General features: G+C 41.0%; 1 protein-coding gene across 2 annotated transcripts; it reads right to left on the bottom strand.

Annotated features, from left to right (window-relative positions):
• Positions 1 to 34,597: 34,597 nt before the first annotated feature.
• Positions 34,598 to 67,938, bottom strand: ANKRD10 (ankyrin repeat domain 10). Of its 2 annotated transcripts, XM_037038356.1 has the most exons (7): positions 67,573 to 67,654; positions 66,717 to 67,054; positions 63,168 to 63,320; positions 57,654 to 57,745; positions 46,961 to 47,196; positions 39,357 to 39,452; positions 34,598 to 36,225 (listed from the first exon to the last, which is right to left on the bottom strand). In XM_037038356.1, exons 2-7 carry the CDS (start codon positions 66,717 to 66,719, stop codon positions 35,750 to 35,752), a joined length of 1,056 nt encoding a protein of 351 aa, XP_036894251.1. In that variant the 5' UTR covers positions 66,720 to 67,054; positions 67,573 to 67,654; the 3' UTR covers positions 34,598 to 35,749. The 2 variants fall into 2 exon arrangements, with proteins under 2 accessions (XP_036894251.1, XP_036894250.1); XM_037038355.1 differs by lacking the exon at positions 66,717 to 67,054 and having other exon boundaries at positions 67,573 to 67,938.
• Positions 67,939 to 72,089: the final 4,151 nt, after the last annotated feature.

The raw sequence follows: 72,089 nt of genomic DNA, 5'->3' as shown, positions 1-72,089 counted from the left end.
CAGGTGTGCAAGGTGCCTTAGCAGTGGAAGGCTGCCTAGGGATGTATGGTGGACTCGGGAGAATTGCTTTCCGGCCCAGAGTGTCCTCTGTTGCAGGACAGCTCTGTTCTCGGCAGCACTTTGTGCTCTGGATGGCCCACTTCCCACATACAGGGGACTGCACGGGCGTAGACGCTGGTGGGAATTGGGAATAGGGCTTCACCTTTTGCCTCTTGATCTCTGTATGTGGTTGGAACTGGTCCATTAGAGATCAGTGAAAGCCAGTGTGGGGGGTGGAGGGAGAGATTGAACCAAGCAACTGCACAGTGAAAAGAAGAGATGAACAAAGAACAGAACTCTGTGGTTTCTGCGGTTTCTGGTTTGAGGCACTTCCTGAGGCTTTGGTGGATTCCAGCTTTTGTGTTCATGAAACAGCCCTTGTACCAATGTCATTGTTTCCTTTTTGTGCTTCCGCCAGCCTGAGCTTGTTTGCATTTCCTACAACCCAAGATTATGAATAAATACAGTGGGTGATGCATATCTGTTTGACGTTATAAGAAATGTGCCTTGTATAAGGAATCAGCTAGTTTAAACATTGTCAACTCCTGTTATTAGATATCAAAGGTTATTTAATGATGATCATTTGTCATAACTTGAAAAACTATCAAACCTTCATACACTGACTCTAATATTAATGGAGCAGTGTTATTGTGTGAGGAATATATTCTAGAACCTTGGGTTGTTTGTTTTTTTAGCACAGGAGAAGTGGCATTATAGTAGCTGAAGGGATGAATGATGGTCTCCTTCAGAAGGTGGGCTCCCCAGTCAGTGCTGGCAGTGTCCAGCCCAGATTCCCCTTGCTTGGATCTCCCTCCCCTGGAAACTCTCCCCTGACAACCCCACATCACCCACCCTAGGTGATTCATCTCCTGTGTTCCCTGTACTCTGCCGTCATAGCACCAAATTGCAACTCCCTGTTTGCTATGTCACAACAGGAATACAAGCTCCATGAGGAATGGTCAAGTCTGCACGACTTACCCTTGTGTTTTGTGTGCCTGCACACACAAGGTGCTAAAAACAGAATGAGTGAATGACTTCCCACGCATCCCTCTGTTCTCTTGGTCTTTGTTATCATAAGCCAGCATCCTCAGCGAGACTTCCTTGGGCTCACTCACAGGTGGACTTGGTAGCCCTGCTGTGGATGGCCGTGGGCTCGATTGTGGAAAAGGCACCTTGACCCAGGCCTTAGGTGCCCAGGCTGTAGGCCTTTTTGGTCATGTCCAGTCCTCTCTCCTTGCTTTCATTCAAACCTCTACCAACTAATACGGGGTTTGCTTATGAGCAGCTCATGTTTATATAAATAATTATCATGCATTGTACATTTTACTCCCTGAAAGGAAAAATCTCAAAACAGCCTGAATGACTTATTCAAGGCCTGAGGTCAAGATGGTTGACCAGGAGTCTGGCTCCTTGGGGACTGTGTTAGTCAGGGTTCTCCAGGGAAACAAAACCAATGGCATATATGTATAAAGAGACGTATGCCCTGGCTAGTGTGGCTCAGTTAGTTGGCACTGTTCTGCAAAGCGAAGAGTCACAGTTTCAATTCCTGGTCAGGGCACATGCCTGGGTTGTGGGTTCAGTTCTAGGTGGGGGCACATACAGGAGGCAACTGATCAATGTTTCACATCAATGTACCCCTCCTTCTCTTTCTCGCTCCCTTTCCCTCTTCCTTTTGGATGTTCAGCGTGGGGGTTCAGTGTGTTGACAGTGAGTACCACAATGTGGTAGCTATTGATTAATCCATTTAAAGGGGGGATGACCTGAAGCTAGTTCCGAACAACTTCTTACAATAAGCTGATTATGATAGGGGGGGTGGAGACTAGCATTTGTTGAGCAGTTTAATCCACTAACAGTTGTGGTGAGTATTATCTTTTCCACCTCAGGACTAGGAATACGAGCACTGGATTCTGAGACACCTACAGTGGTGAGGGATGGAACTCAGATTAAATGCATCCCATTCAGTGTGGGATCCGTGCTATTTTATTTTATTTTTTGTGGAGGGTAGGGGGATGGGTGGGGAGTAGGGATCCATGGTCTTCAGCAATAATGCATGAGGCGAAGGGACATTTAGGATTTTCAAATCTCAGCCATGTGAAGTGGAGCTCCCAGTGTGCCCAAGCTGATGTGAGTCACGCAGATGGAGACCTGTTTTCCAAGTGGCTCGTTCTCCTAAATAAATAGTTGTGCCAGCTGGAATTGCCTCCAGTTACTCATCCCTATTACTGTCAGCCCCCAGCCAGTGGAGGTTCAGTCCTTTGAGTCAGACATTGGCAGGCAGGCTTAACATACATATCCAGGATAATGACTTTCAAAATTGGCTACTTGTAGGAGCAATCAGCTATCTACAAAAATTAATTGATAGCCTTTCATATTATGTCCACCAATAGAAAATTAGTGTTCAAATTGCTGATGATGAATTTGACAATGTGGGGTTTACTGGTGCATCCATTTAAAGGGAGGTGACTCTGACCTCCCAAGGCTCACTGAGCACGTAGAGGGGGTGGAAATTAACCACAGGCACCAAGCTGATGTGTCTTCTCCTCAAGCTGATGTGTCTTCCCCTTAAGCTGCCCTCTCTTCCCAGGAAGTTGCTATTAATGTGTCTCCTATGTCCAGGTACCCAGCGTGGCGTTCACCACCTGCAGTTGTGCTGGGTTAACACAGCCTCTTAGAAAATGAAAACACTCCCTGGGAGTAACCCCTGAGTCAGTCACTTAAGGCTTAAGTGCAAACTCTCACCGATTCCTCTCCTCCAGGCAGATGGGCCTGAGGGCGCAGCCTCCTCACCAACATGAAACCACCTCATCTAGTGTGAGCTTGAAGGACACAAGTCCAGCTTTCTCCTCCAGACTTGTTTCTTTCCCTTTAGAAACCCTGGAAAGCTTGCCAAACATACTTGACCTAAGGAATATAGTATGAAATGATATTTGACTATTTATTTTAAGGTGATAATAAAAGGCATGAAATACTAATACAAAACTTCAGTTCTTCAGGCTGAGATGATTTTTTGAAAATTAACTAATCACTTGATTAATTTTTCACCTTTTGGCAGATACAGGAAAAATTTTCTCCTGATTATTATATTGAAAAAAAAAACAACCAAATTTTTATTAGTTTATTTATAATTTCCTCTTAAGATTTCTTTTTACAAACCCTTTTTAATTTGTACAGCCTCCTGCAATATACACACACTCCCTCTTAGTTTGTTTCTTTTTAATTCATTCAGAAATGAAACAGTTCTTTTCCCTAAAAAAGAACAACAGCCAGCAGAAGGAGATTAGCAACATCTATCAAAGCGAAACTCAAGCACTGTGGCCCTCTCTCCAGGAGGCCTCGGGAGGGAGACTTCAACTAACAGCCCCGGCCTCTCCAACAGGTCACTCCTTTCTGCTTGAGGACCTCACAGATCCTGCCTCTCCCCACTGCACAAAAGGAAGCCAGCCTTAGCAAGAAGACACAGTAGCTCCTTCCTGCAAATGCTGTGAGGCCCTGGTTAGAAGATGCTCCCGGTGCACGGATGCTGCACTTCTGCCAGGTCCTCCTGACCGTGGGCTCCGTAGAAGCATCCTGTCTCCTGCATTCTGGTGCCCCCAATACCCAGGGCAGTGCAGATGCAAGGTACTGGATAAATATTTGAAGATCCATGCCAAGTCTGGGAGAACCCAGAGTCATGTGCACGCCCTGGCCTCCCTTCTCATCTGCCGTGACCTTGCAGGTTCCTGCCAAGCTCACTCTCTGGTCAGCAGTGAGAAGTCTCCACAGCAGGATGCCACAGAGAACGTCAGGGCCCCCAAATCTTTGGATTTTTTCTGGTAGTTTCCTGAAGGAAAATTTTTAGGATGAGAGGGAGAAGGATCAGGTTTGATAGCTTATGACTAATTGCATAAATATATTTATACTTGAAGTCAATTCACTGCTCAAACATGACTCTCCCTCAATGCCTCATTAAAAATTAAACCTCGTAGAAAATACATTCTGTCTGAGGATGAAAGCTTTAGACAGTGACAGCTCACCACGATGTCATTTTTAAAAATCCTCACTCAAGCATATATTTATTGATTTTAGAGAGAAAGCAAGGGGGAGAGAGAGACAAACATCAGTGTGAGAGAGAAACTTCCATTGGTTGCCTCCCATATGTGCCCAAACCAAGGATTGAACCTGCAACCCAAACATGTGCTCTGACTGGGAATCAAACCTGTAACTTTTTGGCACATGGGAGGATGCTCCAACCAACTGAGCCACCTGGCCGGGGCACCACAATGTCATTTCTTCTGTCATCATCCACATCATCATTATTAGGAATAGGAGTTTGCCCAGCTGGGCTTATCTCCGGCTCGTCACCTGCCATTACTCCTCCTGAGTCCTCAGGCTGGTCTGCAGCTTAAATACAAAGGCACCTGTTCCTCTGGGTGCCTCGGAGGCCTGCAGGGATGCATGTCGCATCCAGTGTCCAATGTAGGTGGCTGGAACAGTGTTCAGTGGGCAGGGCCCCTGATGGATGGAAGCTGTGTCTGGTGAGGGTGGGGCATCTGCCCATGGGTCTGTGAAGAGCCGTGAGAACACCCAGCTGTGCTGGAATGAGTTTCACCACCCCACAAGCCCTCCCATTCTTCTTTCCATGCTGTGTGTCTCCTCCAAGCAGAGCAGTTTCTTCACACCAGGCTGCTTCTGTTACAGGGGTGTCTGCCTCCTTGGCCTCCCTGATAAATCGTAGGCTCCTTAGGTGCTGGGCCCATTGAATCCTCCAGATTCCGAATCTCTGGGATTCCTGCACTGTGCCTTACATAAAGTTGGTTCTCAGGAGTTTTAGTGGTTCCATGGATGCATGGATGAATGATCCAGCTTTGCTTTTTATATTTATTACAGGTTAAAGAATTACCTGTAATACAATTACCTCCCCGACATGCCCAAATCCAAATTTCTTACCACATAGACCTGAAAGTTCTTTTAAGAACTAAAAACTCATGTCAAGGGAGGCAGAGCTGAGAGAAAGGGAAGGGAATTGATACCCTCTTTTCCTCCAGGACCTGAACTGGGACCTCCACCTGGGCCATCTTTTAAAAGTCTCATTGCAAACCTGGGACAGGTTCCCCTGATGTCCAGCTGTGCACATCAGCAGGATCCTCTGGGGATTGCCGTCAGCAGCACCCCTGGGCCCCAAGCCTGCAGGACTTGCTGCAGGCTCTGCCACCCAGAAATGTCACCTTACTTCTGCCCTGCCATCAGGTCTAGTGAGGATGGAGGCCGTTAGGCTTACAAACATTCCCTCTCCCATGTGACCACATAGCAGTGCCCCACAGCAGCCCTGTCATTTGTCAAACCCTGTGACACCCAGACAGTTTTATTTCTTTCAAAGAAAGGTTAAGCAAATCAAGCTTTCACAGCCCACAGCCGATCTACTGACAGGCACAAATTGCTTAAGGAGAATTCATCTCACTGTGGATACAATCTATCAATCTGGAAATAGTTCCTCAGTGTCTTCTACTAGGAGCAAGCGATGAAGGCAGCAGAAAGGCAAAACGCATGTACAGCCCCGCCAGGCTCTCCACCGCCAGGCCCAGGCCTTGCTGCAGGAAATCCTTGAGGGCAGAATGCTTCTTGTTCACGTTGGTATCCCAGCCCCTCTCTCCACGTACCCAGCATGAGTCTGAAGTGGAGGAAGGCAAGGGTGACTACCTGCTGAGTTGGATTAAGGTTTAGGTGACTCCTGATCCATGTATGACACACACATGAAAATGTGTCCCTGCTTTTCTGACCTCTGGTGGGTCCCCTGCTGTGTTCCTCGCCTCTCACCCCTGCTATAGCCCCACAGGGGTCCCCTTCACCCTACAGCCCAGCGGCAGCCCAGCCCTTCCCAAATCCTGGCTTTGCCCCCTGCCCCCACTCTGCTATTCCCACCACCTCCACTGGAGGCCATAGACTCCTTCACCTGGACAGCAGGTGCTCCCTGGTGTCTTCCCTTTCCCATGACTTTGGGTGCTACCAGCCCCTATGAGGTGCCTCCTGTGACTTTGTCTTCCTCATCTGTGGTGACTGGACCTGTGCTGTAATTGCACCTGAGCCATGTCCAGCTTCTCACCAGGCTCACAGGATCCAGAGAAGACCCTGGTTTAGGGCCATGCTGGCCAGGAAGGGACCAACTGACCAACAGGCCCTCTCTGGGCATATTAAGCCCAGAAATGGGGAGCAGGATGCAGGATGGCAGAGCTAAGCTGGTCTTTGGACATAGCAAGAAGAGAAGCCCATCATCCCATGCCTGAGTGATGGATGTCACCTCCCCAAGGGGCTGTTCTTAAAGAGCAGGTCTCCATTCTCTCAATTAGACAAACTAGAGTTTGGCTCTGTGGCTTGAGTGAGAGGGATGAAACAGAGTGCCCAGGAAGTCACAGCCACCTCTCTCTCGTGATCCCCTGCTCACACCAAAAATCTGGTTTGGTGGTGGGCTAGCTCCTTTCCGCCACCTCAGTGACCAAAGAGGGTAGCAGACCAAGGACAAGGCAGGGCCTGGAGGAGCCGAAAGATAAGCAGAGTTACATTAATGAAGCAGGAGAGTGTCTGGGGCAAGAAGGTACAGTTGGTTCTGGAGGAAAACAGATGAGACAGGCGCAGCAAAGATGCTGGGTTTGGGGAAGAAGAGAGAGATTTTCTGTCCCAGGATGCGTCCAACTGCAGGGCAGGTTGGTCGTGATCAAGAAATGACTCCCCTCTGCCATCCTCCGCAGAGACCTGTGTGAAGGCACCAGGCGCCCTGCAGTGCTGGACCACCATTGCTGTGGCCACCTCCCCTGTGGAACGGCAGCAGATGTCAGCTGGGTTCCACGTGTCTCACTCACAACCTGAAAAAGCCCCAGTTGGTACTTGTCGTGGGCTGACTTGTATCCTCAAAAGGATATGTTGAAGTTTTAAACCCTGTACCTGTGGATGCGACCCTTTTTTGGGAACAGGGTCTGGGTAGATGTGGCCAAGTTAAGACGTGGTCAACAGGATGGGCTCTTATTCCAATGTGACTGATGTCCTTATAAGAAGAGAAAAATGCCACGTGAAGACAGAAACACGGAGAGAATGCCCAAGGAAGTTGGAGGAAGATATTACAGTGATGCATCTACAAGCCAGGTTGCCAGCCACCAGCAGAAACTGGAAGGATTCTACCCAAATGGTGTGGGGATCTCAGAATGAAGTATCAATCGATGTACCTCCCTCTCCCTTTACTCCTTGCTTCCCCCCTCCATTTAGTCCAAAATAAAAGAAACCTCCAGTGACACCAGGCATTTTGTCATACCTACACCAGAGGAAAAAAAAGTTGCAATCCTGGCTTATGAACTTCATACCAAACCAAAACAAAAAATACCAATTTTAGGCACAAGATAGGAACAATTGGAAGGATCTAGAGCTTCGTGCCTCACCCCAACCCTTGCCCCAACCCACAGCTAGGTTGTGGCCCAGCCTGACACATTTCACACCAGAGGACATTTGATTGGCACAGATCTCCTTAGCATTGAGTTTTCCACATGGCAATGTTACAGGCACGCAGAGCAATTTCCCACGGTGTCTAGGGAGGCAGCATGACTTGGTTCGTTTGGCTAAGATGAGATATAATAGACACAATGATACTGCTATTTATCAAACTACACTTTTGTCTACCTTTAGGCAAGGTCTTGAATTGTTTGATGAAGGATCCAAGAACTGAAATGATGGGGAAGAGATAAGAAATTTTACTTAAAAACTAATTTTCCTCTCAGGTCCAAGTGCAAAACTATAGCTCCAGCAATACCGTGTTTCAAGTCCAAGCACCCTATGATAAGAGTGCCTCAGGGTCACCTTCTGTTTCATTGCGTGTTTGGAGCATTTTGCCAGAAACACCCATGACCTAAGGTGGAAGGATGACGGCTCAATTACGTCATTCATCTCACAGTGAAGAACGGAAACAATGATTCGTAGGGAAAGACAGATAAATTCACTTGTTCCAAATTACAGATCCTCCATGGTGGATCAAGAGCTTATTAGGATATTTTTATTGGAAGACAAAGTAATTCAAGATAATGGTGGTGCCAGACAGAAACAACTACTTCTTTAGTGTGTGTGCTTTGTATGTTGTGTGTCTTGTGTGTATGGTAGATGATGGGTGTTTATATGTGTGACTTCTATGTTGTGTGTGTCCCACGTGTTGTGTGTGTGATGTGCTCTGCTTGTCTTATGTGTTGCATGTGTATCGTGTATGTGGTTTGTCTTGTGTGTTGTATATTTGTATGCTGTGTTTGTGTGTGTCTGTGTATATTGTGTTTGTCTTGTGTGTTTGGTGTGTGTAGCATGCCAGTATATGTATTATACGTTGCATGTGTCTTGATAGTGCATTGTATGTGTTGCATGTGGATGTGTGTGCACATGCTCTCTTCCAGGTTAGGTTACCCAGGTGCCTTTAGAAAGCTCAGTCAAGAATTATTTGCACACACACGTCAAATGCACACTGAACACCTGCACTTCTACACTATGGGAATGTCATTTAACTTGTCCATTGTTGGGGGAAAAAGGCAGAAACTTAAGAGTTTTAATCATCATAAAGTTAGTGTTTGCTGTGGCAAATGAGGCAGTAAGTGTGTCTTAGCAGCTGTGTGGATGGGAGCAGCAATGTCAGTAGGAGTGCAAATGCGTTCCTTTGCTGGAGTGGGCACTCTCGAGTGTGAATGCTGCTGACTTTTTGGCAGAAAGAAACATGGGCGGACAAGTCAAAAACGAATGAAATCATGTATGTGTAGAGGTGGGTGAGAATGAAGTGGATGGGGTAAGGAAATATATCTTTTTATACATGTTTAAATTTTTAATTATAGTTAATGATGATATGCTCAAAATAAAATTAAATAATCAAGGATTACAGGTAAAACACTACACTGAATACAAACAAAAGCAGTAAACCTTACTGTGTTTCAAATGCTTCACAATGAAGAAAGAAATAGAACCAACCTAAGTAACTTCAAAGTCTTAGTTGGAGGGGTGGGGGGAGGAGCTGCAAGCTGACCTTGAAGTCCTAGCAGGTTTGTTTCTCGTGGTGCAGTGGGTGTGGATGGTCTGACACTCTTCTGGGTATGTTGCAGGCCTGAACAAATGATCAAGCATACTGATTTTATTAGAAGCCAGTGCCCTCCATGTTAGAAAGAGAGATACAATTCTGAGATGGGAGAAAGCAAGGAAGGACCTTGTATCATAGTTCATGGGGATCACTGTGAACCCGTAGAATAAGAATCAGAAGTAGTATTTTCTAATGAAAGGGGCTAGAAGCAATGATAGCCCCAAGACAACAATTAGACTTAACATGAAAGTCTAGGTGTCTAAGTTCCATCCCATCCTGAAAGGAAGCACAGCTTCTTGGAGAAATGGCAGATTCCAGGGAAGGGGCAGCAAGAGTACAGACCAAGCCTGGAACGTCTTGGGCCAGAAAGTAAGGAAGTGCTGAACAAAAAAGGGATATATCCAAAGGACATAAAAGTCAGCCGAAAGAGACTTTCTACTGGGAAAAGCTGGGACAATCAACTATGTAAAAATGAATAATAACAGTAATGGATTATAAAGCATTGAATAAAATAAGAATCCATGAGTCTGCCTTGAGAGAAAGTTCAGGAAGAGAAAGAAAAAAGGAAGGAAATGAGAGAAGAAAGAGAGAAAGGGAAGAAGGGAGGGAGGAAGGGAGGAAGGATTACTTACACTAAAATGCTAGCAAATGAACTTAGAACTGACAAATTTAGAAAATCACCCTGTTGCAAACACCATGTGGATATTCAACCCAGGCAAGAGTCATCAATAGATGCTAAAATTATTTAGCAAATTGTGATGAAGAACAATGCATTTACATGGTTTCAAAGTAATCCTTTCCACATACACAAATTATTCACTAATCATGAAGGGAAAAAATAGTAACTCTACAGAGCTAATAACTGGCAGATGTCATCTTAACCAAGTGATCAGAGTTAAGATTACCAGTAATGAGCAGTATATCAACATCACTGATGTCTCTTAAAAACAACATACTGAGAAAAACCCATCATCATTTGTGGGATATTTCAGCCCAAAAAGCATAACCTGAATCTAACCATGAAGAAACATCAGACAAGTCCAAATTAAAGAACATTCCACAAAATAACTCATCTGTATTCATAAAACAATAACAGTGTCACGGGGACAAAGAGAGGCCGGAGGACATTCCAGATTAACAGTGACTAAAACAAACAAATAGCAAAACAACCACAAACAAAACGAAACCCAACAATTAACATTGCATAACCCTGGGTTGGGCCCTTTTCAAAATTGCTATAAAGAACATTATTGGGTCAGCGGTCTTTATACGTTCTTTGATACTCTTTTTGTTTTTAAATTATTTTATTGTTGTTTAACTACAGTTGTCTGCATTTTTGCCCCACCACTCCCCCTGATACTCTTTATAGCAATGCGGACTACATATTTGGTAATAGTTTATGTCAATGTTAAACTTCCTGACTTTGATACTTGTGCTGGGGTTAAATAAAAGAAAGTCTGAATTCAGGGATGTTATATCTGCAAGTCACTCTCCAGTGGTTCAGTAGAAGATAGATAGGTAGATAATACATACATCAGACAGACAAACATATACTGTAATATAAAAATCATTGGGCCCTGCCTGGTATGGCTCAGTAGATTGAGTGCCAGCCTGTGAACCGAAAGGTTGCTGGTTCAATTCCCAGTCATAGCACATGCCTGGGTTGCAGGCCAGGTCCCCAGTTGGGGCGAGCATGAGGCAACTAGTTGATGTATCTTTCCAACTCTTTCTCCTTTTCTCTAAAAATAAATGAGCTCCAGACAAGATGGAGGCATATGTAGAAACCCTTCGCTCCCCATACAACCAAAAGGAAGATAACAACCAATCTAAGAACAATAAACAACCAGAAGTGCCAGAAAATCAAACTGTATGGAACTCTGACAAACAAGGAGTTAGAGAAACATTCACCAGACCGGTAGGAGAGACGGAGATGGGCACCTGGGTGGGTCCGCGGTAAGGTGGAGGACAGAGGGGAGAAGGTGGTGGGCCACATAAGCAAGGTGGGGCTGGCTTAGAAGACCAGTACACCAGAGGTGGGGCTGGCTGATGGAAACCAAAGACTCAACCTAGCTGTCAACTGCCGTGGGGGGTTGCCATGGTGGGAAAAACTTTCAGTCTTACATGACGGAGTTCTTTGGAAGTGGGACTAGAGCTGAGCAAGTGAGCCTTATTGTGCCCTCTCTGACCCCTCCCCCACAGGCAGTGCCACAGCCTCAGCAAAGAGAGCTGTGCCACCCTGATGAACACCTGAGGCCCTGCCCCCTATAGCATAACAGGTGCACTGAGACAGAGAAATATGGCCCAAATGAAAGAACCAATCAAAACTCCAGAAAAAGAGCTAAGTGATGAGGAGATAGACAACCTATCTAATGCAGAGTTTAAAACACTGGTAATCAAGATGCTCACAGAACTGATTGAGCTCGGTCACAAATCAAAGGAACAAATGAAGATTACCCAACGTGAAACAGAGCAAAATACACAGAAAATCAACAGTGAAGGGAAGGAATCTGGGACTCAAATCAATGATCTGGAATAAAAGGAAGAAATAAACATCCAACAGGAACAGAATGAAGAAACAAGAATTCAAAAAAAAATGAGGAGAGGCTTAGGAACTTCCAGGACAATTTTAAATGTTCCAATATCCAAATCATAGGAATGCCAGAAGGAGAAGAACAAGAGCAAGAAGTTGAAAACTTATTTAAACAAATAATGAAGGAAAACTTCCCTAATCTGGTGAAGGAAACAGACTTCCAGAAAGTCCAGGAAGCCCAGAGAGTTCCAAAGAAATTGGACCTGAAGATGAACACACAGAAGCATATCATAATTACATCACCCAAAATTAAAGATAAAGAGAGAATTTTAGAAGCAGCAAGAGAAAAGGAGACATTTACTTACAGGAAACGTGGGTAAATGTACTTCCCGATAGGTAAAAGTACTTACCTGATGGGAGTTCCTTTCAGACTCTCAACTGATTTCAAAAAAGAATCCTTGCAGGCAAGAAGGGGCTGGAAAGAAGTATTTGAAGTTATGAAAGGCAAGGACCTACATTCAAGATTACTCTATCCAGCAAGATCCCATTTAGAATGGAAGGACAGATAAAGTGCTTCTCAGATAAGGTCAAGTTAAAGGAGTTCATCATTACTAAGCCCTTATTATATGAAATGTTAAAGGGTCTTATTTAAGAAAAAGAAGAAGATAAAAAACTATGAACAGTAAAATGACAACAAACTCACAACTATCAACAACTGAAACCAAAAAAACCCTGAAAACAAAAATTAAGCAAACAACTAGAACTGGAACAGAATCAGAGAAATGGAAATCACATGGAGGGTTTTCAGCTGGGGGCGGGGAGAGGGGAAGAAGTAGAAGGGAGAGGTACCGGGAGTAAGAAGCATAATTGGTAGGCATAAAATAGACGGGGAGAGGTTAAGAATAGTATAAGAACAAAGAAGTCAAAGAACTTACATGTATAACCCATGGGCATGAACTAAAGTTGGAGGGGGGAAGCTGGAGGGTTGGGGGAGGGGTGCAGGATGTGGGGGGATAAAGGGGGAAAATTGGGAAAACTGTACTAACACAATCAATAAAATATACTTAATAAATAAATACATAAATAAAATCTTAAAAATAAAATCTCTGAGACATCAACCACAGGGACAATGAAAGAGTTCATTACTCATGAAAAAGAACACTTTGAACTTCAATAAGAAAAATCGAACTTGCAGGTCATATTTTATTCAATCCACAAACTATAATAGGCTCTATATTAAGTCTATCTAAGTCTATATGTTTCTATATACCTAATTCCCTATCTCTATCTATCTGTCTATCCATCCATCCATCCATCCATCCATCTACCTACACATTCATTCTCTGCTTCACTGCAGAATAGGACCTCTAGAGCAAGATGGAATTTTGGTTGTAAAATATGTAGCAAGTGATATTTTAGGGTCACAACTGCAAATTTGGCCCTGCAATATACCATACAGAAGTAAGCTTTTTAAAAGGACCTGCTAGGAGCCATATTTATCTCAGGACCACTGGGCACTGAGATTCTCCTTTTCCATCTTCAACACAATACCTCTGGCTTATCTAGGGCCCTGCTTTGAACTGACTACAACCAAAGGTCTAAGTTTCCAAAATTTAAATAATAGCTAAGTTGGGCTTCAGTCTGACCATGAAGTAGTTTGAGAGTGCCTCTGGCTAAAAGTATCTCCATAAGTGCATGGATCCTACATTTCTATTGGCTGTATTTCTCTTAGCTCTCTTTTTTTATACCAAAATACATTAGGTACCTCATTTAAAAGCGATTATTGGACTTAGACTTATTTCTAACTTTTAAGGACTGCAATGTGTAATTTGTCCCTTTTGTCTCCTGTGGCTTGGAGTCCTTCCTCCCTCCTCCCTTTTCCCCTAAAGATGTAAGCATGCTCAGCTCCCTGCCATCCTGTAATGCCAACTCCCCAGCCCCCTCACCCTACATGATTCCACCCATCTCCTTTTGGGTTTAATATTAATAAGAGTTACCTAAACCTATAGCCTCTGTTTGCCTTTCATTTGCTCATCGATCTTACTATAGGGCTTTGCTGTCCACCATTCTACAATCCCATTCCCGTAAGTAACCTCTTTATTTCACAGTTTGATTGGACAATTTTCCAGTTCTTATCCCACTTGATTTTTCAGAAGCTTGGGCTATTGTCAAGCACACCGTCCTTCTTAAAATCTTTCTTCCACAGTTTCCAATCCACTTGGCTCTCAGTTTTCATCCAACACCTCTGCACAAAGCTTGCGAGTCGTCTTGTCAAGCTCTTCTTTCTCTGGCCATCCTTTAAATGACAACTTTTCCTATTTTTTTTCTACACAACCCCCCTAGATAAAAATTATTTGTTCCCATCATCCCCTAGAATCTAAATCTATCTAGATATATCTTTTTTTTAACATTTTGAGTCCCAGACTGAAATATGCATTTATTTACTGCCAGCCAGATATTTTCATGTGTATTTATCATGAGTTGAATTGTTGAACCTAAAGGAGGTTGAAGTCCTAACCTCCCTGGTAACTTGGTTGTGGCCTTATTTGGAAATAGTCTTTGAAGATAACCAAGTTAAGATGAGATCATTAGGGTGGGCCATCATCCAATATGACTGTGGCCTTATAAAAGGGGAAATTTGGACACATAGTCAGGTACACACACACCCCAGGAGAACACCATGTGAAGACGAAGGCAGAAATTTACAAGCCAGGGAGAAAATCCTGGAACAGATCCTTCCCTCACAGACCTCACAAAATGCCATCGCTGCCAACATTTCATCTTGGACTTCTGGTCTCCAGAGCTGTGAGACAGTAGGTTTCTGTTTTTTAAGCTCCCTGTTTGTAGTATTTGTTATATGGTGGCCCCAGAAAACCAACATGGGTAGTAATAGCTAAATGTTATGCAGTGCTTCCCATGGGCCAAGCACCTTTTAAGGATGCATTGACTAATTTAATTCTTAAGCAGTATGGAGCAGATACTCTTTCCCAATTTCACAGCTGGGAAGGTTGAGGTATGAGCCCAGGCAGTGTGGCTTTCAGATCCTAAGCCACTGCCTTTCTGCTGTCCTTTCTCCCACCGGACCAACCTGTCTAAGCAGCTCTGAGGGCCTCTCCTTCTCTTGGCCCCTCCCTACCCTTTCCTGGGCAAAGAGAAGGTGAATCAGGCCAGTGCATCCCCCAGGTTTCACAGTAACCGGGTCTGGATTCAGTTGTCATGAAAATATCTTAATCTGCTATTCTTACAGCCAGACTGTGTTTTAGAAGGAACTCTGCCAATGGTGTGCAAGTGAGATAGCAGCATTCAAATGAAGGAAATAGTTACAATCCAAGAAGAGGAAATAAAAGTTTGCATGAAGGCGGCACTAGTGGGGAGGTGCCAGGGGGTGGTTAGATTCCAGACACACTCCAGAGTTATAACCACTGTGATTTATTGTGTGGCTCTTGGGGAGTGAGGAAGGCAGAGGAGTCAAGGACCACGCACATCCTCCAGCTTTGGGAGCTGGGTGTCTGGGTTCCCACTAGCCAGGACAGGGAATACAGGAGAATGACTGGTTTGGGGGATGAAGGATGAAAAGGGTTACCCAAGTACCGCCTTCTAGAAAGCAGATGAATATTCAGATCTGAAGCTCAGGAAAGGATTTTCGGCTGGAAAACAGAATTCAGGATCCTATGTAGACGATGGTGTTCCCAGACATGGGACAAAGGCGGTCCTGAAAAGATTTCCCTTGCACTGTGACCCCTTCTCCCACCTTTTCCCACCCAGCTTCTTGGGGAGGGAACATTTAGGTCAGTGAAGGAAAAGGCTGCCCTACTCTCCCAGCTCAGAGGGGATCCCTTTGGGTAGTTGGAGGAGACCTTGCGAATAGGACAGTTCACCAGGTGGGGTAGTGTCTTGAGCACCCACAGACGACATTCGGTGGCTGGCAACTGCCGGACTGCTCTTAAGGTTTTGAGAGGGAAGGGAGCTCCTCACCCAGATGGCACAGTGGTAGACATTCCTTTCTTATGAGTAAGGATACAAATATACGAAATTATATTAGTACATTGTTCCTGGCTATATGTTGAAAACATACACTGTGGTAAAGTAGGGTTTATTCTAAGAACATGAGGAAGCTTTATCCTTAGGAGATCCATCAACACAAATCATTACATCTCACATACCAAAGAAGAAAAATCACGCGTTGTTACCACTATAGGCCAAAATGCACCTGATAAAATTTAGCAGATTACCTAATCATGAACTTGATGTAAATTGACATTGAAGACAACTTACATAATATAATAATAGTATTTTCCAGGAATTAACAACAAATATCCTAAATGGTGAAATACTGAAGCATTAAAGGCAGAAAAAATTTAGAAATGCTCAGTATGTAATACTGCTTCAGACATTTCAAGGTAATTAAGCAAGAGAATGGTGTATATAAACATTGCCAAAGAAAAGCCAAATAAGCACTAGTTTTATTTTTTCAAATGGCTAAGCTATGCCCCAGCTGGTTTGGCTCAGTGAATTGAGTGCTGGCCTGCGAAACAAATTGTTGCCAGTTCGATTCCCAGTCAGGGCACATGCCTGGGTTGCAGGCCAGGTCCCTGGGAGGGGGCACGTGAGAGGCAGCCACATAATGATGTTTATCTCTCTTTTTCCCTCCCTTCCCCTCTCTCTAAAAATAAATAAATTAAATCTTTAAAAAATGGCTAATATGTAACTTAATTTTTTACAATTTTATTGAGGTATAATTTGTGCTGAGGTATAATAAGTATAGAAAAACTAGAGATAATTAATGTATACAATTTGGTATACACTTGCATTAGCTATCATCACCACAATCAAGGTAATAAACGTATGTGTTATCTCAGAAAGTTTCCTTGTGTTTCTTTGTGTGTTTTTTTGTGGTAATAACACTGAACATGAGAGCTACTTTCTGAATACAGTTTTTAAACAAAAGAGTTTATTTATTTTTAGAGAGAGGAAGGGAGGGAGAAAGGGAGAAAAACATCAGTGTGTGGTTTGGCGCACCCCACACTGAAGACCTGGCCCACAACCCAGGCATGTGTGGTGAGTGGAAATCGAAGTGGCTACGCTTGGTTCGCAGGCCGGCACTCAATGCACTGAGTCACACCAGCGGGGCCTCCCAACACAGTTTTAAGTGCACAACACCTTATTGATAACTGTAGGCACTATATTGTACAGCAGATTTTAGAAGTGATTTTGTATAATTGGAACTGTATAGCTATTGAATCACCACTCCCTATCATCTTCCTCCTCTTATCCCCTGGTAATTCTGTTGTCTATTTCTATATGCTTGACTAATTTAGATGTCTTATATAAGAGAAATATGCAATATTTGTCGTTCTGTAAGTGGCTTATTTCACTTAGCATAACATCCTGCGGGTCCATCCATATTGTTGCAAAGGTAGAATTTCCTTCTTTTGTAAGGCTGAGTAACATTCCTTTGTATCTATATACCACATTTTTTAATCCATTCATTTGTTGATGGACATTTGGGTTGGTTTCATATCCTGGCTTCTGTGAATAATGCTGAAATGAATATGGACTGTAGGTATCTTTTGGAACTGAATTTCCTTTCCTTTGAATAAATACGCAGAAGTAGGATGGCTGGATCATAAGGCAGTTGTAATTTTTTGTAGGCCCTCCGTACTGTTTTTTACAGTGCCTGCATCAATTTACGTTCCTATCAACAGCGTACAAGGGTTCCAATTTGTCAGTTTATCCACATCTTTTGGCTGCAGATAAATTATGACAGTCATCCCGATGGTGTGAGGTGGTATCTCACTGGGGTGTTGAGTTGCACTTCCCTGAAGATTAGCGAACAACGTTGAGCATCTTTTCTTGTATCTGTTGGCCATTTCTATGTCTTTTTTGGAGAAATGTCTATTTAGGTCCTTTGTCCATTTTTAAATTGTTTTTGCTATTGCGTTGTAGGATTTTCTTACATATTTTGGAAGTTAACTCCTTATCAGATGTACAGTTGGAAAACATTTTCTCACATTCTGCAGATTGCCTTTTACTCACCGCTGCCTCCCCTGACATGTTATTTGATCTTTTCACTTTGATCAAATCTGTTGGGCACTAGTGACAATTCTTGCTTTTTAAAAAAAATTGCGTATCTTTATTCATTATGCTGATTAATTAATTGAGTTGTGTTATCTCTTTAATGATGCCTAAGGATTTTGGCAGAAACACCTTCTGTAGCATTCCATACTAAGGTAAGTTTCAGAGAAGGTTCTCCATTCTTTACAAAATACAGAAATTAAAAGCGGGGCAGGAGCAGTATAGCTGATGACTTTCTATACGACAATATATGTGACTTCAGCAAGTCTAATGGTTCAATTTCAGTGACGTTTTAAATTTTCTTTTAGCGTGTTTTAACTTTGTTTCCATGAGTTGTCTCTCTCAAGGTGAAATGAATGACTCTCTTTCCAGTTTCAAAAATAGCCACTAATACTTTAAATATCACCATTTCAACTTTAAAAATCCACACATTGTCAAGGAGCTGACTTAATCAAATTTGGTTTCCAAGGTTGATAGCTGAAGTAATTTGAATAAAATTATGATATTAAAGCAACCTTTATGATATTCAAGCAAAGTGGTGGGCATTGGGGAAACTCAGGGAATGCAGCTTCCCCAAGGCTTTCTCGGTAGCTTTGTTAATCATGACAGCGGCTCCCCAACCGGTGGGTCCTGTCCTTGACTCTGTACTCCTGGAGGCAAAGTTACTCTTAGTTCCTCCAAGACCTGACTTCCTGTGTAATGCTAATTTTCCTGTCGTCCTCTCTCCGGGCCCGTTTTCAGTATCTTTATAAAAGAGACATTTTTTATAACTTGGCTGTATATATTTTTTATCAGACAGATGAGCCCTTACGCATTTGAGGAAGAAGGAGGAAATCTTAGTCTCTTTTTAAGACTTAAATATTTGTTACACGCACATTACCTCTGTCACTTTTCAACAGCAAATACCAACCAGGTGCGTGGTAGGACATTCTGTCTACCGGTAGCTAAGATGGGAAGGGTTTGTTTTCACCCTCTTTGAGGACCTACAAACATAAAACTGGCCTTTGCTTATCGCAGCTTTCTGTGATCTCCACCAGAATTACCTTCGCATCTCTGTTCCTAACCCTTCCCACACAAACATTTAAAAAACGAGCACGCCAGAATGTAAATGCTGTCTTCCTTTTGGAGATGAAGAGGACCGGAATCTGGGACCCTGAAATATGCTTGGGGGGATACAGATGATTTTAGTCTGATTATTTTCAAGAAACAAAAGACTCAGAAAGAACCTTCACCCTAATTGCCGAAAAGAATTCGGACAGAGGACCTGCTCCACGAGGGGAACCATTGCCATGGATAGCTATCGTTCTATACGAGCCAGTGTGGGGGACAGGGAGGCCCCTGGCAAGGCCCATTAGATCAAAGTCCTTGCTGTGTCCCATTGCTTCAAGGTGGCCCAGCAAGCATTTATTTACAACACATTTGCTTTTCCATCCCCATGTGAATTGTCCCCTTGCCCTATGAAGTGCCCCAGCCCCTAGTTTCTCCTTAGCTCAAGCAAGGTGGCAGGTGAACCTCAACCGCCCAGTCTCTCCCTCGGTCTCATATTTTGATGGAACCCCCTCTCCCGCCATGTATGTACGTAATAAATTTGGTCATTTTCTCCTGTTATTCTGTCTTGTGTTTATTTGATTATTAGTCCAACTAGAAGAATTTAGAAGGTAGGAGGAAACTTGTTCCTTTCCTCCCCCAGGAAAAAGTTCTGTACTCGAAGGTATAAATAGCTTCGTTATTTCAGCAGTAAGATGGGATTATCTGCCCTCCTTCCCTTTCTTCGGCCGAGCACATACCTAACCCTCTACTAGGGATCCAGGTCATACCAAAAAGTATAATAAAATGGAGTCTTTTGAAAAAAAAGAGAAAAGCCACAAAGACTTGTGAGCATAATACACTGGAGGTGATCTCATGGTTTTGTGGACATCTCAGCCTGATGGGAAGTATGTTTCCCTTCTTTCTTCTCATGCAAGACCTTAATGAACTTGAAGGAAAGAAGAGCGGCGACTGAGTAGGAGAGCGGGAAACAGGAAAAAGGCCCTGTCTCCTCCCACCTTGGATCTCAGGCAGCAGGACACAGCTAGGACTGTCTGGCCAGGTCATCCCATCGGCAGCTCCTCAAGGCCTGTGGGGCTTTGTACCAGCCATACCCAACGTCAGTGAAGGCCTTCCGTTCCACTTGGTAGGATTTGGACTGGTTTTGCAACATGGGATTATTATTAGGGTCATGACAGAAAATAGGGGTTACCCAGAGAACAAAGCATTTGGGCTGGGTTTCCTTGAGTGATCTGTTGGAACCAGGCTTTCTTTCCTTCTCCCACTTGCATCCTGTCAGAGGACCACCATTTCTATGTATCCCACTGTGTGTGTGCATGCATGTGTGTGTGTGTGCGCATCACACCTAGATCTGTTTTTGTGTGTGTATTGAAAATCCCGAGTTCATGTGGATGCCTCCACATCCAGCCCAACACCATAGGGTTGTTTGACTTTCCTGTCCTGCTCTGAACTCTGAAGGTTAACCAGGTGGGCCTGCGTCCCATCCCATTCACCACATCCCAGCAGGGAGCTGTCAGCCTGGCTTTTTTTTTTTCACTCCTCATAGTGACAGAAAGATAAAATATTATGTTAGAATGAATGCTTTTCAGTTTGTCTTCAACAGAAGTTATTTGGAACAAATAAAGTTTGTGCAATATTTGTCAAAACCTATTTCCTGCTTTATCCAGCAGGTGGTGACGGGGGCGTGGGGAGTCTCTGGAGTGCTCAGTTTGGCCCTATTCATGGTACCTGTGACCGTGAAGCCTGGGCCTGGCGAGGCTTCCACTGCAAACCCTGTCTTGTTGCATTAACGGCTCTCCTCTCAGTGGCTACTTCTAATAGGTGTAAAATAGGTGGAAATATGTCAATGTTCTGAGTTATATCATGGAGTCATTTGGTCTCTCTTTTTACACATTAAAACAGAAATATCATATTTTGCCATGTATTATGTACACCCATGTTTTGTGCATATTATGCATGGGATTATTATGTCTATTATTTGCCCATGGTATGTAATCACTATACTCATGTATAATGTGCATCCTTATTTTTCCCCTCAAAAATTTGGGCAAAAGTGCACATACGCACAGCAAAATACGGTAATATCTCGAATCATCCAGCACGGGGAGTCTAGGTTAATTGTGTGACCAGGGCCATCCCTAGCACCCACCCCCCCGGGTTACACTGTCCCTGTGGCCTATTGATTCTTTCACTTGCCTGCCTCAACCATCTACCTGCCCCCCTCACTCCATATTCCGTCTTCTTTACAGGGTGTGGGAGTGACTGGGAATTATTTGACAAGCATGAGCGCATTTAACCCTCACTGCCTGCGATCCTGTAAGTGTGAGGTAGGCACTGTCATAGGTCCCACTGTACAGACGAGGAAACAGAGGCACAGAGAGGGCTAAGTATTTTGCCCAGGTTGCACAGCACTAAGTACGAGTAGCAGTTGAGCCCAGGCAATTGAGCCCCCAAGTGGAAGTTCCTTACTCTCTCTCCACCGCACCCCTTGCCTCAGAGCTAACCCCTTCCAGTTTTGCAGTGTCTGCACATTGCACACACATTCAAACATAGATATGGAGCTGGGGACTTGGTCTGTTTTCCTTTTAAAACACCCATGGGATTCTGGTACAGCTGTGGTCTTTTCACCTGCAGAGGTGCCCTGAAGGTGCCTGCCAGTCGGGACTGGGAGACTGTCCTGTGTCTCCTCGAACAACGGTAATAAGGACAACAACAATTTAGAAACAAACAAAAAAAACAACCAGTACCGACAGAAAATTGAACTGTATGGAAGTCCAACAACCAAGGAATTAAAGCAGACATATTCATTCAGACTGGTAAGAGGGGCGGAATTGGCAGCCAGGCAGAGAGGGGTCCCAGCAAAAAAAGCCGAGGTTGTCAGGGCCAGGCTTGCAAGGCGGCAGCGGGCGGACCCAGCAAAGTGGTGGATTGTGGATAGGCACCGGAGTGCAAGGTGGCTGGTGGACCAGCGGTCCCACTTCATGAGCAGATAAACCAGGCAAAACTGGGGAGCGAGACATACTTCACAACCCGGGGCTCCAGCGTGGAGAAATAAAGCCTCAAAACACCGATTGAAAATGCCTGTGGGGGTTGAGATGCCAGGAGACACTCCCAGCCTCACAGGAGAGTTCATTGGAGAGACCCACAGGGGGCTCGAACCTACACAAACCCACTCACCCTGAGAATCAGCACCAGAAGAGTCAAATTTGCTCGTGGGGAGCAGGGGAAGTGACTGAAATCTGGCAGAGAGTGGAGCAAGCACGATTGTTCCCTCTCTGATCCTGGCCCCACATACAGTGTCACAATCCAGCCACGTGTGTTACTCCACCTTGGTGAACACCTAAGGCTCCACCCCTCAGTATGTAACAGGTGTGACAAGACAAAAACAAATGGACCAAATGAAAGAACAGATCAAAGCTCCAGAAAAAATACAACTAAGCGACGAAAAGATAGCCAACCTATCAGATGCACAGTTCAAAACACTGGAGATCAAGATGCTCACAGAATTGATTGAATTTGGTAGCAAATTAGATTTAAAAAATGGAGGCTCCACTAAGTGAAATCAAGGAAAATGTAAAGGGAACCAACAGGGATGGGAAGGAAACTGGGACTCAAATCAACAGTGTGGACCAGAAGAAAAAAAGAAACAACGAAACAGAAAAGAATGAAGAAACAAGAATTTAAAAAATGAGGAGAGGCTTGGGAACCTTCAGGACATCTTTAAATGTGCCAACATCTGAATTATAGGGGTACCAGAAGGAGAAGAAGAAGAGCAACAAGTGGAAAAGTTATTTGAACAAATAATGAAGGAGAACTTCCCCAGTCTGGCAAAGGAAATAGACTTCCAGGAAATCCAGGAAGCTCAGAGAGTCCCAAAGAAGTTGGACCCAAGAAGGAACACACCAAGGCACATCAGAATTACATTAGCCAAGATTAAAATGAAGGAGAGAATCCTAGAAGCAGCAAGGGATAAGGAGACAGCTACCTACAAAGGAATTTCCATCAGACTGTCATCTGATTTCTCAAAAGAAACCTTACAGGCAAGAAGGGGCTGGAAAGAAGTATTCCAAGTCATGAACTCCAAAGACCTACATCCAAGATTACTCTATCCAGCAAAACTTTCATTCAGAATGAAAGGGCAGATAAAGTGTTACTCAGATAAGGTCAAGTTCAAGGAGTTCATCATCACGAAGCCCTTATTATATGAAATGTTAAAGGGACTTACCTAAGAAAAACAAGATAAAAAAAAAACATGTACAGTAAAATGACGACACTTACTAATAACCACACCTAAAACAAAAACAAAAACAAACTAAGCAAACAACTAGAACAGGAACAGAACCATAGAATGGAAATCACATGGAGGGTTAGCAACAGGGAAGTGGGAGGAGAGAAGGGGGAAAAGGTACAGAGAATAAATAGCATAGATGGTAGGGAGAAAACAGACACGGGGAGGGCAAGAATAGTATGGGGAATGTAGAAGCTAAAGAATGTATAAGTATGACACATGGACATGAACTAAAGGGAATGAATGTGGGTGGGAGAGGGTGTGCAGGGTGGAAGGGAGTGAAGGGGACAAATGGGACAACTGTAATAGCATAATCAATAAAATATATTTTTAAAAAACACCATCTGCACACTACATCATGTGCCCGTCACTCCAAGCAAAGTCTCTTTCAGTCCCCACTTCTGCCCCTTTTACCCACCTGCACCCACCCCACCCCCCTTCCCTATGGCCACCACCACACTAATGTTTAACGTGTGTGTGCATGCACCTGGCGACCAGGCAGAGCGTGCAGACCCACCTACACTTAGTTCCACTTTCCATGTCTTACAATCGTCTACCTCTTACTTCCCCGAGGAACAGGGTCCACAGAGTGGAGTCACACCTCATACTCCTCTACCCTCCTCTACTAGAGGGGACAGTTCCGTGTCCATCTGAGGCACATCCTGCAACTGTTGGTAATTTTTACAGAACCCAATTAAAATAATTTTTTAGAATAGTTTTTTACATGTACAAAATTGCAAAGATAGTACAGAGCACCCAGATACACTGCTATCGTTAACACTGTACGTTAATATGGTACGTCCGCCACGATTAAGGGACCAATGTTGATACATGTTATAACAAAATTCCATCCACCTTTTATTCAGATTTCCTTAATTGTTAGCTAATGCCGTTTTCTATTCTGGGTACCGTGTCACATGACTCACTGTGTCTCTCTGGGCTGTTAGCTGGGGTTTATCAGGCTGTCTTTGTTTGGACACCCTCAAGGACCCCATTTCCATCTAGTGCATCTGCTGGAGCTTTTGTTAGCCCGATGAAGTCATGACCCCTGTGCCACCTAAATCGCAGACTCTGAACAAACAGTGAAAATGACCTTAGCAAGCATGCAGCCCCCAGACCTACGTAGGCAAATCTTAGGTAGTAAATATTTTCCCTACGTCAGGACAGATTAAACTCCCCCGGGTTTGCTTTTCTCTGCAACACATCCCTCAGCCTCTCCCAGGGAGCACAGCCCCAGCTGTGGCAACTGATCCCTCCTGCAATGAAGACAATGAAGTTTTGTGCTTTGGGGGTAAGGGGTGGGGTTGGGGGGGGTGCGGGTGTTGTGCTTTCTCCTTCCTTTGTTCCTCCTTCCCGCTGCTGCTCTTGGCCGGAGCTTCAGGGGGTGATGGCCACACACCTCCCTGTCCCGGTGGCCCCCTGAAAGCAATCATTACGCTCAAGGTTCACGAGCCCTGTCCGAGATCACACGGGCTGCCCTCCATGGAGGGGTCTCCCAGCCCCCATCAAATGTGACGCAGCATTTTACTTGGCAGGTGTCACCTCAACAAATCGGTGTCTTGGTTCAAATTTAAATTCTATCTAAAAGGCTCTGAAGGGATTTCACGTTTCTGGAAGGACAGTGTCCAAAGCCGGTGAGAACGACCTCTCTCGGTGTCGTTCTGCCAGGGCTCACCAGGACTTGGAACCACGTGGGTCACTGCCACGGGAAAAACGAAGCACAGAATGTGCGCCAGGTGGGAGCTGTCACATGGTGAAGGTTCTGGTCGGGTTCCCCTCCTGGCCTTTTCCTTTTTCCTTATATGTTTGCTGAGAGAATTTGCTGCTGCGTGTGCAGCGAATGTTTATTTGTCCCACAGTCTAAGATGAGAGTCTCCTTTGAGTCTGTCCGTGCGACCCTGCTCTGCGCACCTGCCCCGGAGCCTGTCATCACCCCTGTCCAACGGGAGGACTTTCCCGCTACGTGAGGAAAAGGCTCCAACCACCTCCTTTGTTGTAAAACCTAGACGCTCACAGGAGGCAGAGGCTGCTAGTGGGCCTCACTGCTGGCACGTACAGTAACATTTTGGTTCTTTTTAATGTACCCTGATGGGCACACTTCAATAGCTGTAATTTTAATCCTGGGTCCCCTCCCCTGCCTGTGGACAGAGGACCCCCTCCTGCCTGGAATGAAAGTGGCCATGTTCTGTTGGAGGCTTGTCACTTCCCCCCTCTCTCTCTTCTGGGGAGAATTTCACAACAACCGAAGTAAGGAAATAATGTCCTTTTTATGTATTGGGGACTTAATGTGCTATTTGGTGTAGTGGTCCATGTTGGTTTGCTTGCAAAATTGGCTTAGGTTATCTTGAATTATATGAACTGCCAGAAAAGCAGTACCAGCAAATGACGGTAATGAAATTTTTCAGCAGAGAGGGAATGGGTCCGACTCGCTGATGCATCTGAGTTGCAATTTTTGTCGTTTCTAAAAACATTTTAATAAAAATTCACTGATGATAGCACTGTGGCGGTCACAAACGGTAAAACAGAAAAACGTGAGTTGTTTTCCACCTGCACTGGAATCCTGAGGCTCCGGGAGGTGCTGTGGGGCGGGGTGGTAGGAAGGTGGGAGGGACTTAGGCGAGCCAAGCAGTTGTTCTGATCCAATCTTTCTTATTTTGTTCTTAAAATGTTTTTACTAGAATGTATTTGTTTCAGATCATCCTAAAAAAGTCTGTGATAAAATGCAAAAACTGGTGTCTTTTGCGTTGCTCCCTCATCCAGGGTCCTTCCCCTACCCCCTCCTGAAGGTGGTGGAGGTCAGGAGGGGGAGAAAATTTTTTCCTGCTTTCCTTCTAGATTCTTTGACTGGCCTATTAAATTGACATAAGACAGACTAATGGGGGAAACAATAAATTTAATTTTGTATGCATGAAATTCAAAGAAATATGAGACTCAAAGAAGTAACTAAAGCGGGCAGCTTTTATACTTTTTAAACAAAAAAACCCAAACCAGTTATTTGTGAAGAACTGACAAAGGCACATCCAGAGTGGATGCTGCACCAGCTGTCCACCCACGGCTTCCGAAATCTGAACCCACCCTCCAGCACTGCTCGGTGGTGGCGGGGTGGACTCTGAGCGCCTCTCCTTCACGGTGGGCGTGGTGCGGGGCTGTGTCTTGGAGGGCACTCACAGCACACAGCAGCAGGATGGCGTCTCTTTCCGGTTGAGATGCGCTGTTTTGCAGTTTCTTGCCCCTAACGCACACTCACTGGTGGTTTGCGTGTACACGTGCCTGTGTGGCAGCGGCGGGATATCTGGGGGTTCTATGATGCACAGTCATTCCCTCGGTGACACTGAAGCCAGGGTCTGACGACCACCTCGCTGTGACCCTCCCACATGGACTCCAGGCCTCATGCTGGAAGCAGTGACCTCCGGGGGCCCCTGCCAGCCTCAGCTTGCGTTCATCTCAGAAACTTGCCCCCCCCCCCCTTGCTGGGTCTGTGGACCCACCCTGTCCAGGCACTTAGGGTACTTTGCCATCTGGCAGGCTGTGACCACGGCTCCCACTTTGAAGTTCAAACTGCAGCCTGGGCAAGGGACCCCTTTCTAAGCTTGTATTCCAAGTCCTCAGCTTCAGCTCTGGCATAACTTCAGAATTTTCCTCCCAGCTATGTAATGGGTTATTCTTCTACTATAGTTCAGAAAGAAGGTTTTTTTATATTAAAATTCCCTCTAAATTACTGTGTGGTTTCTGTCTGCTGCTGGGCCCCAGAGGGACACAGACACGCCAAGGAAGCCATTTCTCCTTCCCCCGTCTGAGCCTCTCCCCTCCCAAACTCCTTCAAGTGTCTTTACCCATTTCAGCCTATGCAGCTTCTCTTTCTTAATCTCATCACACTTCTAAAATCACCATCTAAATTTTGAATTCCTAACTTTAGGATTATCCACCAAAGCAGCTAGTTTAAGTTTTTAACACCTAATTACCTCCATCCCTCGCTCCACAAAACCAGAGTGAGGTTTGCACAGAGATGTTTATTCACTCCTGCACTACTCGTACCAGAGGAAAAACACAAGACGCCATGAACGTCTCACTTGCTTGAGTCAAATTCATTTGTGCGAATTTGAGGGGAGGCAGTCTGCCACCCCCAAAAATGCCTTTTAGGGATATTGATTATTTCAAGGTGGTTATTTTTAAAAAACAAAACACTCAGGAAGAAACTTTGATTTTCCCCTAACTGCCTAACATTTGGAGCAGGCCCTCTATCCATCATCATAGGTGCCTGCAGTGTAATGCGAACTGAGTAGGGTAGGGAGAAACTTGGCAAGGTCTGTTTGATCGAGCCTCTCCATGCTCCAGTGTCCAAGAGGGCCCAGCAAACATTCGTTTATCAAACCTTCGCATCCATGTGATTCCTGTCGTCTCTTTTGAAGTCCTAAGTCACAGCACACACGCCCTTCTCCTTAGCCTGCTAAGGCATATAAGCCTTAACTGCCCTATTTCTCCTGGGGTCCCGTAGTTTTATGGAACCTCCACATGTACACAAGTTACAAATGTCATTATCTTCCGTTAATCTGTCTCTTATCAGTTTGATTGTTGGTCTAGCCAGAAGAACTTGGTAGAAAGGGAGAAGGAAAATTATTTTTCCTTCCCTACAAATTGTTTTGTTGCTTAATAGACCAGTCATTTTGGTGTATCATTCAGAGGAAGTCTGGCAAACATGCATCTTTAAGATAAAATTTTCCCAGTTCTTCCCCATGCTCCTTTATAGCAGAACGTCCTGCGTAGTGTAGGCCCAGCTCCCAGTGGAAAGCGAGGTCCGGTGCACAGGACCCATGCACACGAGTAGGTTCTCCGATGGAGAACGAGGCCTGCATTGTACCTAGGCACTTTGAGACTTGCTTTTTGCTAAAACTCCCTCACCCTGAATTGAGGCAGAAAATGTTTACTGCATATCTTTAAAGTAACTTCCTAAAATCTATGCTAAACCTTCCAAGGACAACTGTAACCAGTTCAACCCCTTTTCCCTTTGCATGTGTGAATATCCTTCTTCTGTGATGTGATTAGTGGCATCTCTCCTTTGTTTTCTGTAAAAGGTAACCACCTAAAGCGAACCTGTGCATAGTAAATGAGGACCACCTTCAATGTAATGTGCCCAGAAAAGCAATAAAAGCTTGTCAAGGGAAGGGCCAGCACACTCTCCTCTTGAAAGAGTGGTTGGGCCACTCCAAGGTGCTCTCCCCTTGAGAGTGGCTGTGCATTAGCAAAACACTGCCTGCCCCCTACACACTCCAGTTCTTATGCTGCGCCCTTCCCTGGCCTCCTCTGGCCAAGGCTGTCCTCCTAAGGACAGGATCTCTCCTGAGCCTTCAGAGGTGCCAGGGTTCTTTCACACTGGCCCCTGTACTGCTTCAAGACTGCTCCTGCTCCCTCATCACCTGGGGACCTCACCCTCCTCCCCTGAGGATTTGCACGGCTGGCTCACTCTGGCTCTACCCAGGTTGTAACTTGGGGTTCGCTGCTCATAAAGTGGGTTCTTTGAACCCCTCGACCCTATTGTCTCACCCCCTCACTCCCTGAGCTGCAATTGCCTTCACTATCCACCTGCCCCTCATGACCCTCATCACAAATACATCCCAGTCCTCACCCCCACTTTCCAGCCGCCTTCCTCTCTGGCCAACATTCAACAGCCAGAACCACCAGACCCGCCAGAACCTCTGTCTGTGGAACCTGCCAGCCTCTACTCCTTCCAAGCCACCTTACACTCCCCACCTCAACCAGCTTAAACCCATGCTTTATGCCAGCCACTCTGACAACCTCTATGCTTAGTTGTACTTGCTTAGCTGAAACACAATTCAGAGTAAGTCCAACATGAACGATCGACGTTCTCTCGTGTCACTTTCAGTTGGTTAGCAATGTTAAGTGATGCCCGTACCTCCCAGATGCCACACCACGTGTCCAGCCTGTTTCTCTCACCTTCCCACTGCTCCTCACACACCAACCCCTTCTCCCATCTGCCCCCTGAGCTGGTGGTTTCCAATCCCCCTGGGGAAGCGATCTAGAGAGAGCTCCCCCACGCTTGCATCCACACCCACCATCCCTCTGGTGTGGAGGACCCTGCCACTTCTCTCGTCGTCAGGAAGGTCTGTCTCTCACACGCATGTCCGTCTTCTGTCTTTCATATGTTCCTGTCTTCAAACTCTTGATGACACATCCCCTTTCTTCCTACAGCCTATTTCTTGGCTTCCCCTTTCAGGCAAACTTTTCAAAAAGTATTCTGTTCCTATCCTGTTAGTCTTCTCCCATTTGCCATTGTCCTCATTCAAAACATAAAAATAAAAAACCCAGAGAAAAGCTGAATGATTCAGTGAATACCCTTCTACAGTCTGAGCATTTACCAGCCACTCAGGTCTCACTGCTCCAAACACTGAAGACATTCATTCAGGAAGTTCCCACCTATGATCCGCAAACCCCTGGGGGTCTCAAGCTGTTTTAGGAGACCCAAAAGGTCACAAGTATGTTAGCAAGATGTGATTCGCCCTCCCTCCTTTGTTGACACTTGCACTGATGGTTCAAAAGCAGTGATCGGAGCCTTAGCAACAACTGTCATGGTTACCACAATATTCCGCTCTGCTGTGCAGTTAAAAAATTCCACTTAAGAATGTCCTTGATGTAGCAAAAATAATTTTATTAAATCTCAACCACTGAGTCCATTCTGTGTGATAAAATGGGAAGTATGCATAAAGGACTTCTGCTGCATACCAAAATGTAATTGTCTCCAAGAAATGCACTTGTCTGGTAGTTGCATTACAATGTAACTGGTTTTTGTTTCCGAAAACATTTTTATTTGAAAGATAAACTATGGTTATTAAGACTTGAAATTCAAAATAGATACAGGACTTAAATATAAGTCATGATACCATAAAAGTCCTAGTGGAAAACATAGGCAATAAAATTTCAGGTATCCCCTTTAGCAATATTTTTGCCAATATATCTCCTAGGGCAAGGGAAATAAAGGAAAAAAATAAACTAATGGGACTACATCAAATTAAAAAGTTTCTGCACTACTAAAGAAACTATCATCAAAATGAAAAGGTAACTGACTGTATGGGAAAACGTATTTGCCAATGATACATGGAACAAGGTTTCATCTCCAAAATATGTAAAGAACTCATACGACTCCACTCCAGGAAGATAAACAATCCAATGAAAAAATGGGCAAAGACTGGCTGGTATGGCTCAGTGGATTGTGTGCCAGCCTGTGGATCAAAAGGTTGCCGGTTTGATTCCTGGTCAGGGCACATGCTTGGGTTAAGGGCCAGGACCCCAGTTGGAGGTGTGCAAGAGGCAACCAATTGATGTTTCTCTCTCCCTACCTTCTCTCTCTGAAAATAAAATCTTACAACAACAAAAAGAGAAGCAACCTTCTTTTACACATCAATGTTCCTCTCCCTCCCTACCCCTCTCTTATTGAAAACATAAGTAAAATCTAAAAAAATAAATAAACGGGCAAAGGACCTGAACAGATACTTCTACAAGGATATACAGATACTCCATAGACATATAAAAAAATACTCAGCATCACTAGCCATCAGAGAGATGCAAATTAAAACCACAGTGAGCTATCACCTCACACCTGTCAGAATGGCCATCATTAATAAATTAACAAATAACAAGTGCTGGCGAGGATGTGGAGGAAAGGGAACCCTAACACACTGTTGGTGGAAATGCAGACTGATGCAGCCACTATGGAAAACAGTATAAAATTTCCTCAAAAATCTAAAAATAAAACTGCCTTTTGACCCAGCAATCCCACTGCTGGGATTATATCCCAAGAATCCTGAAACACCAATCCAAAAGAACCTATGCACTCCAATGTTCACAGCAGTGTTATTTACAATAGCCAAGTGCTGGAAACAGCCCACGTGCCCATCAGTAGGTGAGTGGATTAAAAAACTGTGCTACATTTACACAATGGAACACCACTCAGCAGAAGTCCTTACCTTCTGCCACAGTGTGAAAACTATCATGCTAAGTGAAATAAGCCAGTTAGTGAAAGAGAAATACCATATGATCTCACTTATAATTAGAATCTAACGAACAAAGTGACAAGAAAATTAGAACCAGAGACATGGAAGCAGACTGATAGCTGTAGGAGGAGAGGAGGGAGTGGGGGGTGGGGAATGAAGGGGGAGTAGTCAAAGAACATGTATTAATGACCCAAGGACATGGACAACGGAGAGACGGCCAGAGGGGTGGGCTGGGTGGACGGGGACAAAAGGAAAAAAAAAAACAACTAGGACAACGGTAATAGAATAAACAATAAAAAATAAATGTAAAAAAAGGAGTGGCAGACATTATTTTTCAAAATTAACCAAGTGAATCTGCCACTTCAAGGAAGGCAACTGACAGGATTTAAGGCCATTGGTGACACTTGAGCTTTCAGGCAAAAACCAAAATGCTGCACAACTTGTACCACTATCATGTGTTTGACAGCTTCCAATTTTTATCATACCATCAGCCGTATGTGGGTTTTATTATTAAATATGGAATGTTTCAATATTTGCAAGATCTGCAGAACTCAGTTAAATGTTTTCCAAATAGCTAATGCATGATGCTCTAAAATCGAGCATGGGTTAGAGGTCCATTCAAAGTGCAAGAGAAACTTCATTGTGTACTTGTTACAGGGTGCAGCCAAGAGGGGGGCCCCAAGTAGGGATTTGGAATGGGGTCCAGAACTCAAGGGGATTAGGAAATATTACAAAGACCTACAAGATGTTCTCACCCCTTCCCTCTCCAACAGGTGTGAGTTGGGGAAGGGACAAATGGAGCAGGGCCATTGAGAGCTGTTTTGTATAGCAACTGGCTTTGCAGCTAACCTCTGGCACGGTCACTTAACATCTCTCTAACCTTTAACTGGCTGCATAGATATGTTAAATAGCTGTGGCCATGCTTTGAGCCAGGGGAATGGAAGAGACATCCCCCGAAGATGTAACTGGGGGTGGGTCCCCCAGGTGACAGCTCCCATGTGAGAGCTCATGATGGCAGCCCAGTAAAGCTGGAAGAAATGGAGTGCTGGCACGTTTAGTCGATTGTAGGAGTCGGAAATGGGGCTGCAGAGGAAGATGGGTGCGGGGATTTAAACCCAGACTTGGCAGTCAGACATTGGAGAGAGGACCACATGGCAGTGCAGAGCGAGCCACACACTTCTGGCAGAGTGGGGACCTCCACAGCCATGTGAAGAGAGCCACGTGCTTTTGGCCAGAGCGGGGACCCCAGCAGCTGGGGTAGAATCACCACGGGGCTTTAGCAGAGAACGGCCACTCAGCTTTGGCAGAATGGCCACCCGCACCTCTCTCCTCCCCCGCAGCTTTAGAAAGGGAAGATTCACGAGGTTTAGCCAGAGTGCAGACCCCCACAGCTCTGGTGGAAAGAACCATGTGGTTTTGGCCAGAGTGGGGACCCCTGCAGCTTTGGTAGAAGAGGACCATGGGGCTTTGGGGTGCTCCCTTTGGCTGCGTGGCCTGGGAAGCAGGAGAGACTTTGCCTGGATGAAGGGTGAAAGAATTCTTGCCAGTAGACCATGAGGTGAAACACTGCTTTGGATTAGAGATCCTGCCTAGAGGGCGACAAAGCTGATGGTGCCGGCGGCCTGAAACGCAACGACGACGAAGACGTGTGCTTCTTTTCCAGAGTTACAATACTCCGAATTAGGGCAGGGGGAGAAGGAAGCACTGTGGGTTAGTGTCCTAAAGGACTTTGATATTTTAATGAAGACATTAGGTCAGTACTTATAGCGTTAAACATTTCCTTTAATTTTCACAAATCTCTGGCATAGAGATGTCTTTCCTATGGGTGAAGTACAACCGAGCCCAGTGGGGGATCCTTTTGGCAGTAGTATATCACGACCCCACCTTGGCCCTGTATGTGTGCCTTTTGTTCTGTAACTGAGTACAATAAATTCATTGATAATGGTTTCTGATTCAATACTGCAATTAACCTTTAAAAAACTACTACTGTGGCCTTGGTGTTACACCAAATACCTATGATTAACTAACTGCAAAGGCTCTTAAAATGTCCCTCCCTTCCTCAATTACTTACCTGTATGAGGTCAGGTATCCTTTAAGTACCTCTACCAAAACATTTATTTAGACATTCTTTTTCTCAGAAATGTTCTACAGTTGTCAGTGTAGCAGCCTCAAACACCTTTTAAGATATATTCCTAGGTATTTTACAGTTTGGGCGTTACTGTAAGTGGACTTTTTATTTCCCAATTGCTTGCTACTAGTATTTAAGAATACAAGCACAAAGGGTCTTCAGACCAAAAAGTTAAGAATCAGTGAATTACTGTAATACTTCTATATGAACTTAATTTTGGTGAGTTAAGCATAGCAAAATAGCATCTTATTTTTAATCCGTGTTAAAACGATGTCCATATTTTAAAGTATAGAACATCATTTTTTATTAAAGTCCTAATTCCCCCCCCAAATATATATATATATATACAAAGTAGGCAAAAAATGGACCTCCATGCACCTAGTATCAACATCAGCTCGCACCCACTCTTGTTTGAGCTTTGTCTCGATTCACTTTCCTTTATTATTCTGAGGCAAATTCCAGGCATGATATAATTCATCATAATTTCCGTATCTCTAGAGAAAAACTTAATGTACTAGTGTCAATGGCTGAACTGCCAATGACAAACTATGTATTAATAACTCACTGAAGTGTGGATATTGTCCTACTATAGATGTCATGCAATATTTTTACCTCCAAGAAGTATACTGTCCAACTTCCAAGACTAACTAAATGTTCTGATCTTTAGCATATTTTTAAGAGATTTACTTAGTGGTTTTTAACAAATATTAACTGGGAAATCTCTGAAATACATGAAAATATTGTCAAGCAGGGAATAACTGGCATTAGGTTTCATCTCTCATTTTGGGGTCTTCTTGGCTCAGCCTGGTAAAAAAGTCTCCGAGGCCGTCTGGGTCTGGAGCTTGACTATTGATGCCCACGGGCAGGGGAGGAGACGGTGACACTAGCAGATTCTTCTGTTCTCATGAGAGTCATCTGGTGACATTTCTGAAGCCTAATGCTCCTTCATTCTGGTCTCTTAAGTTTTACAATAATATGTATAAAGTAGTGTTTTAAAATAACATATATAGGTATGCCAGAATGGCCATTTACTAACTATGTGTAAGTTAAATTTTAAAAAGGCTTATGTTCATTTAATATCTGAAGGCTGAAATTCAGTAAATTATGGTTGTTGTCATTCATAATGACTGTAACAAAATACTGTTAGCTGACAGCAATTTAGTACCTACCCCTCTGCCCACCCCGCCAGATCCAATGAGACAAGTGTCCATAAAACTAGAGTATAAATCAAAGGTGGTTAAAAACAAACAAACAAACAAACAAACAAACAAACAAACAACTAGATGGCAGGAGAGTCAAGTAAAACCTTACAAGCAGAATGCAAGGCAATACTAGACTCTACCTTCCTTCCCACAGCCTCCACGGACACCCCACTCCCCCTGGCTCCTCATACTGGAAAGAAAGCACAGCCCAGGGCAAATCAAGTGTGAGAGATTTTTATTCAATTTGTAAAGGACAGTTTAAAAACAAAATGTTAGTAACACTCTAGAACATTGGTTTGTTCATTTGACATTTTCTCTATCTTCACCAATTTTTATTACAAAAAAATCAAAAAAGTAAAAATTTTTCATTACAATATTTGCACAGTGAAACCACTAGTCACCTAAACAAAAGCTAACTGCTCTAAAACCATAAATGTAACAGTATTATTAAGAGAGATTAAAAATTCTCTGTTTACTGGATATACATAGTGGTATATATTTTAAAGCAGAAACCCCCCAAAAAACAAAAACAAGGAAAAAAGAAAATATAAGTCAAAATAGTCAGTTAAATATCTGACCTGACGGTTCCTACAAATAGTAACTTCCACTGCATATAAAGGAAACCATTATCTGTGGTAAAAATTCTAGAGACAAAGTAGGAAATGTGTAATAAAAACAATTAATTGGGAGTCAGTCCCAGGCTGTGTGTGCTGTGTTTTCACTGAAACCTGGGGGAGTGAGTTACATCATGAACGGGACATAACTTATGTGTTCAAATCACCTATGTGTCTACAAGTAAAACCTTTTTATGGCAACTTGCAGCATTTCAATGAAAAGACTTTGAAAAACACAAATGTTCTTTTCTTCATATAAATCACAGCAACTAATCTTTGTAAGGCTGTATCTTGCATAGGGAAATAGCTGTCTTCTGTCAAAAATTCTGCAGGAATGAATAAAAGCAAGCTTCTCAAAACGATGCCCACGTGCAAAGAGTTAAATTACCAAGCACCTCACTGACTACCTCTAATTTATCTTGATTAGATATAATTTGACAAAAGGAAAACCGCCAATTTATGGTGACAGTATTCAAAAGAAAATATGGAGAGTGGCAGCAGAAAACTTAAACTCCAAAAGTGCATTAAGAGGCCTGCTATCCACAGAAGAAACACCTATGCACTAAATAAACCTACCCGTGCACTCACTAGGACTCACGAGACACTTGTCAAACACAAGTGTACTTCTTCAAAAAGCTAAGATATAAAAAAAAATAGGACAAGTTGTGGCATTCCTTTAGGTCGATCTACGTTAGTATATTCTGAGTGGGTTACTAGAAGGATTAATGCTTCCAGACAGAGCCAGGCCACTTGTCTTTACGAGCCGTGGTAAAGGTTCATGGCACTCAGGACAGCACTGGCGTATCTTTCTTCTACCTTCACAGAATTGGAATGCTCTATGACACTATTAAGCTCAGGGATGCTTTCAGCAGTGTCCCCAAAACCGTGGTAATGTCCATAGTGCAAATTTTCTCCAATATCTTCCACCCAGGAAGGTCTATTAGCTATGCAGCTACTTGGACTCCCATTCAGGTGCAGGGAACCGCACATCTCAGGGTTAACGCTCATGGTCTTTTCCGGCTCCTCAGTCCCATTAACACACAGAGAACCCTGGCTACTTGAAAATGGCCGTCCTGGAACTAATCCACTGCTAATTCCATTAGATCCTGTTAAGCACTGGTCATTCCTGCTTTCCATCCCATTGAGCTGAGTCGTGGAAGGGTAGTCCAAATGTCCATTGATGACACATCCGTTTGTCAATGTATTCGATACGGAGCTACTGTTTTTCATATCTGCATTAAGAAATACACCTGTCACCAAAGTGCAGAACCAGAAGGGAGGAGAAACTATAAAATGCTTCACTGCTGCTACAATTTTAAAGATTTATTTAGTTTCTTTTCTTTTAAACAAACCAGTTCCTTTTCCAAAGTAAAAACAGTACATAGATTTAAAAGTAAAACACCACAGTAGAATTTCCTGGGAAGACAGGAAACGTTTATAAATTTCAGTAGTATTGGGAGCCAAATTAAAAAACTCAAATTGATAAACATACTGCATGAAAAATATCAACAGTACCGAAAAGCTGTAAAAAAAATTTTCCGATTTTAACACTACTTTTGGAGAATGGTTTTTCAAATCACTCCTGAAAAAGTCCATCAGAACTGAGTGTAAGGATTCCCACAAAGAGTTGAAATAAAACAAACTTCTCCAGCTCTTAAGGAGAAAAGGAAAGCGGTTATGAAGCACGTGAATTCTGGTAGCTCCTTGGACTAGATGAGACAGTGTCATACCTCACAAATCAGGGAAGCATTCACAGGAATGTGAAAATATAAATATTCCCTATAACCCTGCAATCTACACAGTATTTCTGCAAAATGCCACACAGCAGCTCTGCAGAGTACCAAGTACACCAACTACAGGCAGAAACTAATGGCTCTTATGCAGACAGTCTTGGGCCAAGAGCAGTTCTGAAGAGTTTCTTCTGAATTCAGCAATTAGGGTGATTATGATATCCAAGGTTCCACTTTCAAAAACAACTTATGTTGGAAATGTTGAGAGTTTGATCTGCATCCATTAAGAGAAGGATGTCTTATAGAAAAAAAAATGTTAATCACAAAACATTCGGGCACATGGGAGTAGGCAATTACAAAGTATTTTTCTATATAATGAAACTAGAGAGATTTGTTAACAGGAATTCACAGAACAGTAGAGAGAATGACCTAAAATTGTCTTGCTGGATGAGAGTAAACTTTATTCCAAAGTTCTGCGTTATTAAAGTATGGTATGATATTAAACACAGAAAGCTGAGTTACAACAGATAAGGACCCATTCTGTATATCCGATTACCCTAACACACCTCACACGGTGTGACTCTCCCCATGAAGGGCTTACTTTTTGGGTTCACCATGTACAGACCTCTGATTTGCATTCAAACATGGGTTTCTGTGTGTCCTGAGAACCTCCCTGCCAACAAAAAATCATGGCTTGTTCACTGAACAAAAACATCCACTAATCATCTACACATTCCACTAATCATCAATTTTCTGGCAATTTAAGAGACAATCATAGTTTAGTAACTCCCACAAATTCTTTAGAGAATGCTGAATTCTTTTTAAAAATTAAATGACAGTTTTTCTATTTAGTTAAAACTCAAGTCTAGAGAACAATTGTTTCAAGGACTAAACATGAAGTAAAATAAAAAGAAAAAAACTAGTTGCTCCAGGAAAACATTTGTATTAATTTTTAAAAAATGAATTATAAACAATTGTTGCTGGATGATAAAACTCACGGGTAGTTCTTAAGACAAGTAACTGGTATGCTACCAACAGGGATGAAAATTGTATTTTCAGGTGACCGGTCTACAAAGGTAAATCTGCACACCTCAGAAATGTGTGTGTGTGGACTGTTTCCTTTAGTGCTCAGTTAAATTAGCTCCAATACGCAATCTCAAAATTAAGATTAGCTGGAAATCTAACAAAACTGAGCATGAAAACAGCAGTCTTGCCAGAAACTGGCTAAGATATAACCCTGGTTGGCCAGGACTCATACCACTGGCCATCTCCAACACTGTCCTTTATTCTGTTTTAAACTGCCTTTCGGGACTCACACTTCCCTCTCACCTATTTCCTTATCTATTAACAAGTAGTCTTCGGAGATTTAACATTTGTTTATTCAGTCATATAGTGTTATAAATGAAATGATGGAAAAGATGGGTGCTTCCTTGGCATCTGTATATGAGATGAGCCAGGCTTGAAAAAAGTATGGCTTATTCAATGCTATGTTCAAGCCTGGTATTAAATGTAACCTGAAAATCTAGGGAATTAATGCTTGAAGATTAGAGTGATTACTTTTGCCTTTTTAAAAGCATGTAGCAACATTATTTTTTTTAAGCTGGCTCTGAATTTAATTTCATTTAATTATCTGGCAAAAAGGTAACTCCACCCATTACAATTCTGTAGCTTCTAGAAATACGTACACATTCTTTTTCATTTTATTGAACAGAAATGATTTTTTCTTAAAAGTCTGGGAAACAAAATATGTAATCTTTTCTCCCCAGTGAAGAATATAGTATAAAGACATAATAATCAAACTTTTTAAAAGCCAGTATCTATTTTTACATATAGTAACACATAAAAGAATGAATGTTTTCATGGTCACCTAATCAAAGAACAGTGGCCAAAAAGGACTAAATGGATACATCTTTAATCTGAAAGCTAAAAGAAACTGAGCCTTTGGCTTTTAAAAACTGATAATGACTATTGATGATAAAATTTTAACACACTAAAAGTTTCAGTGTATAAACTGTATTTTGTGAGACATGGTGTTCAGCATTTCACTAGACCGAGAGTGCATGGCACAGAAACCAGAGCAACCACTGAGGGTCAAGTGATAGGTTCTGTATCCGTGTGACTGGTTACAAGTCAAAGCACAACGTTTTATACTAATTCTCAATGTTTATAGCAAGTCATCCTTATCAGTTTGAAATTACTAGCAATAGATGCTCTCATTTGGTATATTTACCCAAAGTTCTCCATCAGAAAATTAAAAATGCAAAACCTTATCAAAATTAAACAAGGCACATTAAGCAAAAGTTTAAAATCAAAATAGAAATATTGCACTTATATTTTTCATATCCATAGAATGCACCAAAAACACTTATCCTTGTATCTACAAACTTGCCCAAAATACGCAAATTATAGTATAACATTCTTTAAAACATTGGACAACAAAGTGCAAAATTCATCTGAGAGAAGCTTATGTTAGAAATAATATGCATACTGATTCTTGCAACGACAAGGGGTTTGCATTGCTGAAACAGTATATATTTCTATTTCTTTTGGTCCAACAGAACCACCCTCCTGCTGTTTGGTGTCTTCGACCACTGGACTGTTGTTGCAGCTAACGGGAAACTGTCCACTCCCACCTGTTACAACAGCAAACTCTCTATCGACGTGCATTTTGTCAGCATCGTCTTCCACTTCGCCGTTCACTAGTGGCATGGAGTAATCCGAGCTTTGAGCTGCACAGGAAACAAAGGCTATTTTAGATTTCTTGTACACACACAATTTTAAGACAAATGTTTCTCATTCTTTTTTGTTAGAGCACTGAACATCCCTAAATTACCAAATAACTTCATAATCTGCACATGATGAATGAACTTAGTATACCACCGAGACACTTTCGCACAGTATAAAATATTTCCTGAAGTGTGCAGTTTCGATGGAAAGTCATGAAATTTAAGATACCTATTTTAGATTTACTGATGACATAAATTCTCATTTAAGGCTGTTATTTGGACAACATAAACTACAATCCAGAGACATTTAGAAATTTTTTAAAAAATTCAGCATACTCTACACTATGCCCCAAAACAAATGTTCAAATTTTTTTCATGAAGAAATACTAGGACAATTCTTGAGTAACAATATAGAGACCATGAAATGATCCTCAAATTTTAAAAAAAGTCAGTAATTTCAGGAACAGAAAATAAGGTAAAAGCCAAGACTCAAGACAGGCCTGTCAATGCCAGCCTGGTGTGGAACCAGTCTTATGCCTCAAAATACAATAAAATTGGAAAAAAAATACTGAAGTCTTAGTTCTGAGAAACTTGGAGCTGAAGCTACGTATTCATTTCTTACAACTTCCGCTTCCCAAGCGCAGCCACTCTCACGTGACAAAGACAGATCTAGTCCTTTTTCCCTCAATACCAGATCCTAAAAATCTTTTATGCTTTGCTTTTATCCATTTACCATGACATGAATGAATCCACTGGGCATGGCGTGAATGAATCGAACAAGTTTAAATCTTTAAAGTTAAGATCCAATCATTCTCTGTATTATAATTCACCCACCCCCAATTTCTCCACTTTATCTGGGTTGCCTCAGCCTTCTTTCCTATCATGAATACCATAATTAAATTAACATCCTTATAAAAGCTCCTTTGTACACATTTCTGGTTCTTTACTTAGATGAATACCCAACATTATTTTTGGGTCAAAGAATAGATACAACAAATAATGACTTTTGCCGTTAAGTATTTCTTTCAAATAATTGAAAAGTATAGAGACTTGAACTTTGTGCCGCTTTAATTACTTGTAGTTTTATTAGAAGCACACAAGTCGCTTTCAATATAGGAATTAGCATATTCCAGATTATCTCAACTTTTGAAACCAAAGATGACAATATAGTCTTGATGAGAGAAACACAAATTCTGAATTAGTATGTGGGAGAAATAGGAAGTGTGATTTCGTGCAGTTGGTGAAAAAACGAAAGTCTGTACAAGTGTGGGGCCAAAAGTATTCTACCAGTAGAGGTGCTTTAAAAACCAGAGGAATTAAATCATGGATTTCAGTCTTTTCCATTCAATGCTTTCTGTAATCCTCCACAGGGCTCTAACTGGTGATAGGAGATTCTATCTTCACTACGAAACACAGTACTTTCAAGAGCTCAGTGGTAAATAGGCCATCTTAAAAAAGGGATGGTGGTGACTGGAGAGGGCTGTTCCAGATACCAGGTGACAAAATCCACACGGCCTTCAGGGAGTTCTTAGCTAGTTTTTTAGGAGACAAACCTGCAGCCAGAGCAGTGTCTGATTTTCCCCCCTCTGCACTCTTCAATGCCCAGTAAGTCAAACTGGGTAGTTTACTGAGAACTGGCCCAGGATATCATGTCAAACCACAAACATCTTGTAAAAAAGAGACATCACTAGGGACACAATGCTGCTTTATGTAGCCACACTCTTAATGTCTGGTTTTGTTTTGGAATTCAGATGTCAGTGCTCCTTGGGGAAGGTGGCAACTAGGTTATATGTGCAATTTCAGATCTATGGGAAACAGATGAAAAAAAACAAAAAACCTGACAAAAAGACATGAAGATCACCCCTACAATCTTCATAAAAGGGCATCTGTTAATTCATTCCTTTGAGCCCAGTGCATAGAATAGTACCCATATCAGTGAACAAAGCCTACTCCCTAGCCAGAAGTTATATAAACAGAAAGCAAGCAAAAACTGCTAGTAACTAAAGTAACCTGTAAAATCGAAAGGGTCACAATCGCCTCAGGGAAGAGCGGAAGTGGGACATGAAGGCAGACCTGCCACTAGGGGGCCAGAGTCAGTGGTAAAGGAAATTTGGGGACATTCAAAACAAACGTGTAAGAGAAGCTGTGGCACAGCGTCATTTTAAAGCAAAAATTAACCTCAACTAGAGGCCTATCCAGGGCACTGGGATTTCTACTCTGAAGCTGTTCCATTTAGTAGCTGTCTTGTTAATGGAGAGAGTTTCACATTATTACAGGATAAAATGAAACAAGACCAACCACTCTCCTTTTTTGGTAATCAAACTCTTTAAGGTGGGAGGTGTATGCTAATGCAGACATCCTAGAATATAATTTTCTGTAGATACAGTCTTTGTAGGGAATTATTCCCACCACGTATCTATCTGCCAGGATGTTTCACTACTTGGCTGATAATCCAGCTGCCCCAGAACCTTGAGTAATGTATTTCACACTAATGCTCACTTTATCCACAGCACCTGCAAATAGAAGCGCTCAATTAGTTGGATGGGGACATTAAGGTTGCATTTGTTTTTTTAACTGTATTTTTATAAGTCATGAAACTAAAATTGGTCTCTCAGAATACTAAGAACATTGGATTTGGACTTGACTCCTTTCTTCCACAACCACAGATGTCACCTGTGGCATTCTCTCCCACACATAACTCGTCACCATTGACAAAGGAACTGTTTAAATATTCCATGTTGCATCTGAGAAAGGTGGCCTGTAAACCTTTCAGGAAAGTCTTCCAAAATTGTAAATACTGATGTTATTTGTTTTGATAAAGTACCTTCCCTTCCTGTTTTCCTATTGACTCTTGAGTTAAAAGGAGAAATTACTGAACATTTTGTAAAGTGTCCTTACATTTTTTTTGACGAAGCAGTTATTTGAGAAGCTTCCAGTACACATTAAACAATGCACGTTTATGAAGGAAAACCATCTAGGACTGGCTCAAAATAAATATCTTCCACCCCTCACAGGCAGTCACTGCCCAGTAAGCCCTCTCATCTTTGACCTCAGGAGCCAAGAAAGATGCTCCATTCGGGAAGGTACCCAGGACAGTGCAGAGGCTTGCATTTGTGGTTTCACCTAAAAACAGTTGACTACACTCCCTAAAAGACGGTTCTTAAGGAGCTCCTAAAATCATGTAAATTTTAAGCAAGCAGTTGGAAGTAAAGGCCTTATTTAATCCTGACATTCCTATACTGGAGATACTCTGACACGTGTGAAAACTGCTAAGCAGTTTCACGCAGTGGATTTAATTGAAGCATGGGGTTGTAAAATAGTGATCCCCCACCCTTTGTGCATCTTTAAGGTGTCAGTTGGATGTCCTTCACAGGAACTGACGCACAACTCTAGGAGGCAGCAGCAGGGCAAGACACCTCATATCCATGGGTCTTTCCACTCAACTGGTAACTCTGACCTCAGTTCCCCATAAAAGGAGCCAGGAAGGAAATGTTCCCTTGGTTTCTCATCAGCCATTACTAATTAGAACTATTCTGTTCTACTGTAGAGCATATTTAACCCATTTAACTACCTTTGAAAAGGTCCTGTTAAAATATAAAAATAGTATCTGAGGCCAGTGTGAAGGTAGTTCTACTACCAGGTAACTTTTGTGGAACTTGGACACAGCCCCAACTGCAGCAGGCCAGGGGGGTGGGAAAATTCAAGAGGGTAGACAGTGGAGCTGTGAAGGACACGGGACAGCAGTGACAGTGCTGGAAACGCTGAGGGTTTGGGTTTATTAAAAATACATGGAGCGAAAGAAAGCTGCACATGAAACAGACACACACTGCTGGGAACAGACCAGGCACATGAGGTCTGCTGAGTTCAAGATCACAAAGTGCACCGACAACCTTCTCACTGCTAATTTTGCTGAAGATAACTTCCTAAAAGGGTATTTTTATACTAAATACCTATATGTATGAGGATGCTAAGGTCAATAAAATACCTATTTGATCAAAACCCATGAGGTCAACCTAACACCTGAGATCTGGTATAACACCACAGCCTACTTTCTTATGGCAGTTGTTTCCCAAAATAAAACTGTGAAGTTACTCAGTTGGTTTGTGACTCAATGCATCTCCTCACTCAAAACTATAGAGCTGCAACCAAAAACATTTTTGGCTAAAAACAAGATAAAGGTTTCTTTTGTGAATAGGGTGGCAATTCTTTTCTAAGCAGAATTATTGCTAGTTTGGGCAATAGCTCTCAAGAAATAAATATACGTGTATAAATAACTGTACTGAGTGTTATTCCTAAAGATTAACTAGGAGTACTAACTAAACCAAACCAATCTTTACAAAGCAGCTCCAGCTGAAATCCTGAAGTCTATCTGTCATTCCCTCTTGAGCAAATGGCTTAAAAATGGTGGGGAGGAGGGGGAAGAGTCCTAAACCTAATTACAGATACTTCCTTGCACCATCATAAATGAACAAAATCCCATATGGAGAAATATAACCCCAAAATACTCATCGAAATCACTCAAATAACTTTCAATTTCATCTCATCCTCCAGAATTCATGGCAACATCTATTACACCTGTTCTGATTAAAGTATATTTTGATAGTGTCATAAATGACTGCATGAAAGATATTTTAAGGCATACATTTTTTGTAGCACAACTTGCCTCCAAAGAACAGTTTAAAATTGAGTAGTGCAAAAAGGCCAAACTCCTTTTGGGTCTTCTATAGCAATATAGTTTCCAAGGGAAAATCACTCCAATTACCTTAATATATTTGAAAATAGTTTACTAAAGCAGAGAGATTCTGCTTTCTGTGGAGAAGAGGAATTAACTTTCAGACTCATGATTCGAAGTAAAAAAAGAATTAAGAGTGAATTTCATGGGGCATATCTTTTAAGAGTTTGTTCAAACTATGCATTTATGTAGCCAAGATATTATTTTCAGCAACCCCTAAGAAAAAGCCAAACTTGTACTTCAAAAAAGAAAAAAAAATGATTCCAACTCTTCTGAATACTTTCACATGTGAAGTTATTTTAAAATGTATTTTATATGCATGTTACATTAGGGAAAAAAAACTGTTCTTTGGCATGAGAACCAAAAACTTAGCTACAAAGTGAATTCAGAATGAGCAAAGACTTAAGCTTACATATTTAAACAGCAAAGCAAAACAATATGCCAGAAATTAAACGAATTAAGGCTACCAATCTTGAACTGCATACTAAAAAACTACTCAAAGAATAGAAATAACTAGAAGAGATACTGAAAACAAGAACAGCTTCATTTAGAACTTTCAGGTGGTTGGGGTAGAGGGAGATCTTGTTTTAGTAATCAACTAATCAAGTATTGCCTGAGGCATCATTCACAGAGAGTATATTAATGGTAAAGTGAAAAAAACAACTCTTCCTTTCCCACAGAGAAGAGAGAGTGGTGGCAGGCATGAGGGTGGCATGAAAACTATGCTTACAAATATGAATTTACACACACACACATGCAAGTGACATGTGAAACAATCTCAGTACTACCACTACCACTACCAAGGATGGAGTATTAGAAAGTTTAGGGAATAAATAAAATAATGCTCAGCAGACAGAAGAGAAGCTGTGAGAGTGCATCTGGTGTCAAGCAATGACTTCTATGGTAATGAGTATCACTTCACGCACAGGTGGAGCAGTGCAGTGCACAACCTTAGGTATGTGTAACTATTACTTGCAAACGTAAACAAATGCCAGGTGTCAATCACATTTTCTTCTGAATCAATATTCTCAGGCTGAGTATTAGGAATGGGCAATTTGGGAAGGCTGTGTGGTGAGTTTAGTGTGAAAAATGTGAATCTCTAACTCTGCTTCACCAAAATGAATCCTTGTCTGGAAGAGGAAAATAAAATAAAATGCCCTGAAAATCTGCATGATGCTTCAAACCAAATTTGTGTAATAACAGGGTTTAGGAAACTTAAAATCAAGTTTCAGGAGTCCTTGGAAAGGCTTTTTAGGACACTTAAAACTCTCTAGGTACATTTCTGTGTCTTATTACATAGAATGTTAAGTGACAACCCTTTAATTACAAAAACAAAACTTAACATTTATTTTATACACCTACATTCATGGACATAGACACACACAATTTTTGCATGAAGGCATAATGAAACTAACACGTAATACAATTCCAAAATATTAGGCATTAAATAAACAAAAAATGTATTTTTAAAAAGTGAATGCTCTTAAAAAGCTTTTAAAATTAGAAAAAATACTGAAACATGTTAGAAATAAATGACAATGCTGAGCAACACTTCACCATTACACCATTCTTAAAATTTAGAGATACCTCCATGTGCTTTATTACAGTACCTTCCAGATTATTAGGCTCTCACAACTTATAAAAGCGATGAATTTGATAAACCATTAAAGTTCACACATTCATTTCTATAAAAGTCTCATAATCACAAGTTTTTATAGTGACCAAGATTTTAAAGGTTATGAAGTAGATAATACAATTTTTATCATAGAAAAAAATATTTTTGTCTGGACACACTCCAGTTGAAGAGACAAAGCAATGGAAAAGAGGATAGTATTGACCCATATCAAATTTAAAGTCAACTAAAATCTATAGCCAACCAGGGTTTACTCATACTGTACTTGTATAGTTGATTTTTTGGTAAGCCAAAGGGCACAACTTTGTATTTATTTTCAGCAAATATTATGAGTACATAATTTCAGAGTGATTACTTTTCAATGTCATCTCTAATTTTCCTTCTGTATAGGTTCATTAAACATTCCTGCTAAACTACTATCTTCTGATGAAGATATTTTACATACAGATATGTATCTTTTTCCTAGATAAAATGGAGGTTTTTCCAACTTAAAGAGTGACTCGGCTGATTCTGATTATTTACAAAGTCCAAAACTAAAGATAAAAAGAGGGAAGACTACCTAAAACTTGACTCATCTTAGAGACTTAAGTCCCCAGTGTCAAAATGACACACCCGATCTTGTGACAAATACACACTACACTGTGGGGTACAGAGACCAGCTGAGACCAAATCATAGTGCAAGGGGAACAGCACAGGAAACATCTACCTTCCCAGATGCGAAAGTATGTTTTACTACCAGATGGACAACTGTTTTAAGATCAGATACATTTACAGGAAACAAACAAACAAAAAAATCAGGCACAGTGGCAGATTAAAAAAAATTGTATTTCCAACAGGTACAACAAATGAAAAAAATCTAATTCATGGCAGGTAAACCCAGGTGTGCAGGAAAGTTATATATACACATTTACATTTAAGCTATCACCACTGCCTTATATCCCTCTTATATCCCTCTCCTTTTGTTAAATGACCAATCTTCAAAGTAGCAATACAGAAAAAACTCCACCATCACTGCACCAGAATCCTCCAGGCACAGTACCACCTTAAGTGAAGGTCTCATCTTGAAGGTGTTTTCAGCCATAAAAAATGAAACACGTCAAAGAAAGGAAACAAAACTGCCCTTTCCCACACATGAAGTGGTCTCACCTTCAGTTCTAGCCTTCTTTACTCCAAAGGGTTCCGAATCTTCCAAGCATCTCTTGCGATTTGTTCCCACACTAACATGATTAGGAAATATGTTCTGATGGCCCCCATTTAAGGAGCCATTATTATAGAAACGGTTTAGATGACAATTCTGGAGGTTCAAGAGAAACTGGGTACATTCTTGGAAACCCTGGGTTTGAGCAATGTCTGCTGCTGTCAGGCCACTGGCATTTCTCAGGCTGTACAACACAAAAACACTGAATTACATGTCATTAATACTTTCATCTGGTCTCTGCTCCTGACGAACTGACTAACTATCTGAAGGTGATATGAAAGAGTATACAGATTTACAGCAAGTCTTCATTAAAGAAGGAATTAATCATCCTAGCTCTTTAACTAACTTCTCTTATGCACATTTGATTACTAAGCAAGATTTGGGAGATAATAATTTAAAAATCAATATAGTAAAAATAAAAATTTTTTAAAGGCATCTTCCTATTTAACTTCTCAAATCATTTTTTGTTAGTCTGAAGAACCTAAATTTATGCTAACTTCAGACTTAACCTAAATTCTATATTATCTGCACTTAATTTCAATAATCCATTCCTTTAGCTTGAGTAAAATAATAACAAACAAACACGTACTGAAATTGTCCATGGCATTCATAACAATCGGCTTCCTAAAAACAAAGGTGTGTAACTGGCTTTCTGACAAGCCAGATTTTATGCTAACATGTGACACTATAAGTGGAAGTTTAGAAGGATGTCCTGACATTAATTTAGCATCAGACTGGAGACGTGAAAAGATGAGGGGTTTTTTTTTTGGTGTTTTATATTTTTTGGCCTTGCTTAGGAAACTTTCAGGAATTGGAATTCTAGAGCATGTGAGTGGATGTTTCCTGTGAAAGTCTAATACTATTTCAGGAACTCATGTCCCAGGCTGAGACCTACTACTGAAAAGAATAAAATCTTAAGTGGCTAATAACACTAATAAGTAAAGGTCTCATGTCTTCTGTAGTAGCTAAGATTCAAATTAAAAGGAAGAAGTGGTTGCAGAACATAAATGAAAGATCTGAATTAAGATGAATAATATAAAAGAACCAGTTGAGCCTGTAGACCTTAATTAGGAAACAAAAACTTAAAAAACAAAAGGAAGTCCATGTTGAAGTTTCCCTGAAGGACAAGAAAAAACACTGGTCTGTGAAACAAATCTGTAAAGAAAGCAAAACAGATTGTTAGGTACAAGTCGATAAACTGAAACCGCAGAAGTACCAAACAGCAAAGATACCTCCCAAACCTACTCAGTAAGCTATGCTGTGAACAGAGAGAAAAGGTACCACTGAGTAAGGCTCTATTTTGTGTTAAGTGAAATAACCAATGCAGAATCCTTAATGCTTCTTTTCTAGGTCAATTAAAAAAATTTTTTTCCAGCAAGAAAACCAGAGAATTGGGGGCAAATAAGGGCTTTTCATTTTTAAAGATAATAATAAGCCTTGAATTCATATTTCCAGCCATCATGCTCATAAAGCTCCAACTTTAGGAATGACAAATCTATATATTTTTGGATAATCATTAAACATGTCTTCACATCTCAGAAAATGAGATAAAGAAAATATTACATATTTTGAAGAAAGGCAAAAGCCCGAACTCAATTTTATCAGATATAAAAGACAGGACTTAATCTTAGAAATCATCAATAGTTTCTTAAACAAATAAGGCAGCTGTGTACAGCTAACTGGGTACTAAAATTGACATTTTAATTTTACCTCATGGCTGTGAATTTTTATGAATATTATTCCAGAATCCTTAGTATTTTAATTTTGACATATATATTTAAGGGGAAGTAGACACCAAAGTTTGGGCACAGCAAATTAGATATATACAAAATTATCACGTACTTGATTTTCAATGTCAACATGTTATGCAAATGTAGTATTAAAATATGTATAGCTGGATGATATTTAAGTAGTGTATTTCATTTTTAGAAGATAGCACAAGTGAAAACAGCCTAAAAATTCCTACTTCTTCAGGAATGTGAACAAAAAAGATAAAAGCTGCCATCTGAAAAAAAAAATCTAGCTGTCAAAATTTGAAAAGATGAACACCCAGAACGTAAGCAAAGTTTATACAATGATCATTTCTACAGGTAAAACATGGACTTGCTCTCTAACATCAAAGAAGAGAGAAATGAGAAGCCACTGCTTAAATTAGAACAAATTGAGTTTGACAACAAAGATCACCCCTTAGTGGACCAGAGAATAAAAAAGAACAACATACAGATTAAAAAAAAACATTTCTTTAAAAAAATTTTTTCGAAGATTTTATTTACTTTTAGAGAGAAAGGAAGGGAAGGAGACAAATACTGATAGGTTGCCTCTCACATGCCCCCAAGTGGGGACCTGGCCCACAACCTAGGCATGTGCCCTGACAGGGAATTGAACTGGTAACTTTTCCCTGTGCAGGCCAGTGCTCAATCCACTTAGCCACACCAGCTGGGTCACACAGAGATTTTTAAAATGGCATTTACCATCATAAATGCCAGATCACCAAGGAAAGCTTGTTTAAGGAGCATGTTTAAGAAGCATGCCAACATTTGGAAGTTGTTGAAAAGAATAACATTCAAAATTCACTCAATTGCTTTACTCCTCCATTCAGAAATAGAATAGCAGACTGAATCTGGGACAGAATAGCAAGTTTACTGTTCGTCCATGGAAATATAGACTAAAAAAAAAAAGCAACAAATCAGTGCCAATATCCAGAGACCATAAATGTTTGAGTGGGAGTATGTGCCTAGACCTAAGATAATACTGCTTACATCACCTTACCCTGCCTTCTCCCTTACCAAAAGTAGTCAAACACTTGCACATCACTTGACTGAGCTAAGAGCCAACCACATTTCCAGGCTTTGCAAGGCATTATCTTCAAAACTCCAAAGAAGAACTATAGCCAACTTATGCTATATATTCCCTATGCATGGACCATGCAAGTAAACAAGAACAATCCCCAGTCAACCTGGACTGGAAATTAGAGTGAGCCAAAAGGGAAGTCTAAACCTTCTATTGTATAAATTGTATGGACAGATAGCAGGATGTGAGACATTCGATGACTGTGGAAGAACTGGGAGATTATAATTTTGGCAACCTCCCAAATTATTATAGAAAATAGACATCAAAGTATCGTTTCTCTGCTTCTAATGAGCTACAAAAGATTTCAACTGTACTATTTCTCATGTTACTAAGGACTGGAATATACACAACATATACTTACAGTTTAATATTCCTCTCAAGCAAAAGACCTGTTAACACCTGACCCTGATACACACTAACAAAACCTGACATTCCCCTCTTTTTGCCTCTGAATGTTCTCCTTGCCATCTCCTCTTCTATATACCTACATTCATTCCTTCAGTCTCTATACTATGAAATGTTTAACTCCCTAATTCTGCTCTGCTCACATTTAAAAACTTCCAAGTAGCTGCTCAATCACAGACTGTACTTTACAGAAATTGGCTGGAAAGGAATGTTAGAAATCATCTAATTCAGGGGTAGGTACCTTTTCTGTAAAGGGCTAGAAAATAAATATTTTAGGTCTTAGAAGCCACAATCTCAATCACAACTACTCTGTCATTGCTGCCTGAAAGCAGCTTCAGACAATATGCAAACAATCAAGCTTAACTATGTATGTTAACAAACTTTTATTTATATTGAAATTAGAATTTCATATAATGTTATGAGTAGCAAAATATTCTTTTTGTTCAACTATTTAAATATGTAAAAATCATTTAGTTTATGGGCCATTCAAAAACAAGCAGCAGGTTGGATCTGTTAACATTTAACCAAGAGACAAAACTGGTAACTAGTCCTCTCTATTCTTAATAATAGCTGTGTGTAGGAGGGATCCTGAAAAAGTCTTTCTAGTAACGTTATGCACTAATCAATTCAAACAAAAGAATAACTTAAATCCATTAAATCATAAAATGTAAATACCAAGAAAAATATCCGAAGGTAAACTTTAAAGTATGAAATACAAGACCCTGAGAGAACATGTAGAATACAATCATTCATTCCTATTCCATTTCAGTGTTTCCTGTTAAAATTTCTAAGTGTCTTACAATTCAAATAAGGCAATCTATTTCATACAAATAATGTAAAAACTGTCTTTAAAGGTTTTAATTCCTCAAATCACTTCTTACTGCTTAATAAGTATTCAATCACTCCACAGGTGTCTGATGTGTGTGTGACAGGCCACATTGCACTAGTGGCCTGGCCTCCACAAGTGGGATGCTGGTAAAGACTAAGTCAATCCAAACTGCAGCCTTTACACACACTTGTCCAAAGAGAAATTTACAGAATCTGGAAGAAAATGTTCAAAATTACTCTCAAAAACTTAATTTTGCACAAAAATTGGGGTAGTAATGAAACTGCAGATATTATTTTAGACTAAGTCTTTTAAAAACATACACTTTTGAATTTAGTGCCTTCGGTTTGATGCTTGGGCAAACAGACTACGACTGATCTAAAATCCTCCTTTGTCCATTTCTGAGAACAAGAGAGATCCCCCATGGGACCAAGTTGTTCTATAGCTGTAGTTCACCCTTCTGGTCCTAATATCACCTTAAAAATCTTAGAAAATGAGCAGAGATTTTAAAAAATCAGGTATCTATCAACTTGATGTTCAAATTGGGTCAAGTTTGTTGGTGTTTAAAAATTTATTTCCTTTAAATGAAAGTTGACATGATCAGATTTTTAGGCTGGTAAGATCAATTTGTTATTTATATGGGAGTGATCTGTAGGTTCTGGTTCCTTTAACAGTCAGCAAGAACATGAAAAGCCATCTTTGGGCAGACCACTCATTTTCTCCCAATAGTTCCTAAAATTCTTTCAAAATTAGAATATGAAAACATAGGAAGACATAATAATTTTTACTATGAGTTATTTGTTCTGCTAAAAAACCAGCAAAATCAAACTGGTGTTTTTTTAAACTTTACTAAAGTTAAAGTGTAACTGCTTATATACTATATTTTCTGTAATAAAATTCTGAACATAACATTAAACTTACTGTACCTAAGAATGACTTTAAAACAAAACTCCACTCTGCTGCCAGCTAATCCTCCATCTATTTTCCACTTATAGTGTCACAACATTAGAATATATGAGAAGCCTACATTCTAATAAGAAGTTTTTATTCGTAATTTGAAAAACCTGAAATATAATTTTTAGAATCTGAGTTATCACATCACCTTCAGGATGTTTTCTTTTTGTTAATGCCATGTGACAATAAAAGATAATCACAATTTTTATATAAATAATATTTCTGTTAAAATTCTGATCTCAACTTAACTATTGTTAGTTTACAAATAAAAAGGTAGATATCATAAATTAGGGTAAGCAAAGCATGCAAATCTAAAGACTCTATATCTGAATTCCTAGATTAGCATTAAAACCAATCACCGCAACAAATACCTCAACAGTATGCCTCGTGTGAAGAAAGGAAGCCATACTGAACATTCAATGCCACAACTGTAAGGTTTTCGGAGAAGCACCTGTGGCAGTTTCAGCAGTTTCTATATGGAATGCTCCCCCTTTCTAGGATTACTTGAAAAAATCAAGTCAATTCGAATTACGTAGCTGTAAAACATTGACATGTGTAGTTTTTACAGATTCAGAATCTTCTGTGTGATTTAAAAAGGGCAATGGTTCATAAAACAGGAAACTTAAATAATAAGGGATCACATATTTGCAGGCAACATTTGGATTAAAAATACATATACATACATGAGGTGCAGAAGCACATTTACTGAGCGTAAGCCATTTGTCATGTGACCTCCTTGACCAAAAGCTATTGCTCTAATACACTGCCTTCTCGATCACGTCTAATATTTTTTAGCATGGAGCCAATTTAATTATGTCAATATTTCAACAAAATTTAACAGTATGGACTAAAAACCATTAACTCACGATTCTGGTTACTTTAAAATTTGGTATGCTGTATCTCAAATACATTAGTAACTATTCCTAGATGGAAATAAGCAAATACATGGAATCATTAAAAAAAAATTAAAAACATTACTAAATGTCCATTTGTACAAATAAACATTAGCAAACATCTTAAAATTTCTTCAGTAAAAGAAAAATGTGTATTTTTAACCCTTTGGTATCCAAATTCTTAAATAGTTATGAAGACTTTCTTAAATAAATTCTTTAGGTAACAATAAGAGGAAACTATTTTTTAAAGTTTCTACCTGAATAAATTTGGTGCCAAGTTTTCACTTTAAGCTCAAAACTGATGAGGATAGTTTTATAACACTGAAAATGAACCCCAATTATGTTTGCATACATTAAAATACAAGAGTATCATTCAAATACTCTGATAAAGTACTTAACATGCTCCCACTATATTTTAGAAAAGGAAAAAGGTATTTGGATTTAGAAATCATTGGTTTATTTGAAAGCACTATTTATAAAAGCAGTGGTTAAAGTATTAAAACCTATATATTATTCAAGCACAAAAAATAATAAAAATTCTAGACTAAATCCGTCAAGAATTCTATAGTATTGTCACTCCGTCACCTGCTCCTGCCCATCAGGCAGAACTTTAATAGCTATCTCAGGAAGTTAATTCCTCCACCTTGCTTGTTACACGTTAATAAAAGGAAAAAAAAGATGCAGGAAATAGCAAGATCAGACAAGTTTGCCATAGTGACAATTATATAAGGAAGGCAACACTAGGTAAGAGTGACCAGAATGCAGAAGACCCAAAATCAGAAACTATGAATTCAGAGTTACAATTTTAATAAATTTCATAATTAAAATATTATTCTGAAGGACAAGTAAATGAACAAATGAAAAGAAACCATAAAAATATAAAATAAAGAAAGGAAAGGAAAATGAAATGAAACCATGAATTTCGAACATGAATGAATGGCCAATTTGAATTTGCCAAATGCAAAAATTATAAACTTCTTATACTAATATTAAAAATACACTCATCACATGATTTCCTCTAACGAAAATTCTGCTTCCAGACAGGCTCTATGGGTAAAAAAATAAAGGTATGTCATAAATATGGCCATCAAATATGAATCAAACTTAAACCAACTCCATTTCAGTGAAATATTCCTAGAAGTTCAGCAACATACTTTTATTTTGCAACATCAAAAAGATCACATGTCAGACTTTTGTTATAGCCAATCATGCCTGTTTTCTAAATTAGACAAAGAAGTTTTTTTTAGAGTGAGTCAATGAATTTATTTTTATATAAGGCTATATAGATGTTTCTCCAGGAATCTGATGATCATAGTTAAGTTCTTCTTGGGATCAAAATAATTAAGTTAAAATATATGTAGCTCATTTGAAAGTCTGATTACCACAGAATTAATGGCTTCTATAAAAATGCTCTCCTATAGAAAGCTATGAGACTTTGTCACAGCCTGATGAAACACCAGCACCTGTATACTGTATATTAAAATGGACTAGCAAATTTGCCTGAGATACAAGTAATTCTGGTTTCACTCTAAATCCTGCTAAATTCCTTTATTTTTACTGAGGCATCAAAAAAGCTACTTAAATATCTAGTTAATATGTAAACATTCACCACTTCAATCTCTCAAGAAAATAAATACAAAGTAACCAAAATTAATGGTGCCAAAATGCTAAAAGTAAAGATAATAAGGCTCAAAATGTGCACTTGACAATGTTAGCAGTAAAATAGTTTTCTTAGTTATCAGCTGATAGCAAAGCTTTTAAACATTTTTCCAAAATCACATTAAGACAATCTTATATTGTTACTAGTTTGATCACAAAAGAAAAATGATGCAACTTTTTCATGTTAGTATATGCCTTTCTGCCAATCAAAATTTTAAGTGTGAAGCAAGCAGCATTTGAATATTGGCTGCAATGAAAAACTGAACTGCTGTGCAAGCAAAATAAAGGATAATGACCAACTTAATGAAAACTCCGTATCTGAGAAAAAATGAGAAGCATCTGTAGAGGTTTAGATCATTTTAAGTACACAAACATTAAGTCTGGTCACAGAACTGACATTCATTCCTGTGTATGTTTATTTTTAGACCTAAACAATGGCAAATAATGATGATTATCATACAAGCTGAAACAAACCTCACATGAAAAAAGAAAACTTGGCACCAAAACTCAAGATGTAAAATAAGAGAAGGAAAAAAAAACTGCATCAATATACTCACGTGTGGTGCTAGAAAATGTAATACGATGCACAGCAGTTGACATGCGTTATCTTACAGATGCAGCCTACATTGACAAGTTAGTTATATAACAAACCATTGTAGCCCCAGATGTGTGGTACGCTTGCCCTCACACTATCTACCCAATGACCAAAAAGCAGCAATTTAAGACTTTGGCCACTTCATGCAGCTGATATATAAAAAGCAAAGTAGGAATTAAGAACAAGATTATTAAATACCACCAAGTGTGATAAAATGCTGATATGCGATAATTTTTAATGTATTCACGGGAAAAGAAAAAATTATATTATCTCCTAAGTATTATGGCATGTAATATAAAAAATAATCTAGCCTGTTCTGAACTGGAAAAAAAATAAGTAACTTTAAGGCATTATAAGAAACAAATAAAACAGATCTAAATATTGTAATTTGGGGGAATCGAACTATTATTTGTTGGTAGACTAAAACTATAAAAACGTGCAGAACAGTCAGAAAGCAATTTATAATTTAGCTTACTGGCAATACTGACATTTTATCTAAATGTTAAAACTAAATAGTGCTATATAAAATTGCAATATATAATGATTACTTGTGCTCCATCTCAATCCAAAGACTTATAAATTTAAGAATTGCTTTTGGCTAGGTAGCTCAGGTGAAATACTTCTTCTAAAAAAAATCTGAAAGTTCAGTCAAGGGAAATCACCATAATGCAGGGTCTCGAGGGAGTGGCTCTTATACTGAGAAGGAAAAACAGACTGGCACTTGAGGCCATGCTCAGTCACACTTGGTGGAAAAGAGACACTCGAGGGTCCTGTAACCAAGGACAGAATTGTAAATAAAATGATCTCATTTTAAAAAGACACCTATTAAAAGGACATAGCAATAGATATTTATTGGCTTAAAGGATTAAGCTATCCCTTAAAATGAATAAAACTTACATTTTAGTAATAAAATGTTCAGGACCAATGAACAGTATTGTTTAGAAAAATAAGTCATTAAGAGATTAACATCTAATTATTTCAATTAATGATAATTAAGCAACTTAATTATTTTATATGACTCTGTATTTTATAAGCAAAGCTTCTCTTATTAAACATGAGCTTTTAATCTAAATACAGCTAAGAAAACTGCATATATATCTTTGCTTTGAAGCAATCCACTGAGGATCATCTCAATGTTTTTAACATTGTATAACACATATTCAATTGTTTTTACATTACCTTAAGTTATAACTACATATGAAATTGCAAGGTTCCCTGAAATGTAATGGTTAATACAGGTCGTATTTATAATACTAAATCACTACAGAAGTAAGTGATCCAAGTCCAAACTAATGAACTAACCTTAACAGTAATACTTAAGGAAATAGAAGCTAAGATACTAACAGCCTGATGATAGCCCCTGATATGAGACAGGTCTTGCATTAACCTATATGGTTTTATTGTCCAGGGTCTATTTTCAATATTTATTATAATACAGAGTCAAAACAATGAAGTGGAAACCAAAGGGTTAAACTAAGTTAGTTTCATGGGTTTTATTTCTACCAAAGTCTAAAATTTCACATTTCCAATTATATAAAGTGGCTTGTAATTAATTTTTAAATATTCAAGACACTCAAGGTAAAACCAAAAAGCTGGTATTATAGTTATTTTGGTTATTATAGCTCTATAGCTTACACTCAACACTTAAGGGTGAAAACCGCATCCATTTTGTTAATGCTGTGAACTGCAGAAGAAAAATTTTTATAACATAAATTTTTTAAGTAAATACAAATGAATTTGCTACCTACAATAAATGTATGCCATAGCTAGCTCATAATTTACATACAAAATAACATTTTAAAATCAATACACTTAAATTTTACTATTGTTTTACCAAACCATAAATAAGTTAGTTGATGTAAACTGGGCTAAAACGAATATATTCTAAAATAATGCCATCAGTATCAAAAGCCCAGAGAGAGTTTGAAGTCTTTACTGTATACAGGTTACATTTTACAAGGAGTTACAAACGACTGAAAGTCGTAATTAGGTCATATCTGCTAAAAGATGAGGAACTAAAAATTTAGGAATGTTAACTCCAAGAATTTTTTGAGCCAAGAAGCCTGAAAAATATTCAAATCCAATGCAAGGACCTTGCTTTGAAATTTCAACTTGGCAAATAAAAGTTTGAAGACTTGCCCACAGTGATACAACTAGTTAGTGGCAAAGTCAATAATGATGGTGGGTTCCAAGTTTAATTACTTAAGTGCTCTTTCCATCCTAATATGCTCTCTCTCATGGCAAGAATTCTGTTAGTGCTGTAAAATTAAGGCCCCTTCTATGGTCAACATAACCTGCACAATGTTGCTCACTAACACCAACTGATCTAAAAAAGCAAAATTATATAACTAATATTAAAAAGAAACTTTAGGACTTTTGCTTGCTCTAAATTCTGTCTCTAAATATAACACCCTTGACTACATCTTGGTTGGGGAAAAAAAAAAAACAAAGTCACTTACTCGATGTGAGCCCCATTGGCCACCAGGGCACTGATGCAGTCTAGGCTCCCAGAGCGAGCTGCCTTGTGAATGGGAGTCTCGCCCTCACAGTCCTGAAACAAAAAGTGACACAGGTCCAACAAGACTTCACATTTTCAAGTAAAATAACTAACACAGACCATGTACCACCTCATTACAGGGTAAGCCAAATTTGAAGCAGAACACAAAATGTAGATGTGAAGAGAAAATAAAAGCAGACCAAGGAAGGGCCATGCTTTGATCAAGAACAAAAAGATCTGTGGGGCCTCTATAGCAGTGATAGCATGTACACTCTAGATGGTGGTTTAGAAATCATTTTATCCTGAGTCTTAGCACAAATACGTTGCAAATAAAATCCAAAATAATTGTCTTCTGACAAGTGAAAAAAAAATAATCAAGGCCAAGAAATAGCACCAGTATCTAAAGTCTGGTCTAGTTTACCCCTATCTACCACAAGGCTAGCTTGAGTCAAAATATCATCAGTGCTTCCCTTGGATTTTTTTTAAAACCTTGAACTTGAATTAGGACTACACTCTAGAATACATGTTTGAGATTAAAGGGCCAAGAAATGATGGGGAAGGAGAACACAAGGATCAAAGATAGCCAGTTTATATACAATACAACTAAGGCTATTACTTGTAATGGGCAACTCTGTGTGAGTACTTTTAGAAAGCCTGCATTAAAATCAGATTTATGTTCAGAAAAAAGGCTGAAGGAGGCAGAGGAAGTGAGCAGACTCAGGAACTAACGATTCATCTAAAAAAAAAAAAAAGACAGATTACATGCATGAATGGAAAAGTCTGAAACACCATTTCATTTATAAGCTCTCACATAAATAAGAGGTAAAAAAAAGAAACAACAATCAAGAGCAGTCATTTCTGCTAGAAAAACTGATTTAGGACTTTTTGCCTGGGAAATTCAGAGTGGCTAAGTAGCAACAGTTCCTGAATTAATCACACTTCAATGACACCGGAAGCTGAACTTGGCAGAAGACAACTACCACATAATTAAGGGATAAAGACATAAAGCAGGAGTGGGGCAAATGTACAAAGTGTCTGGTACTTAGAAAACAGTTCATTTATAAATTCAGTCAGTATTTGAGCTCCTCATCAATGGATATTTACTCACAGGGGGAAAAACTGAGATGAGATGTAAAAGTGTGGTACATTATTTTATAGAAAAATGTATTATGAAAGACTTGACTGCTTAATGGAGGGAAAAGTACATATTTATTTTAAAATATGCTCAAAAGTGACACAAATAGCTAAAAATAATAATCCCATTATTATTTTTTTATTTGAAAAAAACAAAGAAAACCATGTGGCTGTACAAGAAACTATCTTCTGAACTCAGATTAAAGAAATTTTTTTACAGAATTTATTTATTATTAGAGAGAGGGTAAGAGAGGGAGAAAGAAAGGGAGAGACATTAATGTGCTAGAGAAACACCTATCGGCTGCCTGTCTCAGGACATCATCTGGGCACTTGGCCCCCAACCCACCCAGGCACTGGCTGGGAACTGAACCAGGGACCTTAACAAGCCCCCACCCTCCCCCCAAAATTGGGGGAGAGTGGGTACATAATAAGGACAAATAAAAATTACTGGCAGATATTGCCAGGGAAAGCAGAATTGATATTTTTATGAGATGTTTCAAAAATACAAAGCAAAACAACAAAAACCCTCAAGAAGAAGAAAGTTGTTTTTTTTTAAAGCTACCTTTGGAACCAAAAGTAAGGATTTTCATTATTTTTAGACAATGGTGGGACAGTAACAGGTGACAGAGAAAAAGCAAAACTACCCTGCTCCTGTTTTGTGTTATACCAGGAGAGTATCATTAAGCTGGACAGGACAGAATAAACTGTTTAAAGAAAACTGCAGCCAAGAGAGTAAGAGTAAAGAGCCATTTTAAGGTTACATGTCAGACCAACACATTTCAAGAGTACCAAATAGTTTGTAGTATGATTCTAGAAGTATTGTTGGCAAACTCTTGAGTAATAAAGAAAAATGGGAGAGGTAACCAGGAATTTAAAGACAAGGCACACCTNTTTTCACTATTTTTAGACAATGGTGGGACAGTAACAGGTGACAGAGAAAAAGCAAAACTACCCTGCTCCTGTTTTGTGTTATACCAGGAGAGTATCATTAAGCTGGACAGGACAGAATAAACTGCTTAAAGAAAACTGCAGCCAAGAGAGTAAGAGTAAAGAGCCATTTTAAGGTTACATGTCAGACCAATCACATTTCAAGAGTACCAAATAGTTTGTAGTACGATTCTAGAAGTATTGTTGGCAAACTCTTGAGTAATAAAGAAAAATGGGAGAGGTAACCAGGAATTTAAAGACAAGGCACACCTTGAATTTATTTATCTATTTATTTTTAGACAGACAGAAAGGAAGGGAGAGAAATATCAATGTGTGGCTGCCTCCTGCATGCCCCTCACTGAGGAACCCGGTCCGCACCCCAGGTATGTGCCCTGACTGGGAATTGAACCCATGACCCTTTGCTTCGCAGGCCCTTTGCAACTCAACCCACTGAGCTATACCAGCTGGGGGCACAAGTCACCTTGAATTTAAATAAACAAAAATTTTGTTTTTAATCCAGTTACAGGAAACTATAAAAGCAACATCAAATGCCAACAAAATTCTAGAAGTGGTATTAAAGAGATGACTTGCAGACAGAAAAAAATGACAACCATGGGTAGTCACTATAGACCAGCGATTTTCAACTAGTATGCTGCAAGAATTGTTAAAACATGCAATACCTGACGACTTAGTCAGGGGCAATGACCTACTTTCCCTTAGACTGTCAAATTTAAAAATGACAATAGCCAACATAATATATATATATATACACACACACATATATATATATTCATTTGGTGTGCTGCAGAATTTAATTTATGTATGCCATGAGATGAAAAAGGTTGAAAAGTCACTGCTATAGACTTACAAAAATAAATCACTTGAAAACTGCTTTCACTTCCTTTTGGTAAAACTTAGAACACTGAGCCTCTAAATAGTACATCTAAGTTTTAGAAATGCCTGATGCCAACCTTAGAGATGGCAGATAGTATTTACTAAACTTGAGAAAAGTGGTTAGTCATTAAGACGCCAAAATATTAAAACTAGAAGATGGGTTAAAACGAACAAAATATTATTAAGGCCCTGGCTGGTGTGGCTCAGTGGACTGAGTGCTGGCCTGAGGGTAATTTCTTCAATCCCCAGTCAGGGCACACGCCTGGGTTACAGGCCAGGTCTCCCGCAGGGGGTGTATGAGAGGCAACCGCACAATGAAGTTTCTTTTCTCTCTTTCTTCCCTCTCTAAAAAAAAAAAAAAAAAAAAAGAATACTATACTAGGTTCAAAAAAATTACATGCACACACAAAAAAAGCCTAAGAAAAATCTGAATCTGGTTTTATACTAGTTTATCTAGAAAATGAGAAAAACAGTCTACCTCAAGATGAGTCAATGGTGCGTTGGGGGTGGCCAACAAAAGGGCTACTGGGACCTTGAGGGTCACTGAGTGCCTGTCATAGCTACTGGGACCTCAAGGGTCACTAAGTGCCTGTCACAGCAGTCCCACTGTTACCTACTAAAGACAACATCTGAGATTCAGACTGAGCATTAGTGAGCACAGCCACCTGAGATGCTTTCAGGAGCAATGCCAATATCCCTAAGAAAGTCAAGCAACACTCTCATACATAGAGAGCTTGGGTATATTGAACCAGGTGAGCAGGTAACACATATGGAGGGCTGTGATTGGGGACCTGGGGGACTCTAGCCCTGGAAGCAGAGTTCAAGAGACAGTTCCACATAGTGCTATCTACAGCAGCTCAGAGGAGGCAGGGAACAAGCTTGCTACCTGTGAAAAATACTGAGCTGCTAAAAATGTTATATGAAAAGTGGGCTTCTAGATTTTAAAAGGTCTGAAAAGTAGCATTAGACAATTTCTTTAGCTCTAAACTAGATGCTATATAACAATTTAATAAAAACGAACATACAGAATATTCTGTACTTAAATTCCATATTAAAATTCAACATTAATTACTACCATACATGGATTGTCCACATTTTATTGATAAGATTAAGCCACAGACTAATAACCTGCCCAAGGCCAGAGAGATGAGGTAGCAGAATGTGTAATCAAGCCCCACTGCCCTTTCTATACTGGGAGAAAGGGGGAAGAAAGGAGAATGCAGGACCAGGAATGAAACAAGCAGAAAGACTGCCAATTCCTAATGGTTATATAGTTACTGAATAAGTGGATAAAAGTAAAAAAGCAGCAGAAAAGTCTGTATATATAAAGGCACCATGCAGGGAGATGGAACAAAGAAAAAGAGGTAGCATGGTAAACCTAAAAATTGTCCCATCTCCTGAGTTCCAGTTTAGTAACAGAAACAGGCCTAAAATCCAGTGCTCTCCCTTTACCGTCCTCTCTGTTAAAAGTCTACTACGGAGAACAAATTACCCTTCTATGCCTCACTCCCCTTTCCCACGGATACTTGTGTTAAATCATTGCTAAAACGCCTTTCTTCAATTACTTGCCTTGTAAGTGGGTAGCTGTGTTATCTTTAGGAGAGGGATTGTAAATATTTTATACCTGGATATCACAAAGGACTGAAAATTAGGAAAGACAGAAAAGCAGAAAAGAGGAAATAAAAGTTCCTTTGCATACAGTAGGCCTTTTATGATTATTAGTAGAAAAAAGGTATAAAAATAAGATAAAGGGAAAAGAAAAAAGGCATAAAGAATAGCTACCAAGCCCATGCATAGTACATGTCCCTTGAATCCGTCCTGGGACAGGGTTTTAAGATGGGGGATGCTCCAGTCACACTACCCCTGGAATTCAAGCAACTTCCCAATAAGCCAAGCACTCTTCTTGTGGATTGCCCCTGCTGAGCCGCACCCCACCCCCTGCAACTGGTGTGAAAAGAATACTGAAAACACCCCATAAAAAACTGGCACTCTCATGTTCATGTCTGTATGCTTAAATACAAAACCTGGTGTCCAGGAGTCATTTCCTATATGACACATGTCTTCTTATCTGCATTGTCACCCCCAACTTGTATCTGAAGCAACATTGGCCATTATAGGTCACTCAAAGGCTAACTTAATCATGCAGATGATTTAATAGCCATTCTTTTGCTATAGTATGGATATGTTTCCACAATTATCAGTGGAAACGAAGCTAAGGCAGCTGTGAACAGGAGAGCCAGGAAAGCTGGGCCCTATGGCAGAGTCCTTCAGTTACAACTGTAACCTGGGGCAAATTACTTTGGGTCAGTGTAGATCATGGTAAGTCACATAATAGGTGAGAAAGCTTTCCTTTGTGAAAGGCCTATTATCCACAAGTAACTCAATAAACATAAAGTCCAAAGAGCCCACAGGTAAAAATAGCAAACTCTAATTAAGGCCTCAATTTAAAACTCAATACCATGTAATTACAACTAGAAAAAGAAAACAAACAACACCAAGTCAATCACTGACACTCCCTTACCGGTTTGTTAATGCTGGCTCCTGCTTGAATCAACCAGATGAGGCACTGAGGATGTCCCCCAAAAGCAGCAATGTGAGCTGGGGTCTGTGCATAACGGGTAGTGGAGACATCAAGTGTGGCTCCAGCTCTCACCAACTGTATTAAGCACTCCAACTTCGAAAACAGCACAAAGAGAAATGAAACATACACAAATGTTGGTATACTACTAAATATCCTCAAATAATCTAAATTGTATAATAGAGATTAAGTGGCATTTTTGTTATCAATTTTTTCCTGTTTACGAGAACAAAGCAAGCCATTCTTTCCCAATACTATACAAATTTTAAACAGCACTTGAAAGAGCATTCTTCCTTATTAAAAAGTTGGCACATAGAAATATAAAGTTGAAAAAACCTGACACTGTCCTGGCTGGTGTAGCTAAGTGGATTGAGCACAGGCCTGCGAACCAGAGGATCGCGGTTTGATTCCCAGTCAGGGCACGTGCCTGGGTTGCAGGCCAGTTCCCGGGTTGCAGGCCAGTTCCCTGCAGGCCAACTCCCAGCAGGGGACGCACAAAAGGCAACCATACATTGATGTTTCTCTCCCTCTCTCCTTCCTCTCTAAAGGTAAATAAATAAATAAAATATTTAAAAAAAAAAAAGAAGTGAACTGAAAGTGAGTTTGTTTCAGTTAAAAAAAAAAACAAAACCTGACACTACATAAATTTAAATATTTTTTTTTCCTACCGTTGAGCAAGACCAAATAAGAGTAAACTGCTTCATTCAGTCTTCTATCAAAGCTAGGTTTTGCCACTTTCACACACTACTCTAAAAACGTTAAAGTGGTAGGTTAAAAAAAGTTTTTGTAGCCATGGGAAACTGCATAGTCAAAGGCTGTTTTCTGCAGTCTGCACAACTGTACACCTTTATACAATGCAGCATTTGACAAATACTCAATTGAGGCCCACCCTTCAAATTATTTTTTCAGGGAAAAGATGTGTAGAGTAAGCGAGAGGGCAGGCCTGTCTTTTCAAACTGATTGTACAGAGGAAAAATGCAGAAAGGACTAAACCATAGTTAAGTTCTGCACCTGTCAGGTGACTAAAAGGAAGGCAAAAATCAAGATAAGACTGCAACCAGGCATCAAATTATACTAGCCTCTGGGTAAAAGAACTCATCACACTCAACAAACATTTAATTAATGCCTAACACATGCCAAGCACTGTCCAAAGAGGCCTGTTGTTCTCAAGAAATTATACTTTTCCACCTTCTGTGTCCTCAGGAGCTGGACTCCAGACTGCCCTGTTTCCCCCTGACAAGGAGCCATGCACAATTACTGAAAAAGCTCTAACTGCCAAAATTCTTTCTCGTCCTAAGGGCAGACCTCAAATGAAGAATAGCTGTGTATTCATCTCACCCCATGTCTCCTATCTTCTTTCAGAAATTTAAGCCTTTCCTTGCAAAGGGCAAATTACTGCCATCAACATTTTTGTCAGATGAGTTCTCACAGTTGGGAGTACACAGATTTAAAACATGATATCTGTCTTCAAGGAACTTGAATCTGGGAGTGGCAGCTGATAAAGAGACAACTTTGGTATATTTTTATATACTTCCTTTGTTAATGTACTGAGTAAAAAAGAAAGCTGACAAAACTAGTGATAGAATGAACAGCTGTCAAATCCAACAAAAATGAAACAAGGATGAAAATCACCTGGCATGACAAAAGCTGTTAACCTTAACATCAATCGAGGAGAACTTCCTGGACTTAAATCTGTTACCTGTTAGTTCAATTTAGAAAATTGGGTTTGAAATTTTTGAAAAATATTGTTCAATAAGATAGCTTGTAAAAGCAAGGTATAGCTAAAGATTTTAAATGTTTATAGTGTTCTGGGCACAAATAAGCCTCACAAAAGTTTAGGTAATTTGTGCACAACTGGCACATTTCTAGAAACACAAGCTTGAAAGTTGGGAATAGTTTATAATACGCTAAATGCTAAATTGGCACTTGCACAGACAGTGTAGCCTTGAATGTATATGAAAGAAGGGAAGCTGTTTTCAAGGGGTGGGAGGAATTGGGAACCTACAGCACTGAATCCTGGCCTAATTTCTGTCCAAACAGCTTTTTTCTCAAAGACAGAATGATGCTTCCTATGGCCCAAAAGTGTCCAACCTTGTGGTGTCTCTGGGCCACAGTGGAAGTAGAATTTTCTTTGGCCACACATTAAACACATTGTGACATGGAATCACAAAACCCTCTCATAATGTTTTAAGAAAATTTACAATTTTGTGTTAGGCTGCATTCACAGTCATCCTGGGCTGCATGCAGCCTGCAGACCGCAGGTTGGATACCTCTGCATGGCCCCTTCTGTACCAAAGACAATACAGATACAATAATTAAAGACAGCTGAAAACACTATAGTAACTGCTTCTAGTTACAACATTTAGTTTCTGAGGTTAATCTACTACTCATGTTCTATAAAAGCAGAGACTTTCAAAAAGTCAGTTTTACTTTTGTCGTATATAAAACACACATAACATGAAGTTCACCAGCTTAAGCATTTTAAAGTAGTTATGACCATTATTTATCCCTAGAAATACCGGTAGGCACCCTTGGGCCAGTAAATAATACTCTAAATGACCACTGAGGACAGGCATCCACAGGGAAGCCTTTAAAAAAAAAAGCTGTCGTTGCCTGTTACTAGGGTGGTCTTTTCCCAAAACACAGAGACAAAAAATGTTTGAGAGTTACCTACAGTTTAATGTAAAATTAAACCTTAGCAAGATGCACTCAGGAGGGAGATAATGCCTCAGATCACTGATTGCCTTGGGAAATCTATTTACATTCAAGGCTAGAAAGAGGAGAGCAGGAAAGAGGGCTTTATTACTTTTAAGGACTGATTTCCCGTGGGTGCTTTTTCAGCAACTGGTACTATAGTCACACAACTACAAAGACTAGTGCCTTGGGATCTTACCGTTAAGTTACTTGCCTCACCCCACTGTCACAACTCCCTTTCATTTGTTTCAATAAAATAAACTCCTGACTTTTCCATTTTATGAGAGGAATCAGAAACTGTTTCCCAAAAGATACAATCGTATTATGAACGTAGCACCAAGAGTCATGTAAAGCACGTTCACCAGTTAGACGTTCAGGTCTGTCTTGAAATAAAGTAAGTTATTTCGAATTACCCTGCATCTATTTTTGCAAAAACCATTTCTTCAATTTAACCTCATGGTTTCAGAGGGGAACATTTTTAATGTCCATGGATTTTGGAATATATATCTTAGTTACTTTTGAAACGCACCGTGTCACTTTATGACTACTTCTCTAGTTTAAAAATCCCATTTACTGCACAGGCGAGGAAAATGTTAACTAATCTTAAAAAAAATTAAAGTAGCAATCTGTTCTCAAATTATCACGGGAAAATAATTCTGCCTAATTTAACACCTTTACAGTAACTCACACCAAGATAATACAATCATCACTGATTTTACTAAAACTGGACAAGCTAAGAGTCTCAAGCATACAAACATTACACACAAAATTCCCCAAAACAATTTTTTTAAGTGTTACCATTCATCTTACACAACGGTCTGATGACTTTACAATTCAGCCAGGTCATCCCACCACGGAAATCATCTGAAATACAACCTTCAGCTAACACAGAAGCTGTCTCCAGATAATTCGTGTACACGCTCGTTCAAGCGGGAGCAGGGGCGAGGGGAGAAGGGGGCGCCTCCGAAGCAACCCCCGGGCAGCAGTTCCGTCAGCCAGAGACGCGCAGACCCCTTCCGGCTCCGGCTCCCGCGGACGCAGCTCGGCGCTGGCAACTCTCGGCCTTTAAGGAGGTTAACCCGGCCCACCGATCCTCCGCGTTCCGCGGCTCTGCTCCCGACGCCAGTAATCCTCCCCTGGGTCAGAGCGGGAGCGAGAAAACCACCAGGGCCCGCAGTCACACAGCGCCCAGATCCCGGCCGCCCCGCGGCTGTCCCCAGAAGCACCCGTGCTCGGGCAGCTCGCGCAGCTCGCGCGCCCCCAAGAGGGCCTCGTCTCACCACCACCCAAACTGGCCGGCCGCGGGAGGCCCGGGCCCCCAGCACAGGCTGCGGGGGGTGGTCCCGAACCTCCCTTCAGACTGCAGGCGCTAATTCTCACTCCGCCAGAGGCGGCGCAACCGGGAAGCCGGCGCCTCCAAGAGGCCACCCCTGTTTGAAACCTGGGCCGCCACACAAGCGTTCAAGCCCCTCGGGGCGCCTCTAGGCCCGCTCCGGCCCCACAGTCCCGACACGCCCCGGGCCCTTCCGGGCACCGCCGCAGCGGATCCCGCTTCTGCCCGCGCTCCCGGCACGCCCCGCGCCCCCCAGCCCCCATCTTCCCGACCCCCACAGGAAAGCCGCGGAAAATGGCGCCTTAAAGCGCCCGCGCCCACCTTGCCAAAGTGCGCGGCCCAGTGCACGGGCGTCCAGCCGTAGAAGGAGTCCTCAGCGGCTAAGTGGGCGCGCGGCGTCTGCTGCAGCAGCGAGCAGAGTGCGGCCAGGTCCCCGTCGCGGCAGGCGCGATGGAGCGGGAAGCGGAGCGATAGCAGCTCCTCGCTAGAGAAGCCCGCTTCCACGCCCGGGCCAGCTCCCACAGCCGACATAGTTCGTCACCGAAGAGTGTGCACCGGCGGGCCGAGAGGACACGCCGGACGCCGGTGACGACTAGAGAGGCCGCCGCCGCCGCCTGAACACAAAGAAGCAAGACACCGCTTTCAGCGCTGCTGCCGCTGCTGCTGCCGCCGCCGCCGCCGCGTCCCGCCGGCTGCGGAGAGAAGCGCGCACGGGGGGCGGGGTTGGGGGGCGGGGCCTGCAGCGGTGGGGCCGGAGGCTGACGCCTGGAGACCTGGAGTCCGGAGGGCGGCCCGGAACAGTGGAGGTGGGGCCTAGTGGAGCAAAGGACGTGGTCTACGCTGGGATAGGCGGAGACCGAGAGCCGCTAGGACCAGGGAGGGTCCCGGGAGCGAACGGTGGTGCTGTTGCAGTCGGGGTGGAGCCAGCAACCGTGGGTGGGGCCTGGAGTGGGGGGCGGGCCCTGGAGTGGGGGGCGGGGCCTGGCGCTGCAGGGGTTTGGGGCTGATGCCAGGAACTGCGGGGAATGAGGGCGGGGGCTTTGAGCTGGAGGCAGTGGGTGGACAGTGTCCACGTGTCCCCCTGACTTTGCGGGTCCGGCTGGTCCGACGGGCCCTTGGCCGTGCCCCCTGCCCAGGCAAGGCAGTGTCCTGATCGTCCCGCAGTGGACGGCCCAGTGGCAGGGCCTTAGAGTTGGGATTTTTGTGACCTCCCCGGCAAGCGGAATGCCTAGTCCCCAGGTTTTAGCCGTGCACCTCTAATTCGCTAAATTAATCCTATGTGGGAAACCACTGCTCCTTTGGATCTGAGAATCCAGTCCGAGTTCGGACAACCAATTCCCGCGCTTTCTGCCCTAATTAGGGCGCCTGCTGGTCGTTTGCGAGAACAGGTAGCAAAAATACAGAGAAAGAAATACTGCTGCGTGCAAGGAAATGCTAAATTCTATTTCAATGACTGAGGATTATATTTTTTAATAATTTTTTCTGGTGAAAATTATCGATCATTTCCCAATTGGAAAATAACCACTATTAACATTTATGGATTATATAGTACTTTTCTAATCATGTAGTTGATTTGTATATATTATTTTTCCTTGTGTATATTGTTTTCCTTTTTTCTTTTACAAAATTCTAATCACAGTAATTAAACTGTAAGTAGGTAACTACATGTCTGGGAAAATACTGGTGCATAAGCAGCATTAAGTTAATAAATGCCTAAGGAAGGGAAATTGTTAACAGTATAAACACAAGTGTGTTGAGTACAATGGTGGATAAAACACATTGGGAAATGCTCTAGGTCACAGGTGGCGAACACAAGGCCTGCAGGTGGAATCCAGCCCTCCACCTTGTTTTATCCCGGGGGTGTGTTTCTACCTGGGGCAATAGCTCTTGGTTAACTGTTAAGTAGTTACATTTAAGATTTTATTTATTTATTTACCTTTAGAGGGGAAGAGGAAGGAGACGGAGAGACATCAATGTATGGTTGCCTTTTGTGGGGGACTGTGGGGTCCCCTGCTGGGAGTTGGCCTGCAGGGAACCTGCCTGCAACCCAGGCATGTGCCCTGACTGGGAATCGAACCGTGATCATCTGGTTTGCAGGCCCGCACTCATTCCACTGAGCTACGCCAGCCAGGGTAAGAGTAATTACATTTATACAGTCCTAAAGTTAGAGCCTGCCCTTTGAAGGCAACCGAGAGGTTGATGTGCCCACCCACCCCCCGTGAAAATGAGTTTGACATCCCTGTTGTAGATAAAGTGAGAAAAAAATAGTAAGTATTTTGATTCAGTGAGCAATTACAAATGAATGGGAAGTATGAGTGAGATTTACAATCTGTCTTCTCTCAAAGAGCTTATAATCTATTAGATGAGACAAGAAAGAATATTTCAGTAGTTCAAGCAGTACTTTTTTTTAGTCCAAAAAGAGAGATATGCTATGAACCCAGAAGGCAATCATTTTTGTTTGTATACACACTAAGCTGATATTAGTCAAATTATCTATTTAACATATACACCCTGATAATAACTCCTATACTTCCTGGGAAAGAGGCATCCCATTTTACAAAAGGTCAAAAAGCATGCCTTCTGATCCATAATAAGGACAGGGAGGGATTATTCTTTCTTAGCTGCATTCTGCAAACGGTGAAACTGAGACACAGATAAACTAAGGACAGATAGACTTTGCCCAAGGACAAAGTTTCTGCACACCTGTAACAGAGGTTAGAATAATACCAGACTAGTTTCCAGTCCACTGTTAATTTTTTTAACTTTTGTGTTTATTCTGCATAAAGACAAAAATAAAATAGGTTATAGTGATGGAATTCTTAGAGTGCATCCTTCCTCAATTGATATGATTTCCTGATTCTTTAGGATTACTTGGACTATATACACATTTAGGGAGCTGTAGAGAAATAAGCCAACATGTATGTGATGATGGATCTTTAAGATATGTTCAGGATAATTGTGTATATGAAAATTGTAAGGGGGAGTCTATTGAGTACTCTCAAATGCCAGTATTCCAATTGGTTGGTCCCAAGTCTTGCCCAACTCTTAAAATTTTTACTTATTTCCAATTTTCTTTAGGACTCTTGTTTCTAAAAAGTTTCAGAAAAAATGGGGAAAAAAGGTAGATTTGTAACTCACATCCTTTAATTTTATTTGACAAAGCAACCACAAGTGACAAAGACTCTGTCCTTGACCAAACTATTCTGACTCTCCTGAATTTCAATTAGGCCTCAATGTTTGGACTTGTGCGTTTGGACTCTCTACATTGTCCCATTTTAACAAAAATACTAAGTTGGTTTAGTTAGAATCCCCCACCCTCATATATGATCATCTCTGATGTCTAATTAGGTTCCTCATTCCCCACAACCCTCAGGTGGAATCTGGTCACCCTGGCCAGCCCTTAGCCAGAATTTCTGATGTTTAGTTGATGTTTCCTCTTAACCATTTCCCATTCATGGACGCCCACCTCATGTCGTGGTTATATGTTCTGACTTGTTCGTGCTATATTGAGAATTGAGTCTGATCTCTCCCCTACTGCAAGAAATAATGGGGTCTTCCACACTGTAGTAGTTTCTACACCCTTCATGATGGCCCTACTTGAGTAAAATCTACCTTTTTTTCCTTTTTATTGATTTTCTGGGGTAATGCTGCTTAACAAAATTATACAGTTTTCAGGTGCACACTTCTATGAGTAGAATCTACTTACCGTGCCTTAACAAATGTCATTGAACAATTTTCTTCTTTAATTGTTTGAATAATAATTTTTTCCTTCAACCTAGCAAATATGGCTGTTTGAAGATGTGATTCAAATACATGAGAGAAAACAGGAAGACTCAAGACTCAATGTATCAAAACCAAATCCAAAAACTCTGTGGTTAGGATTGGCGTTGTGGTTTTCCAAAAAAAGGATCATGTTTTGCAAGAAGTTGCTCAAATGGAGCAGGGCTCAGTTGAAGAAATACCCAAGAAATGCATAGAAGTGTCCACATATTTGGTAGACATTGGCAGGCCTCTTCTGAGCACTGTTATTACATTTGGGACATAGTGAACTTGTGACATGGGAGATGAGTTAAAGAGGAAGGCAGGACCCCAAGTTATACACCATACCGAGAAGCTGACTTTAATTCCCAAAAGTGTTGGACCAGTGAGGGGCCAGGTAAGGAGAGGTTATGGGGCTCGTACAGATGCCCAAATTACAGCTGATTCAGGAGATCCCACTCTGATGGTGCCTTCACCCTGGCCTAAAAGTGGCACCAGAGTCTTACTATTATCTGGTCTACATTTTCTCCCCTCCTATCCATCTCCCCCATGCTGCCAGCCCCATCTTTTAAGAAGGCAAATCTGTAAGAACAGTGTCTTGGTCTGTTCAGGCTGCTGAACAAAATGCCACAGACTGGGTAGCTTAAACAACAGAAATATATTTCTCGCAGTTTTGGAGGCTGGAAGTCTGAGGTCAGGTTGCCTATTAATACAGTTGAGTTCTGGTGAGAAGCCTCTTCCTGATTCATAGGTGGCTGCCTTCTTGCTGTGTCCTCACTTGGCGGAAGGGGAGAGATCTCTCTCAGGTCTCTTTATAAGGGCACTAATCCCATCATGGAAGCCCTACCCTCATGACCTCATCTCACCCTAATCGCTTCCAAAGGGCCCAGTTCCAGAGAGCATCACATTGATCCGAGTTTGGGGGAGACACAAGTATTCAGTCCAAAGCAAACAACTTCCCAGACTTTGGTCATTCAGATACCACTTCCTTATAAATTTTTACCACATCAACGTGGATTTTTATATCCATGTAGGATCTGTACTAATCATATTTTTCTTCAAATAGGTTTGCTTTTTAA

Source organism: Sturnira hondurensis, unplaced genomic scaffold (assembly GCF_014824575.4).
Source record: "Sturnira hondurensis isolate 20B ecotype Veracruz unplaced genomic scaffold, ASM1482457v3 Scaffold0024333, whole genome shotgun sequence".
Lineage (NCBI taxonomy): Eukaryota > Metazoa > Chordata > Mammalia > Chiroptera > Phyllostomidae > Sturnira > Sturnira hondurensis.
Note: the sequence above shows the minus strand (reverse complement) of the source record. Positions and strands in the feature narration are given on the sequence as shown.

Coding starts and splice junctions, on each gene's coding strand:
- ANKRD10 (XM_037038355.1), bottom strand. CDS start 67,782: ATGTCGGCTGTGGGAGCTGGCCCGGGCGTGGAAGCGGGCTTCTCTAGC. Junction 63,321..67,572: donor GGGCCGCGCACTTTGGCAAG/GTGGGCGCGGGC, acceptor CTGTTTTCGAAG/TTGGAGTGCTTAATACAGTT. Junction 57,746..63,167: donor GAGCCAGCATTAACAAACCG/GTAAGGGAGTGT, acceptor TTTTTGTTTCAG/GACTGTGAGGGCGAGACTCC.